This window comes from Ruditapes philippinarum, unplaced genomic scaffold (genome assembly GCF_026571515.1).
Source record: "Ruditapes philippinarum isolate M1 unplaced genomic scaffold, ASM2657151v2 ctg5332_1_1_1_1, whole genome shotgun sequence".
NCBI lineage: Eukaryota > Metazoa > Mollusca > Bivalvia > Venerida > Veneridae > Ruditapes > Ruditapes philippinarum.
In genome coordinates this window covers 31,867-100,981 of record NW_026867302.1, presented here as the reverse complement: position 1 = coordinate 100,981, position 69,115 = coordinate 31,867, and the positions used below count along the sequence as shown (strand labels likewise).

Below are 69,115 nucleotides of genomic sequence, written 5' to 3'. Positions count from 1 at the left end.
AATCCAATTTTAAATTACATATATGATTCGAATCGGAAGTTCATTACCGATTCAAGAACAAATAAAATGCAAAGCGGGTAATTTCAATTCGTTCGTAGTGAAGAAATTCAATGTATTTTATACGAAAATAAATTACTTCTATAATGACACTCGATTGTGCAAGTTGAATTCTGTCAAATGTGCTTTCGGTGCCAATTTTAAGACTTGACATTTGATTTTAGATTGAGAAAAATAGTTAAATCTTAATATCAAATGCACAGAAATATCTCTATGAAATTTTCGTCACCCTTTTTTTAATTTAATATTATAGAACCTAATTAAAACTTTTTTTAAAAAAATTTTTGAAAAAATTCCATGACCCACAAACATGCACATAAACAAAGGTGTCGTGTATTGTTGTTTTTTTGCGTGTTAATTGATTTCAAAATTATTACAGTTTTCCGGCAAGATTCAAGCAGTGTGATTGATCAGTTGGCAGATTTAAGCCTATTTGATTGTTTTGAGACAAATTAATAAACATGATGTTTTCAAGTTTACTATTATGCCTCGTTATTTATGTAAAATCATTTTACGGAAGCAAATGAATGTTAAACTTGTTAAAAAAATTTATATTATAATGTTATAGAGCAGAACAAAGCCACATGCCAAGATTATGTTAACGAATAAAATCTTGTTGATGCAAAAATAAGCAGTTTATCACTTATTAATAAATTTTAATGTGTAAATTTCACAGCTTATACTTGATTATTTGCTGCTTAAACTTTTGAAAAAAATAGCAATATAACAATAAAATGTATCAATAACACACGGTTTACCAATTAATATGGGCTATGTTTATGTTAAAGAGAACATATTGAAACAATTAAACATTTGTCCTGAAGGTTGGTGAAAGATATATTGCCGCTAAGCAGCAAATTGTACAACATAATTACAATCTAAATTAACCATCTTATCAGTAAATATGTTCACTGACAATTTACTTTTCAGAGATAAATCACTTACATTTTTTATTTAATTTACAGAATACAATAAGATATTCACAATGTGTATAATATCTATATTTGTAATATTTTCATTTAGTCCACAATGTCACCTGATTGGATCACTAACGAGTACATGTATTAGGACATACGAATATGTAGTATGCACCTTTTTCTTTCGCACATGCTCTGTTTGTACAAAAGTCACGTTCTTGAAGTGATAATAAAAATTTTTAATCGTAAACACTATTCTATATAAAATTGAAATTGTAATTTACACCTACTTGTTTGACTGGTGACATTTTTTAGATTAATCGCGACCGAGGGCACTTAAAATAACATGTTGTTCTAAATACAGACACAAATATAAGTGACGGAATTATAAGATGGTTAAAATTGTCCTTCTGCTCTTAAAGCAGACACAAAAACGTAGTTATTAAGGAATTGCATTTTGAAGATCAGTCCAATAAATATCAGTACTGGTGTCTGGAAATCAATCCGGAACAGACATATTACGTGACAATGACTTTTTAATAGCTTTACTATTTATGAGGAGATAAACGCCAGAACTAGAAATTAAACAAATCTTTGCCAAAATCGTTTTATGCACTGTAAAAACAGGAAAAAGCAGCTATTTTAGATATATTTCACCTTGATGGCTTCAGTTGCAAATTACTTTGTGCAGCCTTTAATTAATTTTAAGATTAGTTTGGACAGAAAAATGTTCACTACACTTTTGTAGTTGTCGAGGCTTACGTTATACAGCTTCAATAAGAGGAACAAGTTGAACACGTTTTCACAAAGGACTCGACACGTTAAATTAAAATGTTAATGACTTTAATTTGTTGTCATTTCAATAGTTTATATCCAAATCATATATCGAAGTCAAAACTAAGTTACAAGGCCAATTATATATCGTAAGAGTTCTAATTTTCATTTAAAGCAGCGAAATCGTTTATTATTGAGAAAAGCCAGCTTAGAAGCTTTTTGAGAATTTAATGAATAAATAAGTCTAGAACTTGATATATTTCTTTAAGGTGTTGAAGGTGTTATTTGATTTTATTTCAAAACATTTTTATTTCAGTAGAAGTCACATCTTTTAAATTAACATAAAATAACTTCAGCCTTGTGAACTCAACTTAAATAATTGAAATCGAAATGTCAAATGTCATGTTTGTCCGAATATACAATTGGAAAGTAAGTTTTATTTATTCAAAATATTTTGAAAATTTGAAAAACAAATATAACCCACAATTTCAAAGAAAACATGGTTTGATTCGCGTTTTTGTCTCAGACATCTTTCACTCAATTATGATTTAACTTTTCGTTAAAACAAAATGACATTGAGAATAAGTATTGAATTAAATATAGACATGAATTGTTGCAAGACGCAAATCGCAATATTTTTACTATATCAGAATTTTATTAGAGATTTTCAAAACTGACTGGTGTTATCAATTTAAAATAAGAATACATTTTTAAGTAAATGACTAAATGGAACTGTAGTATATATTTCAAATTTATAGTAGGAATATTTCAATACGTAAATGACTGAGAATGAAGATATATTTTACACAACAAATCGTTCTTGAATTTAAGATCAAATTATTTGGACAAGTAATGCAGCGTAATTTAAATTTGTATTATTTTCTATTGCTGAGTTACCTTAACTTTATTCAATTGCTTATTACACAATATTTCATTTTTTCTAGAACTGTGTTTGCCTTAATGTTAAACGTTTCATACAATGAAAACTAAACATATTTCTAGAAGGTCTATAACATAATATTCTAAGACTGACATCTCATACCAAGGCCAAATGCTAAATATTTGAACCCGAAATTTTCAGCAAAAATTCAAAATGTTATTTAAATAATCCTATGACAACACAATACTATTAAATCATACATTACTGCAACTAAAGCTAAAGTTATGTATACTGTGTGTTAAAATAGTTAGTATCTTATCTGAATATCAAAGTCCTAGAATATCTGAGCATTTATACACACCTGGGTATAGCTCGAAAATGTAACAATTTCTATAAGTGTAGCTTTATTAATATGTTAGTCTCTGTCAAAATCTAGATCAAAATGTGCCAAAATTTAAATCGGCATCCCTTTTCATCATACCAGATGTTAAAATTCCATTGAATTTCTGTCAAATCAGATCAGAAATCAATTATTACAGAAAGTTTGTTACACAAATTCATCAATAACTTTCTCTTAGGTGGTTATGAGTCATACTGTCACTGTCGACGCGCATATGCCTTTGGTGCTTTTCAGCACGAATATGAGTAGAAATATACCTAACCTAATCTGTCTACGTAGCTAATACAATTAGCTTCAAAAGACATGAAAGAAACCAATTCATTGGCAAAGGTTGGACCACAACATTGAACAGGCAAGTGGCTTTAGTAACTTTAATCACCTTGCATAAAGACCAATTAATTACAAACAACTGCAATGAAAATATAAAACAAAACCACCTCTTTCCTTTATATTACTTTTATTTCATATTCCCCATTTTATAAATATTACAATATACCCTCATAAAATTATCACATAAAAAAAATTACCTTATTTAAATGGATTAACAACAAAAATATAAAATATATACACGAGATGGAAGCCTAAACTATTTAAAAATAAATAATAGAAAATTAAACCTGCATTTTAAAATTATTGCGATAGCAATATTTGCATATAAGATGAATAAGAAATTTAAATTTTAAAATACTATATACTTTATTTTAATGCACATTCTCAGTTATACAGAAAAATGTCCTTACTTGTTTTAAACCTTAACCTGCCTGAATATTACTAATGGATTTGTCATGATACAAAAAATAACCGCTGAACATGGCTGATTATCTAAATGGACCTTGTTCCAACTTTCATTTTTTGGGGACTGTCCCATTACCAAATTTTTAGGGCAGTGTCAAGCTTTAATATTTAAAGTCTTCGTCAGCCAACAGTATTAGAGCCTCGGTCAGACTGCACGGGATGTTGCAGGCTGCCTGGCTCGTATACTGCTGGCGAAAGGCTAAACGCTTTCAGTTTCAGCAACTTTTAAGGGTTAATCTACCAAACCGATATAGAGCACTAGTGTTCAGACTGCTACGTTAGTGGCAGGACTGGAGCACGGCATGTTAGTACTGTACTAGGCACAAAGATGGATTCTTATTTATATCATCTTTGGTTCCACGTGTAGATTCTGACGCTTTAGGCATACTTTAACTGATAACCATAAGTTGCTAATCTATTTGTGAGACAAAACCTATAAGAAATAGAGCCACACACAGATCTTGACAAGTAATTAATTTTTTTTAAAATATGAACATGTATTGTGTAGAATATTAAACATTCTTACCAAATATTTGTTGAATAAGTCAAATACATCATTGTTGAAAAACATTAAAAATATAAACCACATGGTAAACATGCACAATCAAAGCTACCTGTGAGTTTCCCTTTTATGATGATTAATAAATAAAGTATTGGGATGACCCTAAAAAATCCCAGAAATCATAGTGGATTTTTAGGTTGATACTTTCAGAAGAAATTGTTAGATTAACTGGCAGTTCATCCAGGATGCCATTATATGTGATACAGACTGCTGGAATAATTACTCAAAAATGTTTTATGTTATAAATTCAGACTTATCAATATACATAAGCATCACAATGGACATCCGTTAGTAAAAGTACGCAAATACACTGAACAATATTATGCTTGCAACTAGAATTGCCGATATACAGGTATTAAATGTACAAGGAGTTTCTTTGGAGTTATTCAGTGACTGACTTGTATCACACTAATGAACATATGCAATTTTTTCCAGAAAATGCCTTAAACCTAGCAGATTAATATTAATTACACAACCGTAAAACAACACAATAAAAAACTTCAGACTTTCTAATCTAAGTTTCTATCGAAAAACTTATTTGCTTTGATACACTTTCTCATTTAAAAAAGAAGTGCCAGATATTCTGAAAATTTATGCTCGAAATCTCCATGACAAAAATGCGTACGTTTTTAAACTACTTTATCCAATGCGAATATATTTTGTATCTTAAATTGAACCATTTTACATTATTCATGTTGCATGAATATGAAAATCAAATTATGGTTGTGAAATTTTTAGATATTAGTACATTCATTTCATGGGACATTTCATGTACTTTTATATAATGTATGCGTGTATTGACTCTTATCATGAGAGTAAGTAATTCATTGAATAAAGGGAACTCTCTCAACTGATGTTTTTTTGACATGACAGGGATTGGAGATACACTTTTTTCGCATAAGTTTCATTTTTTAGAATATGTAGATCTTTAGGTCAATTAAAAATGAATCTCTGCTGTGAGGAGAAAACTTACAGATAATTGCTTCCCTGCCATTTCTCCCCCAGAAATTCAATTCTAATCCTAAAAACTAGTCTTAAAATGTGTAGAACGAAGACCCAGAAATTGTTCCAAATCGGGCTGAAAGAATAGCACAACAAATATGATTTTTAATGTATAATTATTTCTTGAAGTAATATTTCTATAATTAATTTACTTTTGTCTACGATAAGATCTTTTCTTTTTTAAGTACACCAGATCTGATCGATATATATACATTTATTATTACGATGTAATGTAAATTAATCGTTTTGTAATTTATGCTTTTTTTAAACCGATTGATGTTAGAAATTTAGTTCCAGTATACGTACTGCGATTTTGTCCTTTTATCAGTTCTACCAAAATTACCGATCATGGGCAAGCAAATTTTTACTATTGCATTTCAAATTTGTATACACAAAAAATACTCCCAAAAAAATAAACTCAATGAAGACACATGAGGTTCAACGATAATCATAATATTTCATTATAAGATAAATGAAAAAAAAAAATCCCTACAATTAATATACAATTAGAAGATAAATAAACGGAAATTTATTCTAAATCTCAAACTGTACTTTCATATTTATGATGTACATTTACAGACAAGATTTTATCAAAAATTAAATCAGACACAATTAATAGAATCTAACAATAACTTAAATCACTGTAAAAAATCATAAGATATTCATATCTAAACTATTACTACCATGTATTGTGTAAATAATTGAAGTATATCTTTTGCAACAATAGTTAATTAAGATATATTAATTTTAAATATACTACATATCTACACAATAAATATTAGAGAAAAATAGATCAGTAATATTAAATTCAAGGCATTATTTTAAGTGTTTAAACATAATATGAGACATAAGAATTAAGATGTCTATATGCAAAAATGTATAAAACACAAAAATAAAATTTTTTAGAAGACAAGCAAACACAATCAAAAAAAAATGTGTCGAAATAGACTGAATGACGTCTTCTCGAAAAGAAACCACAAAAAAGAAAGTGTAATAACAAAACTAATCAATTAAAACAACAAAATGAAAAAAAAAATCCCAAATTTGAGAAATATGCAAAAATCTAAACTCTACTTACGCTCACATTGCCAATACTTAACACCAACAAAATATGAACCAGATTTAAATAACACCAAAAACAAAAAATAAAACTTAATTAGGTAAAGGCACTTATTCATCCAACAAATTAACCAAATTAAATCATTAAATACATAGATACAAGTACGACATGTGTTGGTTCTATATGAAAGATCAATTGAATAACTAAACATTAATCTCACAGATCAAATTTTTAGTAAATAAAACTTGTGTTATCTATTCCAGGCTCTTAACCTAGCAACTTCTGGACATAAAACACAATTAAGGACAAATTTTAGATTCGCAATAATGTAAGGACATCTCTACAATTCAAATTGATAATTATGCTATAAGCAACAAGCAAATAGCTTGGGTGGATTACAGAAAAATTATACGTTATTAACCGTTTTTATTAAGCAAGCCAGTAAAGGATTAACCTACTCACTATAAATTTTCCAATAGCGATTTTTTATATTTTTCATATTACTGTACTAAAAATGACGCGTGATGGATATCATAATATAATATAAAAACAAATTTTCAAAAGTTGCTCTACTAACATTATCATCCCAGGACTCTGAAATCAGCTTTTTCTGCAGGAAATCCACAAAGAAACACATTTAAAAGTAACACCACAAAACAAAAAATATAGACTGAGTTTTGTACAAGCACACAAAATAAAAGAAGCCAAATATACCATTACAGGAATATGAATGTAATGATGGAGAAATCAAGCATTTTTCTCAGACCCCTGTTAGCTCATTTTTTCTTACCCTTTATGTGGCTAACAGCCAACGATAGAATGTGATAATAATAGAACAATACAGAAATAAGATCAAGAGATACATGAAAGGAAGATGAAAAGATACATTTGTCAAACCTTCTAAAAAAAAGTTAAGTAAGAATGGGGTCCTGTAAAAGTCTCAAAATTTACCAGCAATTTTATGCTTTTTTTATGTTGTGCGCTATTAAAACATAGGGTAACCCAGGTCTGCAAAGGCAAATTCATATTATTGCAATTGCTATCTTACCAAAACTGACATAATATATATTAAATATGCAAAAGAAGTCATGCTTACTACTAGTTATAAGCGGTGTAGTGTAGACAAGAGTGTGTAATGATAAAAATTATACTGAAGAGAACACCACTAATACGCAGCCGTAAATGCTATGTTTAATTTAAAAAAAAGTTTAAAAGCGCCATACTCCAAACATTAATTGCTTTCAGACAATTTATTCCCCTTGCTCTTAACAAACTCACACTCTTGTTCTCATGATAAGCATTCAGTCTATTTAACTTGTCAAATATGTTTCGTACGAAAACAACTAAACACTTAATTATAATAAATACTGTCATATTTGCCAAACATTTCTTGAAAAGCTATTAACTATTTTGAATAGTTTTACACATCTTATTCACTGTTAGTACCTTTTCAATTAATCAGTTTGACTGTTGTTTATTTGAAAATTTGTTCAATCATTTCAAGTCATGCAGCTTTTAAACCCGGAGACTACACTTAAATCTAGCAAGACATGCAATTTAATCAACCCCCCACTACTGACATCTAACTTATTTTTGCGCATATAAGACAATTTTCGTACCAATGCTCTAAGAGAAGACTCTTGCCATCTTATTACTGACATAATTTAAACATAATTATAACTTTTCACTAAATTTCATACCTGCTAACTTTTTCCCTCATAGTTTGTGATGTTTTTTTTTTTTTATATATTTGCTGTGTTTTAAAACCACTGACATTATTCAATAATTTTCAGCTTTATTGGGTGAAGAAAGACATTAGGTGCCTCTTTGTACAATATTTAGTCAGCATAAGCCTGAGTAAACCCTACCTTTCATAAGTCAATGCTGACAGCAATCCTTCTCATGAATGACCCCAAAAAACCCTGAATTCCAAACCAAGCAAATAGTAAAAAGGCGGGGAAAGGTTTAAAAAGCCAGGGGGCCTTGATGAGGGTTTTAAAAATGTAAATTTATTCTTTAAATTATTCAATGTAAAATTTTAAAGCAGCCTGATTTTAAAATACTTATATTAAACAAATATAAAATTAAATTAAATTTCTACCCAGCTAAATTTTATACAAAAACCTTTTTAAATTTTTAAAAAATTAATGCAAATATAAAAAACCCAAAAAAAAATGAATGATTTAACAAAAAATATAATTACAAACAAAAAATTTTTACAACATTAAAATCCAGTTTATTTCAGCAAAAACCCATATATACTACTCTAAACCCTCAGGACATAATTCAACATAAAAAATTTTTACTTTTGGAATTTTTTATACACTATTTTTTTCTATAAAACCTTATTTTAGAATTGCTAAATCATTAAAATTTCTATGTTTAAAAAAACCCAATATTTTTTTTATAAAGACTTTCAACAAGGTTTTAGGGCCAAAATAAAATGTTGAAATCAAGGAAAAGGGGGGCAAAGGGCCCAATGAAAAATTTTAAATCATTTAAAAATAAACCAAAAAAAAATAATGCTAAAGCAATTTATCTTTAACCTATCATTTATCTTTTTTTTACTATTCCCGATTGGGCTACATAAAAAATTCATAACCCCAAAAATTATACCTTTTAAATCACATCCCCAATGTATCAAAATTTCTCATTTTAAAAATTGTTTTTCAGAAATAAAAATAGCAAAAAAATTTCTAACTTTATAAAATATTTCTGTTAAAAAAACCTTGCAATGTGTCTGTCCCCTTCTTAAAAAAATTAAATTTGGGAAAAGTTCATTTCTAGTTAAGGGAATTCAGTATCAAAGTTCTAAAAAAGAAAACAGGAACAGTATATTATATACGTCTGGATTACTTTTGACCCTGCTTGAAAAATTTTTATGGGAAAGGGCCTAAATTTCAAAATTAGCCTAGAAGGGAGGTTATTTCCTTATTCACAAAATAGAATACATTTCGTCAAACCACAAATTATCATTCAGACCCCCAAAAATTAAATGTTTGTTTTAGACATCCCCCAGTTTAAATTAAATTAATTAAAAGTAAGTAGAAATCAAAATTTTTTATGTAAAAAAATAAAAAAAGGGTTTTCCTTTTCAATTTCATTTAAAAAAGAGGAAAAAATGGTTTAAAAATTTTTATTTAAAATATTTAAATGAGGCTAAATCTCCCCAAGAAATCAAAAAAGGTCTTTATTACTATTTTTTAATGTTTGGGTTTAAAAATTTTGTTTCAATTCAGAAAATTTGTAAAAGAGGGTTTCCCATTTTTGTTTGCTTTTTACTCAGACCTTTTTCTGTAACGCTGCAAGATATCACTTAATTAAGACCCTTTACCTTTAGACTCAGGGTCGTTCATGGAATTGTTACATTTCACTACCCCAGTGATGAGCACTATTTTTCCCCCATTCAATTCATGGAAACATTTGCTGAAAATTTCCGTTCTGACATTGTGTATTTTTCCACATCACAACCCCTGTATAAAAGAATCTCGAATTTTACCCTTTTACCATGACCCCCGTAAGGTCACCCAAATTTTACTTTACCCTTCCTTCGGGCACCTAAACCCCCACGAGTTTTTATCCACCTGTGACCTTTATCACTTGTTGAACCCTTTAACCATCAGGTCGAAGGTCAGATGTAAAGGGGAAAGTTGATAGGGAAATTTTTTCATTTAAATAGTCCGTTGTCTCCGATTGTTGGGTTTTAAAAAATGCTCTTAGCCAGTCGTGCCGTTTCATCAACTTCATATACTTTGTTTGTTCCTTTTTCTCATCATTATAACAGAATAAATATTCAAATGACTCGTAAACAGCAAACAGAAAACATAAAGCACCTGTCATACAGATCACCTTTAATAGAAAAGAAAAAATTGTATTAATTAATATAATTGTTATAATTAAATGGTCAGTCAAACTTACAGAAGGTCAATTGTGGCAAAGTGATTAAGATATATGTCCCTTAGCTCAAGGATCAACTTAGGAAATGACATATCAACAGTTCTACTTAGTTCCAAGAAGCAGGCTAGAAAAAGATTGACATAAGATGCGAAAATCTTTCTTCAAAAATATACAAAATAAGTCATGGATTTAGCATTAGTCCACAACCTCATGTCAAGTAGAATTTGGGTCAAGGTCATAATATTTTCTAAGAAACTTGCCTGACCTGTGGAAAATTTGCAGTCAATCACCTTAGTTTCTAAAAGTGGAATGACTGAATTTCAAAAGGAACAACTAGTTTATCTTTGATTCAGGGGACAGAATTACAAAATAACTGTTTAAGTAATTATTCTTGAATTTACTTTCCAATTTTAAAAGAATAATTTTTAAGCTTGTAAAATCTTAATTGGGCTAACAGATATTGCCAAGCACTTGCCCGAACGGCTGGTAGTTTGCTGGTTCACAATTCTTTGAAATGAAAGGACAGTAGTGGCGGCATGGCAGAGTGGTTAACACATTAGACTTGGGGCTAATTGTTGGTTCCTTGATCAAGATATTTTACACTCATTGCTCAGTACTGGTTGGTTCCAGGAACAGATTCAAAAGTGTGTCTATAAGCTAATAGTTACCTACACAATCAAACTCAAATAAATACTATATAAATCAATGCCATGGTAAAGAACTAGCCTAAGATTATATTTACCTTCAGTATTCTCACTGACATAATTTCATCAGGTTTTGAGGTAACAGGAGGGGGTATACATCTGCTTGTACTGTTCAGAAATCCCCCATGCAGGGCCTCATTCACCAAACTGTTAATTGTCAAAAGAAAAACAGAAAATAATAACTTGTCTTTAAAATTTTACCCAAAGAAATCAAAAGTTTGAAAATGACAATTTATGTCAATAAAATCAAGTAACAACTTTCATATAAAGTATGCATGTCACACTCATATCTTGTCAGTTGTGATGTCACAGTTTATATGTCACAGATGTGACAAGTGGTCAATATTCACTATATATATACATTTTTTGTATTTTCTTTGGTTTGGTTAAACAGACACAGTAGATGTGGTGACTTTCCACTTTTACCGAGGGTAGACCTCAGGTGGTCTTTGTAAGCACATGAGCTGAACTCTTGCCTTTCTGTTAGCTCACTGAATAGCTTCCTCACATGAACACGTTCGTATTTCCTGGCAGAAATCGGCCATACAGTCAGACATTTTAGGAATATACATGTATAATATAAATATTTTAAGCCTACTTTTTCCTTCTTTTAAATTCTTTAGGTGCCATAGGTGTACCAAACAACTTCAAGGTCCAGCTACGAAGTGTTCCCATTCCATATTTTCCATTGTCTGAAATTGTTATTTCAGTTAGTTTCAGTAAATACAAATATTTACACAAAAGAAACACAAATGAGGTCTAAAAGCCTATGAACATAAAATCTGTTTTTTACACAATTTAACTAAGGTGCTTAAATGTTAAACGACTGCAGAAAGTAGAGTTGAATGCACAGTAATGTGTTGTAAAGGTAGCAAAATGTAAACAAAGTAGTATTTGACTTCCATACAAAGTACTAACTCACTATAATTATACCTATTGCAAATGAAGCAAATGATAGTTCATCTATCATGGCTAAAGAGTAATGTTTTTGTAAACTGTAGTAAGATACCAAAAATAAAAAGTTTTGAGAAATATAAAATGATAGCATTAAGATATTTTAACGTCTTAATGGGCCTTTAAGAGTTAAGATATATAAGTCAAAAATAAGTGATATGAAATATACACATACCCGAATCTCTGATGAAAATTGTCCATTCACCAATGGGCGACTCCCCCCAACATCTAACAGTAGAAAATGTCCACTTGTCAAATCCATTAGGTGAGCTGTAACAATCAAATTAATCAACAAATGAATGATCTATTACAAATTTAATTAAATTTGTACAAAAACAATGGTTTAAATTAGTGCAATGATATGTGTGTTATCAATGAATCGTTTTACACTTTCATGTACATATTTTTAACTATTTTAATTATTACTATGATGTATATAACAACATTTACTTCACAAATAAATACCCTAATAAAATTATTCCACCATTTTAAAATAGATTTTTATTTAACTGTTTATGTGTATAAAGTAAAATTCTTGAAATTGTATTGTAACCAATCCCCCATTGAGGAAGGTCTGATAATGGAGATGGTGAAGAAATGAGTAAAGGTTTTACCATATGTCTGTCCCCATAATGCCAGACTGAGGTGGTGGTTTTATTATGGTAAGACATACATTTATTTATAGTCACCTATAGAAACCTATATTGGCCTTCTCCAGAAGATAGTTAGTATTTTTGCGACGGACACGCCCTCAGGTGCGTTCAGAGCTAAGTCATCTACAGATGGGATTTCGTCGGCTACAATCGCGCAAAGTGTCCTAAACCGATTAACAGCCCAAGAAATAGTACATGAATTTGATCTTTCAAAACTCCCATACTTTGTCGGGATATCTTAAAATCTTCCATATTTAGCCTTTTCAATTTCAAATTAAGTTATCCAAGTTAAAATATGAACGTATATTATTGATTAAAACGTTGTAGTCCCGTAGTATTATTGCGCAATATGCAAATTACTGCCGAAACGATTTACCGCTGTCGAAAAAGTAGGACAGCAAATTATACTACAATAAAGGTGTAAGCTCTGAGTTCCAAGACATTATTAGTAGGAAATAAATATTTCTACTTTATACAAAACATTATTATTAACAAATCAAAAGTTTTTCGTGACTCTAGGATAACTCGCGCATTAATAAAAGAAGAACTATTTTCGTTACTCTTCCGCGGGTTTAGCTGAATATTCAGCAGTTATTAATAAATTAGATACAGTACAATGGTTAGTATAAATATCTATTTTTGAAAATGCATGTAAGAAGAGAGTTTTTCAACACTTCACCACCATGTAGTCTTTCATGGTGAGGAAGTTATAATATCAGTTCTACTTCCGATTCTTGTGGTTTGTTTACATATTTTTCTAGGTCACGTTATTCTAAAAATAGATTCTGCTTCACCTGGCCTGATTTTTGGACAGGCGATAAGGGAGTACACATTATACATGTAATAAACCAGCGGATTACATGCAATACTTTAAGAAATTCTATACAATTGTAAGAAGCAAACAAGTTGAAAATGGAATTTAGTGTGAAATTGAAAAGGACAACTAAACATTAACCTATAGCTCTTCAGCGCTTCTTATGTAAAATTCTTCCAAGTATAATTTCCAATAACCGTAAATTATACCATACCCAGACTATGGTATAATTTTCAGTTTTGAAGATCGAAGGAGTAAGTGTTTCTGGGCGGAGCTATAGGTTAAAACAGATACACCATTGGTGCGTTGACTATTTCTGGGTTTGCGTAAATTATACCATAATCACGTGACCTTTCTTATGCAACCTCACTCGACTTCGTCTCGTGAGGTTAAGGCATAAGAAAGGTCAACGCAGCAATCGTATATCTATTACCAGTAGTGCTTAAAGTTACATTTAATAAATTTCATAAAAAACGAAATAGCGACATTTCATTATTAAATTGGGTTTTATATCGACTCCAGGTCTTATTTTAGTGTCCAAACAACCAAAATGAGTTTTATTAGCATAAAAATAGGTAACCTCATTGTGGCGAAATGGGAAGTACAATTTCTGTTTGCATAAGAAACTCCGCCTCGGATCATCCGTACATCAGTATTAAATCAACAAACATGACTATAAGTTGCAGTCCTAATTTAACGGTATATTTCCGCATCTTAACGGATGTTTTCATACAAATATAATCTTTTTACGAGATGATTAATTTTACTGAACCCCAGGTTTAGTGCACAGTGAAGCTTAAACGGTTAAAGTGTGTTTGCACAAGAAAATATCACATTTGCTGTGTTCCGGATAGCAACTATGAAACTGTGACGTAGCGCATACACGAGCTCATTATAGTCTTCATTTGCATGTTAAAATTCGTATACAAACTTTAGTGTTACCGTGGGGTTTCCCGTTTAACATCCTACTTTATGAACAATATTTGATGAGATTTACAACAAAACTTTTAAACAGGTTAATGAAACTGTAGAATGTTTGATTTTTAGGCCGACGGCAAAATATTTTTACATATTATTTAATGTAACTTTAAGTGACATTTAAATTAAAATAAAAACGATGTGCTCTGGCCTCTACATCTTTACCTTGTAAATAAAAAAAATCTAAAATATACACTAGATCTATTAATTGCTGATGATTTTAACTAAAACTTTTTTAATGAGACATATCCAAGAGAAATAAAAATACAAATGACTTATATTTTATTTTCTATATGGCCACTATGATAAAACACGAAGCAATTCTAAATAGCATTCTCAAATGTATAATGTATTATGCTTGAAGTTTATTTGCATGGTTTTATTTCAGAAATATTTCGTTGACCGTATTTTTTCTTTCTCTTTTTACCTTTCATTTCTTGGAATAAATCGATAAGGACACTGATATACAAGTTTGACCAGAGTTTTTAGGCATAAATTTCATTCTGTATTTAAGTGCTTGAAAGTAGAAAATCTGAATTATATCAGTTTGGGACACAAAATATATTGCTCTACAAATCTCGAACTTGTATGGAACAAATTTTCTCTGTTATATATTTTGTGTTTTGTTTTGTTTTTTCTAAAAAAAGCCTTAATGTCTCTCCGGTTGCATGTCCGTCGCATTCAGTGCTGCAGCACTTTTGATTATATTTTGGAGCCAACTGATACAGAAATTACTTCAATTCAGAAACTGCTCTATAAATCTCGAACTTGTATGGAACAAATTTTCTCTGTTATATATTTTGTGTTTTGTTTTTGTTTTGTTTTTTCTAAAAAAAGCCTTAATGTCTCTCCGGTTGCATGTCCGTCGCATTCAGTGCTGCAGCACTTTGATTATATTTTGGAGCCAACTGATACAGAAATTACTTCAATTCAGAAACAACAGTTTCCTTTACATTTAAGGTGTTAAACACAATTATATAGTACTTTAGTTTTTAAAGTCCCTATCGAAATACTTGTTAGTAATTTTTCGTTGAAGAAGCTGGCAATCAAACAAGCATTTCCTAGATTTGTTGTCAAAGTGTGCTACAAATTTAGCACTATGCCAATTCTGAACACTGCTAGAAGAGGCAATTAACTTATCTATAAATAGTATTACATGTATGTTATACATACTCATCATGTGGTCTAGATGCACCAATCACAGACATTGTACCATGAGGACTCTTCACTCTGAAGTCTAGAAAACCCCTGCATGGATGATCCAAGGTCAAGGTCACTTGCACAGTTTCTAGTATATATAGGTCAAATCCATTGGCATTTGACTCTGTCACTGTTGAGAAACAAACAAAAAGTGAAATGAAACCATATTAATACTGTTGACAGGTCAAAATAGATGTTATCCGGAACTCAACAAATGTGGGTTTTTCCCCAGATAATCTGTAGGTACAAACAATCTTTTACAACAATAGCTTCAAAGTGCACTGCCCATAACATTAGATTAGACAACCTATTGCACTTATTTTCGAGGCTGTAACTGTAAAACGATGTGTGTACCAACGGATTAGCTGGGAAAAACACAAATATTCTTAATTCCAGAGTAAATCTATTAAGTAAAATCCAGTAACATAATCAAGCTAACAAATTTGTACAATGTTGTATACAAATAAAATAAGCCTAGGTTAACTATCAAATTTCTTTTTGGAATATATTTGGTTCTTGTTTAGGAATATTGTCAAAACAATAAACTAGCATCTGAATTGAAACAGACTGTAAAAACTAAGTCCAAGAGGAGCCCTAGAGATATGGTTAAGATGTCTACCTCTCAACCCAGGGGTCACAGGTTCAAACTCTACTAAGATCATAGCCATGACTCCTCATAATTATGACACCAGTATTAGTTAGGTCCAGGAAGCATTTGCAAATGGTTTATATCAGCTTCAAGCATTCTTAACAATCAAGCATTAATGAATTTTTCTTTAAAGGGATATTCAGGCAAAATAATGACAAAAATATTAAAATGATCTTTTGTACTCATATCACGCTAAAATGACTTTTCTGGAAGTTTCAGCATAAAATTTCTGTCTAAATTCTTTATATTTTGGGTTTGAAGCGTAAATATATCTACATTATATTGAACAAAATTTAGACTCAAATAGAACCACCAGATAGTTTTTAAACAAGTCATGTGACTTAAACAAACCCTTGAAGTTACAATAACAGATATTGTGGATATTGTATGATTGAAACAAGCCTAAGTCATTCATTTGACATGTTTTTTAACTTTTCCAGAGTTCACTTTGACAATTATTGTGAAATGCTAGCGCTCTAACCTGACCCACGCGGGTCAAGTTAGGAAACCACCATTTTATTCTTTATATGGAGAAAAGTATTGTTCCTTTGACTGTCTAAAGTATTCATTTTGAGGGCATTAACAGAATAATGAATGAAAAATTCAAAACTAAGAAATGAAAATTTTGCCTGTGTCTCCCTTTAAAATGTTTGACAATAGTGCACAAAATAATGACATTCAATAGCAGATCACTTTTCCCTTGTTCAATGGATCCAATTGACTAACCAACTTAGAATTTACATCTTGATACCCCAAAATAAATTTGATAATGGACTGTTCCAGAAATGGAAGCTGGACAAGTCCATTTAAGAAATTCAGAGGGTTGAGACTTAAATGATGACTATTACACTCAACTTAAACACAACAAAAAGTACCTTTCATTCTTGATAAAGAAAAATGATTCAGATAAAGACACCTATGAAATAAGAATATTACCTGTATAAGTAAGTTGTAAAGGATTAGAGCGACCTTTAGTGATTGGTATTGAAACTTTTTTCTTACTATACTCCAATGATGTTTGCCAGGGCACCTGGTCCCATACCTGTAAACCAAATAAAAATGATATTCCATGTTTGTAACAAGGATTTTCATTGGATATTAATATTTTCTACAGTATATACAGTTTTTATAATCAATTTTTTATTTCGTTCAAAGATGACAGTTGTATAGTATTACAAATAGAGGCTCTGAAGGAAATATGAAGACTATATAGCTTTACCATGCTTTCACACTTTTCCCCTATCAAACATATAGGGTAAATAAAAGCATAATTACACAAAAAATGGACAACATAAAAAAGAAATATTTTCAGATATAAACCAAATGACATCAGGAAAATTACTTCGATGCTTAATGTAGCTCAACCTAAAATTTTAAACAATTTTCTTTTTATTATATTATGTTAGACTGGAGATAGATATTAATTTTACCTTCAAATGCTTTGTAATTAATCATATTCCTACACATTTAAACTCGAACCTACATTATTCTACAACAATGCACTCAAGCACTCAAAATTGATATTTATTTCCTAAATGAAGACAAAAGGTGACTCCCTATGTATTATTTCCAGCGTGATTGGGCACTTGAGTAGATAAACAAACATTCTGTAAGCTAGCTCAAAAATTTTCTTAAATGAAAGAATCCAAAGTCTCTTGCAGGATTTGAACCTACATTATATCATATAAAGGACAAGCACTTTGAAATCAGCATCCTGAACTACTTGAGACCCCTCATGTTTCATAAATATTTTGTAGCCAAACTTCTTACTAATACAGTTTAAACTTTGCTCAAAAAATCATTTTCTGATCCATTATTGGTAGTCAGGCCTCGACATTAGCGGTGGTCCGTTGGTCCGAGACCACTTGATTTTGGCAAGGACCACCTAATTTTTAAACCCACTGGTCCGTCGGACCACTTGAATTTTCTGGTTGATGCAAGGCTCATTTGGGAGAATGGCGATTTGGTCAAAAACATGTTAGATCTATACAATTTTGTTTAAAATCTATGTCCGATGTACATATATATGGTTCATTAATCTCTGATAAGTTAAAGAAGTTCTTAAGTCATCAATAACTTTCATTTTAAGTCGCTAAAATTTTGTTTATGCAAGTTAAAAGAGTTAAGAGTTTGTGATATAAATTTAGGTACAAAATTCATTCAAATGGTGCTAGTAATTATGCATCGTCGGATACCAACGACGGAACCGTTAACATTTATGTTATGTTACATGTTAATTAACCGTGAGTATCCGATGATGGTAATTATATGATATCAGATAAACTTAAATTTCAGATACTTGAATAACGGCAGCAAACGAAAGGAACTGGAAAAAAAATACATCTAGTAATTCTATGCTATTTATCTTTATTTTAACTGTTTAACAATAAGAGATCTGTTTCTTCTAGAGTTAAAATTATTTTAAAAGGTTAAAAATACCCAATGTCAAAAATGAATATCAACCAACAAGCAACAGGGAGGTAAAATTCTGTATTAAAAATCTGTGAGAAAAATAAGATAAGTTATAGTAAATAATAACGTTGTCATTATTTAAATAATTTAGATATTTCATTGTTTTTAAAGACAAAAATAAGATAATTTATTAGTTCCATTAAAAATGTTAATCTGTAAAAGATGCTATGTTATTATCATGATTATAAGACGTACCGCGTATCAGCAATGAATATTTGAATAACAGTAAGAAAATAACAGACACAAATGGCTTCATTATTCCCTAACTTGAGTTGAGAGAGAAATCACTTTAATATAAAAGTTAACATAAATAAAAGCTCTGTTGTGTATTTTTGACTGAGATAAAAACAAATAAACAAATAACTCTACGAAAAAATACCCACTGACTTGCTCTCCCTTTTCTGATTAGAGGAAAAATATATATCTAAAAATATCTGTTTTCTGTAAAGATTATGTAATAATACATCTTTGTCATAAAGTTTAAACATTTTTTTCTACATTTGCAGTAAAAAGATATAATAATGATAACTGACCACCTGACTTCTGGAAGGACCACCTAACTTTCAAATCTAGTGGTCCGGCGTACCACCTGCTAAAATAGTTAGTGTCGAGGCCTGGTAGTAATTACCCTGTAACGATTTTGTGACAATATAACTTACCTTGGCAGCATTCACAAGCCTCCAGGCATTCATTAGACCAAACCCATGTTTGTGTGAGTGCCAGAGCCCCGCTCCATTCTTCTGCCAGTGAGCTACATCTATGTCTACCTGTTATAACAAAACACAATACATGTTATAAGTAAAAGATGTACATGTATCCCAAATTTACCGTCATTTGTTGTCTAGTATTCAGTCTGAATAGTTTGTAATACTTTGACAACATAAATCATAGAAAAAACAAGATTGCATTTGAGAAAAATGCTATGCCACCGCATTAATACAACACTAAATAGTAGTGTCAGAACAGATTTTCTTTGTTTCTATACAATTTTGAAGATTGTCATAATGCATAGATCCCTGACCTATCTAATTCTTATTATCAGATTAGTGGTTAAATCTGTTGTTAACTCAATAAAAGATCAGAGTAGGAATATATCAATGCACTTGAGTCTAGTGAATTTGGTGGTGAAGGTCATATTTCACACAGCCTAAATTTCATGACTACATCAAAGGACAACATAGTAAGACACTTTGTCAAAATCTAGGTCAGCTGAAATCAAAGTTCACTTAACATCTTAATCTGTACACATGGTTCAAATTTCATAGCTGTACATCAAAGGACAAGAAAGTAGGTCACATCATCGAAATCTAGTTCACCTGATATCAAAGTTCAATTTTACAACTAAAACTGTGCACATGGTCAAAATTTCATTGCTGTACATCAAAGGACAAGACAGTAGGTCACTGTCCCCTTGGGCAAGGCAAAATTTTGGACCCAAGGGTTTAATTCAAAACAATCTTGATACAGGTCCACCAAACAACATTTCAAGTCAAATATCTAAGCTGTAGCTTTCTCCCATTCAGAAAAGATTTGTTTTATTTTCTGTTTTTACTATTTGAACATAATGAGAATCACTGCCCCTGGGCAGGGCCAATTTTAACACTAGGGGCATAATTAAAACAACTTTAGTAGAGAACCCATAGAATATATTGTAGAGCAAACATCAAAGCTCTATGCCTTGTACCTTCAGACAAAAATATTTCTTTTTTTTTTTTACCATATGTACATAGTGAAAATCAATGACTCCTGGGGGTGGGACCAATTTTGACCCCAGGGCTATAATGTGTACAATCTTGCTAGAGGTTCACTACATAATGTTTCATGCAAAATATCTCAACTCTAGCCTTTGTGAATTTAGAGAAGATGATTTTTTAAGTTTTTACTATATACATATAAGGAAAACCTATGGCCCATGGGGCGGGGCTAATTTTGACACAAGAGGCAAAATTTGAACAACTTTGGTAGAGTACCTATAGATGATATCATTTAACAAATATTCAAGCTCTAAGCCTTGTACCTTAAGACAATAAGATTTTTTTACTTTTTACTATATGTATATATTGAAAATCAATGACCCCGGGGCAGGGGCAATTTTGACCCCAGGGCTATAATTTGAACAATCTTGCTAGAAGTTCACTTCACAATGTTTCATGCAAAATATTTAACCTCTAGCATTTGCTAGAAGAAATTTTTTTACTATAAAGTTTTTACTATATACATATAAGGAAAACCAATGACCCCCGGGGCAGGTACGATTTTGACCCAGGGCTATAATTTGAACAATCTGAGTAGAGGTCTACCAGACAATGCCTTATGCAAAATATCTAAGCTCTAGGCCTTTTGGGTCTTTACAAGAAGGTATTTTAAGTTTTTACTATACCGGTATGTACATATAGTGAAAATCAATGACCCCCGGGGCGGGGCCGATTTTGACCCCAGGGCTATAATTTGAACAATCTTGGTAAGGGTCTATCAGACAATGCCTTATGCAAAAAATCTAAGCTCTAGGCCTTTTGGGTCTTTACAAGAAGTTATTTTAAGTTTTTACTATATGTACATATAGTGAAAATCAATGACCCCCGGGGCGGGGCCGATTTTGACCCCAGGGTTATAATTTGAATAATCTTGGTAGAGGTCTACCAGACAATGCCTTATACAAAATATCTAAGCTCTAGGCCTTTTGGGTCTTTACAAGAAGTTATTTTAAGTTTTTACTATATGTACATATAGTGAAAATCAATGACCCCCGGGGCGGGGCCGATTTTGACCCCAGGGTTATAATTTGAACAATCTTGGTAGAGGTCTACCAGACAATGCCTTATGCAAAATATCTAAGCTCTAGGCCTTTTGGGTCTTTACAAGAAGATTTTTTTAATTTATTCTTATAATTCCTATTGGTTGCCATGGCAACCAGATTTCTGCATGGAATGAAATGCTTTGAACAACTTTGGAAGTCCTTCACCCAAGGATCAATCCTGCCAAGTTTGGTTGAAATTGGACAAGTGGTTTTTCACAAGAAGATTTTTTAAGTTCACTATATAATCTATATAACACACACACACACAAACAAACACACACACAGGTGAATCGCTATATGCCACCGCATCGCAGATGCTGCGGTGGCATAAAAACATTTTGTCTTTCATGGAGCATGAGCACAAAAAGTATTTTATAAATCATAAACAAAAATGTAATCCTTAATAAATGATACAAAAAACACAAGGTTTCAAAAGCCCAATATTTCTTATATAAGAAAAGCAAATTTCAAGGTCATATACACATATATAGGAATAAAAGTCATATTTCAATGAGTGAAACTCTCATCCAGTACAAGAAGGGAATCTTACATTATGAAAATGTTATGGCCACAGTCAAAGTTGTGCCCAGAAAAAGAAAACCAGACATCAAAAACAATATCATGCCCTCCTATGTAATTCCAGGGGCATAGATAAACTGTAAACTTTTCAAAGCTAAAACTAAAGTACAATTCTATGACAATCAACAAACCTTGAGAGCAGTGAGAGCTATGAGGTACTGTATATCTCTCCATGTAAGACAGGGTTGTACATCTAACATGAGGGCTATCAGGCCGGCTGCTATAGGAGCTGCAGCACTAGTACCACTGTGATGTTCCGTACATCCTCGCACTGACTCCTTGTGTGCCAACCAGTCTGTTGTTACCTATAGTATAATATTAGTATACTTTTTTCAGGAAAACTGAATTTAAAGTCAAGCTTTTCATTATTGGAATTGTCCAACTTTGAATTTAGTTCTGTCTAACCCTTTACCAGCTGAATTCATGTAACAGTTTTGCTCTGCAAACAATTTGGAACAATCCATTCAAAGTTAAAGGGATTTAAAAATAAAAATACAAAAATTAAGCTACTAATAGTAAAGAATCTGGTCAGACAGGCTGACCTACCTCTAATGGCAAAGACTGATCACTTACGGTTTAAGCTAATTAAGGGTTACTTTGAGTATGAGCGATTTAAAAGCTCAAAATACTTTTCAATAACAAATTCAAAAAGATGTGAATGAAGCTTTCACAAAACTCTTAAGTTATAATATGTAACTGACCAATCACTATATACTGATGGCTGCTAAATTTTAGGATCTTAAAAATAAACAAGAAACATGGCAATGCCATGAAACCAGGTTTTCAATTATCACCATTGTAGATAAATATGTTGTATTTGAAATACAAATACAAGCAACAAACAATGTAACTATGTGCAATGTAAAACATGAATAATGTAGGAGGAATTGCCACAGAGGAAGTGTTCACTATAATTATATTCTGTATAAGGAAAAAAAGGGCCATAATTAAATAAAAAATTATTCAATCACAAAACCCCGACAATATGCGCCAGGGCACTGGATGACAAAGCTACTGTAAAAGTTTGAACAAAATCCGTTGAGAAATGTAGGAGTTCCGCACAGAAGAATTTTTTCACTATATATTCTGTATAAGGAAAAATAACAAAGGGCCATAATTAGGTCAAATATTATCCAATCACAAAACCCCGATAATGTGTGCCAGGGCACTTGATAACAAAGCTTCTGTGAAAGTTTGGTCAAAATCTGTTGAGAAAGGTAGGAGAAGTTGCGCACAGAAAATTGTTCACTATATATCCTATATTGGGAAAAAAAACAAAGGGCCATAATTAGGTCAAATATTATCCAATCACAAAACCCCGACAATATGCTCCAGGGCACTTGATTACAAAGCCTCTGTGAAAGTTTGGTCAAAATCCATTGAGAAATGTAGGAACAGTTGAGCACAGAAGAAATTATTTACTATATATTCTATATAAGGAAAAAAAACAAAGGGCCATAATTAGGTCAAATATTATCCAATCACAAAACCCCGACAATATGCGCCAGGTCACTTGATGACAAAGCTTCTGTGAAAGTTTGGTCAAAATCTGTTGAAAAATGTAGAAGGAGTTGCGCACAGAAGAAATTGTTTACGCCCGCCCGCCAGTCCGCCGACATACCTCAATCTAATAACCAGTTTTTTCCTTCGGAAAACCTGGTTAAAAACCCTTTAATCAACAATGGAATGTCCAAAATTCAAAGCAAGAGAAGTTAAAGTTATTTTTAATAAGAATAAATTCATAACAAAATAACAGTTTCACTTTCTAATCATTTTCAACTTTTCTCAGAAACCCCCATTTTAAACTTTTTTTATCTCTTACAGAAAAAATATTACATTTGTATATCAAATATACCTACAATTTTAAATAAAAATAAATTTCCAACCTCACATTGTCTTTCTGATATCACAAACATATTTCAATTGACAGAACAAATTTTTGTACAATTTTTTTTTCTCATCTTGTTAAATAATCTGTATTGGAGTTGTTTCCCTTTGACCATGATAATAATTTCTTATAAATATATGAGTAGAGCCAAAAATGTTTTCATTATTTTCAATTAAAAATACGTAAATAAAAGTTTTAACAAATTATTTAATTTTACCCATGAAATATGGTGCTATATCAGTCAAATATATTTCATATTTGTAAAAAATAAATATGAAATATAAATATGGAAGTGGGCGGAGTCAAAACTCATATTTATTTTAGGGGACTTCTTTCGCCATTTTGTTTATAAAATTTGATGAATAAATTACAACTTTTTGTTGAATTTTGATTTGAAAATTATCTAGAATGATAGAAAATGGTTTAACTAAAAATATAAATCCGAACACCAATATCTTTAATTCAGTCGTTAACACTGTACAGATGTTTAAAGAGTTGTTTATGTGACATCACAATGTAGCCCTAAATATTGTGTGCAAAACAAGACAATAATTATATTACTGCATGCTGTACAATTGCAGTTGCGTAGCAAGCAAGGGGGTTCGTAACCATTTTGCTTTGATTATGAAATTAAATAAAAAGGTTATTTTTTCGTTTGTCGTGAAATATGGTATATATTTTCACTCAACATGATAAAATGCCACATATTTTCACTCGCCATCCCGGCTCCTGTAAATATGTGGCATTTTATCATGTTTCGTGAAAATATATTCCATATTTCACTCAAACGAAAAAATATGCTCTTAATTTTAAATTTTGACAATAATATTATAATAACATTTTTTAACTCAATTATTCGCATATATTAATATAACTCAGCTTACAATATCTCTAGTTTGCCCCCATGATCCACTACTAAATGTAACAGCCAACATGGAGGCACACTCCTCTGAGTAGTAAGGCATATGTCCTGTCTCATCTACAGCTCCTTTATACAATAAATACAAAAATGTTAATGTTAAATGAACCCATTACATATTTAGTTCATAAACACAACATCATCATAACAAACATGCAAAGTAAACAAAGATTACAAAGTCATACAAAGTCAGTGTAAAATTACCGGAATTTTGAAAATTTTATCTGGACAGTTCAATACCAATACAACTCTCAGCAGAGCAATACCATAGAGGAGACAAAGGTAATGATTGTTGCTGAAAGCCGTTGTTCTTGACAGGTTAAATAACTAGGAAATAGTTGCTTTCAGAAGAATTTTGACTGTTGCTGTATAAAGGCTATTGCTCTACAGAGTGGCCAATCTGCACAGGTTGCACTGTATGCCATAAAGGAGCTCTCAACAATACCTCAAAGAACACCTCTTTATATATGTTTCATATTGACATTTATCAATCTTACTCAGATTATAGCAGCCGGCATTATGACACCACAGAATAATAATTTCCTTTAGGTAACCTATCAGAAATGAGTAGTAAGAAGTTATGCTAGATGTAAATTTTCTTGCTATTAAGTTTCCAGTGTTCCTTTTTTTAACTGAACTGAAATTCTTTTGGTGGCCCACTGCATGTGCTACAAGTAACCACTTCACCACTGCTTTCCATTACAATATGATTTTTCACAATTTATACATCCATTCAATCAATCAACTTTAAACCCAATTCAAACAACAAGTCTGAAAATAAATTCCTCTACCTACCTATAGTTACTGTATAAAGTGAGTTTGCATAACCGTCATAGTTACAGTTGTCTCCCTCATGACCTCCATTGCCACTGGCAACCACGTATATACTACCATAACCACCACGTCCAAAGTCGATGCCATGTTTCATACCAGCCTATACAAGAAAATGTAGACAGTTCAATGATCATCATAAGAATCAAGATTTACTTATCCGTGGTTCTCTTTAAGTGACATTATGCCCATCCAAGGATATAGAAATCTATTACAGTGTGTGAACAAGTGAAAGTCAAAATAAGTTTACATTTTGCCATAATTCCATTCAATTCTATAATTTAGTACACATTAATAATGATTAACTCACATGACCCAAGGAAACTTCTGTAAATATCCATTAGAATTTACCTGTTACATTCAATTCATAGCAAGAGTGGGTCACTCTTTATGATGAAAAATTATGGTGAAATTTGCATCCCAACAGATGGTGGAAAAGAAGAAATTTACATGTGCCTCAATGCATTAATTAATTATATCGGGCATGGTCAGGCACTCACAGTAAAACAACCAACCTTCAATAAACTAGCTGGAAACCAATTTAGCATGAAAGAAAATGAAAGTCCCTGACCAGGAACACTGTATTAAAATCAGATTCTGTTATCTTTAAGGGTATATATCACAACACTTACAGCAGCCAATACATGAGGCCCGTCCACTGTCTTCCCATCATCATCTGGGCCCCAACTGTAACAAATAAATAAACGTTAAATAAATAGAGGATATTGAATGAGTGTAGGTTTGAACGAGTTGAATAAAATCATATTATGCAAGCCTCTGGCGAGCATAATATTGTTTCATTGAACGAGTTCAATAAATTTAGTATTGAATCTACACGAATATAATATTCTTTTTATCACATATATAAAATAAGAACGGTAAACTGTTAACAAGAGTCATTTTTCTTTGACGCGCCTATAGTGTAGCGCTAACATTAGCGCGCTTTAACGCTATGCTTATAGTGCAAATGACGTGACGTCAAAGTGTTATTACACTAGTGTAATATCGTCTAGTGTAATATCGTTTTTATTAAATGGCTTTATTACACTCCTGCGCCGCGGTTTATGTGATAATATAATTTCTCCAAATTATCAACAATGATGTTTTTTTATAGGTAGCACATTATCGTAAGCTAGATGTATATTCTGTATCAGAAATGAATAAAAAAATACTTCTTGATCTCAGACCAAAACAAAAAACGTCTTGTTTGATTTTTGATCATTTTTGTGACCAAATTTAAATTTTGACGTTGATAGTATTCTTTTCTAATGTAATTTAAAATGTTCTTTAATGAACTATAAATGAATAGTTCAAATGGATTAGACAAAACTGACTTAAATTGTTGCTTTTTTTGATGTTGTTTTAACTTTCTTGGGGGAAAAAACTTGCTAGAAAATTATTGTGGGGGGATGGGAGATGTTCAGTGGGATGAGGGGAATGCCTTGATAAATCATAATTATAGAGTGTCACTTAAAAACACCTGAAATAGCAGTTTGTTTGACTGGCTGACAGAAATTGCTATACTTGTTTGATTTCATAGTTCTTACCTGCAACTATAAATATCATTGATCTGGAAGAACTTTGTGAAGGCATCAGCTTCCATACTGTCTGTTAGAGGTCCATCTAGAAGCTTTAATCCTAACATAAACAAAATATTTACATGAATTTATAATATGTTTATGCCAGAATGTGTCAGAATTTTTTAATCATATCTATTGTATCTTAATTAAGATGAAAGTTCATAATGAACTGTCTAATGAACTTTTTCTCATAGCAATAACATATAGAGTCTTGCTCTATGTCTTGAGCATTTTTAAAGCCTATAACAGTTTTTTCATGAACAATGTAAATTATAAATTGCAAGTATAATGCACTAGAACTTTGTGAGTCAAGTCATTGAAAGAAGCATGCAAATCAAGTTTGGAGTCAATCAGTCTTATAGTGACTGATTTATGCTCTGGACAAGCCTAAGGGGACACCCCCACCGAAGTTGCCGCGGCCACTAACCAAAGTAATCCCTATATGTCGACTTTTCAAGGCGACACAAAAATGATCATACTTTATCTTGAGTAATACACTGTATGTGTAAGACATTCAAAATGATCATATTTTATAATGTAAGTTATATATGAAATACATTTATCAAACCTGAGATTTTAGAGCGGAAGGCTACACCGACACCACATACTTTATTTGGTATGGCAGAGATCTCACCCGCACAACGTGTTCCATGATGATTCTTCTCTATAAATAAACACAAATATTTAAAATATATCATTAATTATACAAATCAAATTATCTAGCACATTTTTTTTTTCATTTTTATTTTGACTATTGTAAAGCTACTACAAGACAGTATGATCAGATTTTATTTTGAAAGAAAACCAATGTGTTTATATTAGGATATTGATCTTGCCAAGTGATTCAAGCTCGAGAGCACAGGATGATATAAAGCAGCAAGCAATATGGCACTGAAGTAAGTGTTACACTCTCATCAATTAAAACAAACTATCTGTTTCACAACCGTCCAGTGATGGGATGGCTTTTTTTTCATTATTGTGTTTTAAGTGACACAAACACTCACTTTTCTTAATTCAAGGTTTTTTTTTTTTTTGGTTGGGTCACACCAACACAGTTTAAGTCACATGGCAACTTTCCAGTTTGACTGGTTTCAGGCATGAATGGGTACCTGAGTAGGACCACTGTAATTCTGTAAGCTAGCTAGCATTTTCACATGAAAGAATCCAAAGTCCATGGATTCGAACTCACAGCGGTTAAGGGGCAAATGTTTTGAATTTGAAAACCTTAACCCCTCAGCCACACTTAAAGGTTCAAGATGGTAGCAAATCTTATTTCTCAAGTTTTCTTAGGATACAACATATCTCAGAATCTCACTAGGAACATGAACACATGAGAAACAGGTTACCTGAAGAATTACAGATTATAACTGTGACATCACTGTTTCCCCATCATCTCACATCTTTGTAATATGAGGCAGATTTATGACATGTTGTAAGGGTTGAAAAGGTGAAAGGTCAAAAAAACAAACACTGAAGACTGTCGTAGTCTTTTCCTTTCACTCCACAAACTTAAAGGTGAATTCATAACAAACAGAAGTTGAAAACATGACACCTAAAATGCTGTAGTTGGGTTGGTTTTCAGGTTTTTGCCTTTTCACATTTTTAACCCACCACAAGAAGAACAGAAGGGCAATTTTTCTATATGAATAACATCAAGCATATATCCTCAGAAAAACTTCTCAGCAGTGAGTTACATATGAGAAATGTAGAACATGTTCAGTAACAAATAACTTACGGTTTTTGGTATTAGGTGAAGGATCTCTATCCCCATTGTTTAGATCGTAACTACCCTCCTTATTATAATTTTCCAACAAATCTGGATTGTTCCATTCCAAACCTACAATTTAACAAACAAATCCTATGTTGAAAAAATAAACTTAAAAAAAAATAAAATGAGGTCAGAAATTTAATACCAAAGAAAGAAAATCTGTTGTTTTTTTTTTTAATCAAAAATGCTTTAGGAATCTTTTATTTACTTAAGTAATTTAAAACGTGACTGAACTTTTCAGGTATACCGTAAAATCATATACAGATAAATGATACTACATGAACATTTATTTATTTGTGTATATACTGACTTTGCAAATCATTCAATACCTGTCTACAGAATAGTGAAGTTGATAAAAAAGATGTTTGAATAAAGATTTAACAAAGGGCATAATTTTGTCTAAAGACATGAACAGTTATGTTCTCTTATATACAAACAGTGTATACGGTAATGTCATTAACCAACATTTCAAGGTTCAAAGCAATAGACATTTCCAGTTTTTATCAGAGTGAAATTTAGCCCTGTCTTTAATGTTCAATGCCAGGTCAATAGCTCATAGACAGTTCACAAACAAAACTATGTGTTCTTTGTGTATACCAAGTCAACCAGGCTGATTCAAAATATTGTGAACATCACGACAAATATATCAAAATTTCCGTGTACAAAGTAAACCAAACCTGATAACAAAAGAAATTCTTAGTCTGCTAAAATAACTAAATTATACTATTTTGTATTAATCATGGAACAGTATTTACCATCATCTACCACAGCCACGGTGACCCCTGACCCTGTGATGTTGTGTTTCCATACCCCAGTTACATTTATATCCATACCAAGTTCATATGTATTTGTCTGAAATTACAAACAATTTGCCCTGACAAATGCTAAACAATCCTGTAAGAACATGAAATACATTTAAAAAAAAATTGTATCAGTTTATTTTTATATTTTGTTTGGTTTTAAGTGACAATCAACACTGTAAAGGTCATATGTGGCGACTTTCCAGCCTTTCTGATGAAAAAAGTCTTCATGTTTTACTTTATGTGTTACATGAGACATGAGCAAGCACACAAGTAGAACCACCAACGTTCCATATGCTAGCTGCAAGATAGTGTACCCAAAATATAGAACATGTAGAATCCAAAGTCCCTTACAAGATTTGAACCTGTAACAGTGAGGATCTGAATCGAAATAACATAAGATACAAATGTATCTCTTATCATTTGACCACTTTTCATTTTATATTTTTTCAATTAAAAAAATATCAAAAACACACGCCTTTGCTTTGGGCTTGCTACTAATAGCCCATTACATGTGACATACATGATATAATCAGGACTTAAAAAGAGGGCATATTAAATTAATATGATTTTGACAAATTTTAACTTACCAAATGCCACTGTTTTCTGTAAAATGGATCTTCAAAGTCCATGAATGGTAAATCATATGTCAAGAACCGTTTTCCACGTGACAGCAATTTCTGATGAGAAAACCATTCAATATCCTCATGTTTTACTAACTTGTTTTCTGTCTCCTCAACCTTTTTGGCAATTTTCTGGCCACTATGAAGTTTTAAATGATGCAAATGAACTGTTGATACAGTTTTACTTCCTGAGAAATTACGATGTAATTTGTGAGCAAATAAATAATGATGATGTAATTCACCAACCTGACCTAGATTTATCAGGTCAAGGTCACTGGCTATTCTATCAATGTTGTCTTTGTCATGTGTTTTTATATGAACAGCCCAAATAAGAGAGTTCTCTGAGGTTTTTTTATGGGCTGGATCTGGTATTTTTTTCTCTTGTTGTTGTCTACCCCATGTCTCTCCAGTTAAAATGTAAGCTGCCAGAAAAACAACGGAACCAAGGCACAACACTCTCACTAGGGTGACATACTTCATACAGCATAACCTAGAATGAAAAATGAACATGAATTATTAAAAAGTAAATAAATCAGTGCCTAAAAATCTTTAAATGAAACACAAAGAAATGGTGAAATTTCATGAATTTGACCTTTAACATCAATTCAGGGTCATATTTTAGTATGTCAAGGTCATACAAGTTTTTTAGTATGTCAAGGTCATATATCTGAGTAGGTCAATATAAAGCTCTTGAGATCTATAAATTGTGTTTTGTGTCCATGATTTATTGATTGCAGGATTTAAGTTTCAGAATGAAGACATTCTGGGCATGGTTCATCACATCAAGAACAATATGTTCCAAGAACAGTACGTCTCAAAACCTGTAGTTCAATGCAGAGGACTTCAATAGGAAAAATAAAATTCACTGATCAAATTCAATGTAAGATGGCAAATTCAGTGAAAACAGTCAATTACACTTGATACAAATGCATTTAGCTGGTTTTTTTTCTGTTCTTATTCAAATTTATCACCTAATCTGGTTAAATAACTCATTAATATACTTAGTGACATTTATACATACATTTATAAAACAAGTAATATGAACATTATGCATGTATAATTTTAGCATCATGATATGTACAATGTACATACAAACATAATTCATCACGCTTACAGCTTTGAAAAATTTAATGTTTATTACACTTATTTTATGTTTATTATTGTAAGCCAACAAAATCATTCAAAACCATGCAATGACATGCCTGTTTGTAGTTTGTGTAGCAAATATTTTTTTATATACCTTTTACAATGAATCTTTCCCTATGAATTCAGAAAGATATCTAATAACTTTTTTTTACTGTCACTGATCGTGTTGTGATGAAAGATTATCATATCTAAACATTCTTTGGCTCCATCACACTATTGCACAAGTCACTTATAATCATGACACCTCCAAAACTTGGTGATAGCATGAACTACATCCAGGCACCCGTCCCGAGTTTAAAATCTATGCTAAAAGCTCTTGGGCACTGATATTTGGCCATAACCCTAGCCATTTTAATGCTGCACCAAAATTCATATACAACCACCACATTGACATGGCAGCAACAAATAAAAGGTAAAGTATCTGCCCATCTCCAGGGTTGGGCAGCCTACATGTATATAATTATATAAGCACTGCAAAGATAACAAGTTGCCCTGTCAAGTTATCCCTGCATATACATGTAAATAATATACCAGGTTCGACATTCATTATTATGTATAACTGTAAATATTTGAGCAGGTATCTATCTAGATCAACTGTGTTTGCAACCATATGTAAGAAGTAATTACATTTCTATAGTATCATAGTTTAAATGTCATGCATAAGCCTTGCTAACCGACTTGTAAGATTTTGCCCTTGGTTGTTACCCTGCTAAAATCCATCAATGATTTTCTTGAGAAATCTTTCACTCTGCTAATGGCAGCACAAACTTATATTGACCACTAAGATACCCATTCAGATACCCTTTTAAACCTGAATTAATGAAGCAATTAATATGAATTTGTAAGTGAGTAAATTTCGTGCTCAAAGAAATTTAATAGCGTTGTCCCTGACTAGACTCAAACTTTATATTTGTTTTTCCTGTTTATCCTTAAGTCTCTGTGTGTCTGTGAATGAGTGACCAACAAACATACAACTGCTTCAAATATAGATATATAGAATACGTACACTGTAGATGAAGATAAATATTAACTTATTACACTTGAACTAAAAACAAACAAAATAACACTATATTTCTTATCTGTCGCAGGTTATGTGGTATAAAGTAGGCATTTCTTTTTCTATTGCATAAATATCAGGATAATTTTGTTATGTAAGTATATATTTAAAAACGTTTAAAAGTCAAAGTTTGATCAATGTGAACCCTATAATTATGATTATACGATATATAGCCAAATAAATTTGGCATGAACTAAACTACTGAACTAGTTTAACCCATTTTACAGCCTGTCAAAACATCATCACCCAGACAAAAAATAAAGTGTCTTGATGTCTCTTAAAAGTTTGACAAGTCTAATTAGTAGGACTTGTCACAATAATACTGACTATATTTTATGATGCTTTATCATTTTGATGGTACATTAGTCCAAATATATTGATGGCAAAAGCTAGATTCAGAGCCTAAGATATGTTTGTTCTGGGGAGATATTGCCCATACATAAATTTGTACAATATAATGTGTCTACTCTATCCTTTTTAACATCATTAAACAGTCTTATTCAAATATCAATTTTCTAAACCAAAACAAAATAGTGAGCTTCAGTGCATACTTAAGTAATGTCGTAAATGTCTTCTCAAAATAGTAGTTATTTTTATTAAAGTTATTTAGTTCTTTATTTTTAATCTTCTCAGTGGTTTAAGCAATGTAAACAAAAACATTTAAACAAATTAATAGTTGGGTACGTTCTTTTTGGGGACGGATTTATTACGATAATGCAACAATACAAACATCGTTACACAACAAAGTAAGCTTTACATATTCATCAGCTTAAACATGATCATTTATATAGTTTAATAATAATAACGTATACAACCTGTCTTTAAAAGCCGTGGTCTTCAGTGTTTCGATATTAGACATATAATGTATGATTATCCTAGTTTCGTTTTCGTGGCAATTAGTGAATGGTTTTACGCTACTAAATATTTTCCATCTCGCTGATTCATACAATAAGTTAATTAGGCTATCAGTCGGATAACAATGCATTGATTCACTAACTTGTGAAATATGATCCGAAAAACAAATAACGTAATAACAATGATGTAAATTTTAAATAGAGTAAAATCCCCTCAATTAAGACCACAATCGGGACTGGACCAAAGTGCATGGCCTTAACTGCGGATGGTCTTAATTGTGAATATTCTTATCATTGCTTTAAAAATCACTTTATGACCATTGTCTATTTTAGTAATTTTGCATGAATAAACACTATGCACTTAACCTGCAATTCTAATACGACCCGTTTTCCCCCCATTAAACATACATGTAGAAGAACCGAAAGTGTATTATTATTCAATAAAATCACAGTTTGACGTTCTATATTTAAACATGTGACGTAATCATTATTCACGTGACGTAACCACTAAAATTGTGACGCGCTGATATTTATCAATACCTATATACCACCTGAAGGATCTAGGTATGGATCATCTACTGACTTGTTTGATAGTTTAGAAAATACCATTCTTGATTTAAGTGTTAAATATGCTAATTGTCAGTTTTGTATAGTTGGTGACCTCAATGCGAGATCAGGAGTTCTTACCGATTCCACTGTCTATGATAAATATATCTCGGATGATAATTTTGATGATATTACTGTTGCAACAGATGGTGTTAAATAATTTAAGCGATCTAGGTTTTCCTAAAACTAGGTTTTCATTTAACAAGGGATTTTTTTTGGGAGAAAAAACCTTAATTACAAATGTACAAAGTTTCCTTTTGGGGTTTTTGAAATTATTTTAATCTTTCTTTTCCATTGTCTATTATTTTTTAAATTCAAAATGTACGCCCCCCATAATTAAACTTAGAAAAGGGGATTCTTTTATCCCAAAAAAAGAAATTTTAATGAATAAAACTTTTGGGGGATAAAAATTTCTTTTTTAAAACCTTTTGTGTTGATTTTTTAACAGGACTTCGTAAATATTTTAGTAAATTACTGAAAATCAAAATACTTTGAATATTCTTTTGTAAGAATAGAAGAAAAAACTTGTTAAACTTTTCTGTTTACAGGGAAGAAAATGCTGTTTTAAAAAGTTTTAAAAGATTTTAATAAGCATTTTGATGAAATTTTGGTAATAAATTATGTTTTTAAAAAATGTATTTTTAAATATTTTGATATCTACGGAAACAAATCAGGCCCAATATAGGTTAATATCAGGTACGGCAGCAATTATTATTTGTTGATTTTAAATTTTGTGGTTAGAATCGAAATAATATATATACATGTAATCTCCAAAACACCAGTGATTTTATAGTTTGGAGGGTCTTCTGTGCACAATATAAAGCTCAAAGCCCTAACTCAAGCAATATGTCCTAGAGATTTCCGCGTGGCATAGTAGTTTATGGCCCGTCAGTTTTCGCTTTTATCGCTTGAAAACATCACTGTTTGTTGTTCGGATGCGCATCATTATATCATATTGAACTATATATGTACATGGTATGCATGCGAAAGACATATTTAATGAAATATGTCGTTTCTATGGGAACACTGAACTATTTTTTGTTCCTGCGAATTGTTCTTTGAGTTTATGTATATAAATTGTGTAAACAACACTATTTTCCTGAGCCCACCGTTTAAAAACGATTAGTCTAACTCAATTGCGGATTCGACTTTGTACCAGTTCGGTGGGTCTTCTGTAAACAATATTTACAGCACAAAGCCCTAACTCAAGCAATATGTCCTGGCATAGTAGTTTTTGGCCCGTCAGTTTTCGCTTTTATCGCTTGATAACATCACTGTTTGTCGTTCGGATGTGCATCATTATATCATTGAACTATATAATTATGCACATGGTATGCATGCGAAAGACATATTTAATGAAATATGTCGTGTCTATGGGAACACTGAACTCTTTTTTATTTTCATCTGTAAGTGGTGGTGTAAGAAATTTTAAAGTGGTGTGGATTCAGTAAAAGATGCACCTCATGCACGCCGGCTGAAAACTGCAACTTCGCCAAAAAATGGTTGAAAATGTAAAGGTTTTGATTGCTTCGGATGTAAGATTTACAACAAGGTAATTAAATAGCTAAGATTTGTACAAAATCGAATCCACAACGGTGATTAAGTAGTTTGGCTAGAATATTGTGTTTTTTTACGAAAATTCATACACTTAATATACAGAAAAAAAAATCGCCAGTCATATATATGCATTAAAAACGATCATGCCACTCGGAGATTTCACAGATGTTATACTCGGGTTAGGGCTATGAAGCTTATATTTTTGTAAAGTAGTTACTCGATCAAATTTGTACAAAACAGAATCTGCAACGAAATGAGGCAAACGGTGTTTAATTGGTTGGACTATGAATAATATGTTTTTTTACACTTTATATACTGATAGAACAAATCGCCGAATTTAAAAAGGAGCATGTCATGCTGAGATTTCACGGATGGTATACTCGGACTAGGGCTATGAAGTTTATATTTCTAAAAATATGTATATAATATGTTTGAGTAGAAGGACTACGAATACTAGTATTGTGTAAAAAATGCAATTTAGAGAAATTTCTTCGAGGAATTGTTGTCATGCACAATTAGTTGTGTTAAAATGAACGCTACGTAATTAAAAAAGTAATTATCAAGTTCATTATATCAGTTCAGATGATCTTCAAAACACCATTCTCGCGAGCCAACAGTTTAACACCATTTGCCTGATTCCAATGAAGAATCGATATGATACAAGTTTGGAGAGTCTTCTGTGCACAATATAAGGCATATAGCTCTAACCCAATTTAAGCAACATGGCCTACATATTTCCTCGTGGCATGGTCGTTTTTGGACCGTCTTGCTATTTGTCTCTCTATTACCGTAAATCAACTAAAAAGCAACATCTTAGAGACAACAGCATTCTTTAATTGAGATTTACATTATTTCAATACTCTATAAAAATGATATATATTCTATATTTAGATGATCTTCTTCAAAGCAAGGTAAAGGCTCAAAGCTCTATGTACCGCAAGAAAAGTAATAGCAAGAGGTCCCTGTAAAATGGTTGCTATTTGCTCTTTCTGTAAATGGTGTACATTTTCGAAAAAAAAATCACCATTTTCTTGAGCCAACTGTTTAAAAAGCAATTGTCTGATGCCATTGCGATTCAATTTTGTACAACTTTGGAAGGATTTCTTTGCACAATACAAAACCCAAAGTCCTTACCCAAGACATATGTCCGGGACATTTTCACATGGCGTGGTTGCTCTTTGGACCGGAGATTTGTTGTTTCTGTATAATTATAAATTGTATTCATTTTGAACAAAAATCACCATTTTCTTGAGTCGACCGTTTAAACACCATTTCTCTGATTCCAATGCGGGCTCAATTTTGTACAAGTTTGGAGGATCTTCTTTGCACAATATAAAGCCAAATACCCTTACTCAAGAAATATAGCCGGGAGATTTCCGCATGGCATGGTCGTTTTTGAACTGCTGATTTTTTTCTGTATATAAAATGTATAAATTTTCAGAAATCCACCAAATTCCATAGCCAACTGTTTAAACACCATTTATCCGATTTCAATGCAAACACGAGATTGTAAAATTTTGAGGAAAGAGGAAATCGCCGGAAAATGACCTAGCCATGCGAAAATCTCCTGGACATGTTTCTTGGGTTAGGGCTTTAAAACTTAAAATATGTAAAGTAAACTTTCGATAGTTGTACTAAAATAAAATTTGCAAGGGAATTGATCAAACGGTTTTTGAACGGTAGGCTCGTGAAAATGATGTTTTTCCCGAAATTTACATAGAGAAAGAACAAATCGCCGGTGCAAAAATGACCAAGCCATGCGGAAATCTCCCGGACATGTTCCTTGGGTTAGGGCTTTAAAACCTAAAACATGTAAAGAAGACCCTCCATAGTTGTACAGAATCAAATTTGCAACGGAATTGGTCTAATGATTTTTGAACGGTAGGCTCGTGAAATTGATGTTGTTTTTATTCTCCCGAAATTTATATAGAGAAAGAACAAATCGCCGTTAAAAAAAGACCTAGCCACGCGGAAATCTCCTGGACATATTACTTGGGTTAGGGCTTTAGGCCTTTTTATGCGCAAAGGAGACCCTCATAAGTTGTACAAAATCGAATTTTCATCGGAATTGGTCAAATGATTTTTGAACGGTACGCTCGTGAAAATGATGTTTTTTCCGAAATTTATATAGATAAAGAAAAGATAGCGGTTCAAAAAAATGACCAAGCCACGCGAAATCTCCTGGGCATCGATATTACTTGGGTTATGGCTTGAGGCCTTTTTATACACAAAGAAGACTCTTTTAAGATGTACAAAATCGAATTTGCATTGGAATTGGTCAAATGGTTTTTGTAAAGTACGCTCGTGAAAATGCTGTTTTTCCCGAAATTTATAAGGAGAAAGAAGAAATCGCAGTGCAGAAAAATGACCAAGCCACGCGGAAATCTCCTGGACATATTACTTGGGTTAGAGCTTTAGGCCTTTTTTTATGCTCAAAGAAGACCCTCTTAAGTTGTACAAAATCGAATTTGCATTGGAATTGGTCAAAGGTTTTTGGAAGGTACGCTCGTGAAAATGATGTTTTTTTCCGAACTTTATATAGATAAAGAACAAATTGCGGTGCAAAAAAATGACCAAGCCACGCGGAAATCTCCTGGACATATTTCTTTTGTTAGGGCGTTAGGCCTTTTTATGCGCAAAGAAGACTCTCTTAAGATGTACAAAATCGAATTTTCATTGGAATTGGTCAAATGGTTTTTGAACGGTACGCTCGTGAAAATGATGTTTTTTCCGAAATTTATATGGAAAAAGAAGAAATCGCGGTGCAAAAAAATGACCAAGCCACGCGGAAATCTCCTGGACATATTTCTTTTTTTGTTATGGCTTTAGGCCTTTTTATGCGCAAAGAAGACCCTCTTAAGTAGTATAAAATCGAATTTGCATTGAAATTGGTCGGATGGTTTTTCAACAGTTGACACGAGAAAATGATGCGCTTTTTTACGAAATTTCTTTAGACTTTATATAAATATAGAACAAATCACAGGTCCGAATAGCGACTATTGAACGTGGAGTAGTTGCTCTTATTTTCCTTGAGTTAAATCTCTGTGCCTTTAAGCCTTATAAAGCAGTGAAGAAGATCCTTTTAATTAATAAAATCTACTATATGTTTCTTTTTTTTTTAAGTACGTAGCGTTAATTTTGTAATCATTGCTAACTGTACATGAGATCAATTTCTGCATAATTGCGTTCTCTCAAGCGCGTGTTTGTCACACACACCAGAACTGATTTACATTGAAATGAAGATGGAAGACCACTGTATGAACGGTCGGCTCTAAATAATGATTTTTTTCTCGAAAACTTACACATTTCTGAGCTTAGAACTTTATGCCTTTTTATGCGCAAAGAAGACCCTCTTAAGTTGTAAAAAATCGAATTTTCATTGGAATTGGTCGAATGATTTCTGAACGGTACGCTCGTGAAAATGATATTTTTTCCCCGATATTTATATAGAGAAAGAAGAAATCTCGGTGCAAAAAAATCACCAAGCGACGCGGAAATCTCCTGGACATATTTCTTGGGTTACGGATTTAGGCCTTTTTGTGCACAAAGAAGACCCTCATAAGTTGTACAAAATCGAATTTGCATTGAAATTGGTCGGATGGTTTTTCAACAGTTGACACGAGAAAATGATGCGCTTTTTTACGAAATTTCTTTAGACTTTATATAAATATAGAACAAATCACAGGTCCGAATAGCGACTTTTGAACGTGGAGTAGTTGCTCTTATTTTCCTTAAGTTAAATCTCTGTGCCTTTAAGCCTTATAAAGCAGTGAAGAAGATCCTTTTTAATTAATAAAATCTACTATATGTTTCTTTTTTTTTAAGTACGTAGCGTTAATTTTGTAATCATTGCTAACTGTACATGAGATCAATTTCTGCATAATTGCGTTCTCTCAAGCGCGTGTTTGTCACACACACCAGAACTGATTTACATTGAAATGAAGATGGAAGACCACTGTATGAACGGTCGGCTCTAAATAATGTTTTTTTTTCTCGAAAACTTACACATTTCTGAGCTTAGAACTTTATGCCTTTTTTTATGCGCAAAGAAGACCCTCTTAAGTTGTAAAAAATCGAATTTTCATTGGAATTGGTCGAATGATTTCTGAACGGTACGCTCGTGAAAATGATGTTTTTTCCCGATATTTATATAGAGAAAGAAGAAATCTCGGTGCAAAAAAATCACCAAGCGACGCGGAAATCTCCTGGACATATTTCTTGGGTTACGGATTTAGGCCTTTTTATGCACAAAGAAGACCCTCATAAGTTGTACAAAATCGAATTTTCATTGGAATTGATTTTTTCTCGAAAATTTACACACTTTATATACAGAAAGAGGAAATCGCCGGAAAATGACCTAGCCATGCGGAAATTTCCTGGACATGTTTCTTGGGTTAGGGCTTTAGGCCTTTTTATGCGCAAAGGAGACCCTCCATAGTTGTACAAAATCAAATTTGCAACGGAATTGGTCTAAGGATTTTTGAACGGTAGGCTCGTGAAATTGATGTTATTTTTCCCGAAATTTATATAGAGAAAGAACAAATCGCGGTTCAAAAAATGACCAAGCCACGCGGAAATCTCCTGGACATATTTCTTGGGTTAGGGCTTTAGGCATTCGTATGCACAAAGAAGACCCTCTAAATTTGTACAAAATTGAATTTGCATTGAAATTGGTCAAATGGTTTTTGAAAAGTACGCCCGTGAAAATGATGTTTTTTTCCGAAATTTATAAGAAGAAAGAAGAAATCGGGGTGCAAAAAAATGACCAAGCCACGCGGAAATCTCCTGGACATATTTTTTTGGTTACGGCTTTAGGCCTTTTTATGCTCAAAGATGACCTTCTTAAGTTGTACAAAATCGAATTTTCATTGGAATTGGTCAAATGGTTTTTGAACGGTACGCTCGTAAAAATGATGTTTTTTTCGAAATTTATAAGGAGAAAGAAGAATTCGCGGTGCAATAAATTGACCAAACCACGCGGAAGTATCCTGGACATATTTCTTTGATTAAGGCTTTAGGCCTTTTTTATGCGCAAAAAAGACCATTTTTTAAAAAAATTTCAAAAAAACATCATTTTCTCGGAAACTTTTAAAAAAAATTTTATTTCGACCAATTTTTTGCTTTGGCTTGGTCTTTTTGCACGAGTTTGTTCTTTCTCTATATAAATTTCGGAAAAAAATAAAATTTTAAGCCCCCATTTAAAAAACATTTTGGAATCCTTGCAAATTCATTTTGTAATTAAGTTTTTTTTAAAATAAAAAATTTTAAACCCAAACCCCAAGAATATTCAGGAGTTTCCCCTGGCTGGTTTTTTTTTTGCAGCAATTTGTTCTTTTTTGAAAATTTGGGAAAAAAACATAATTTTCGAGCACCTTCAAAAACTTTTGTCTTTTAAGAATCGTTTTTTTTAAAAACTTTGAGGGGGGTTTTCTTGCAATGTAAAAGGCTTAAAGCCCTTTAACCCAAGTAATTTTATGTAAAGTTTTTTCCGCTGGGCTTGGCCATTTTTTTTGGGAAAACGTCGAAAAATTTTTCCTCATTTTCTCGAGCAACTGTTGAAAAACTATTCGACCAATATCGTTGCAGATTCGATTTTGTACAACTTTGGAGGGTTTTCTTTGAACATTATAAGGCCTAAAGCCCTAACCAAAGTAATATGTCCAGGAGATTTCCGCGTGGCTTGGTCATTTTTTGCACCGCCAATTTGTTCTTTCTCTATATAACTTTCGGTAAAAAACATCAATTTTACGAGCCTACATTTCAAAAGTCATTTGATGAAATCCAATGCAAATTCGATTTTGTACAACTTGAGAGTTTCTTCTTTACACATGTAAAAGCCTAAAGCCTTAACCCAAGTAATATGTCCAGGAGATTTCCGCGTGGCTTGGTCATTTTTTTGCACCGGCAATTTGTTCTTTCTCTATGTAAATTTCGAAAAAAAACATCAATTTTACGAGCCTACCGTTCAAAAGCCATTTGATCAATTCTAACGCAACCTCGATTTTGTACAACTTGAGAGTTTCTTCTTTGCACATGTAAAAGCCTAAAGCCCTAACCTAAGTAATATGCCCAAGAGATTTCCGCGTGGCTTGGTCATTTTTGTAACTTCGATGTCTTCTTTGTCTATGTAAATTTCGGAAAAAAACATCATATTCACGAGCCTACCATTCAAAAACCATTTGATTAATTCCGTTGCAAATTTAATTTTATACAACCTGCGAGGGTCTTCTTTGCACATGAAAAGGCCTAAGGCCCTAACCCAAGAAACATGTCCAGGATATTTCCGCATGGCTTTGTCATTTTTACGTAAATTTCGGGGAAAAAATCATGTTCATGAGCCCACCATTCAAAAACAATTCGATCATTCCGTTGCAAATTTGATTTTGTACAACTTGAGATGGTCTACTTTGCACATGAAAAGGCTTAAAGCCCTAACCCAAGGAACAAGTCCAGGAGATTTCCGCATGGCTTATTCATATTTTTGCACCGGTGATTTGTTCTTTCTCTATGTAAATTTCGGGAAAAAATCATTTTCACGAACCTACCATTCACAAGCCTTTTGATTAATTCCAACGCAACCTCGATTTTGTACAACGTGAGAGGCTCTTCTTTGCACATATAAAAGCCTAAAGCTCTAACCTAAGTAATATGTCCAAGAGATTTCCGCGTGGCTTGGTCATTTTTTGCACCGTCGATGTCTTCTTTGTCTTTGTAAATTTCGGAAAAAAAACATCATATTCACGAGCCTACCATTCAAAAACCATTTGATTACTTCCGTTGCAAATTTGATTTTGTACAACTTGAGATGGTCTGCTTTGCACATAAAAAGGCTTAAAGCCCTAACCCAAGGAACAAGTCCAGGAGATTTCCGCATGGCTTATTCATATTTTTGCACTGGTGATTTGTTCTTTCTCTATGTAAATTTCGGAAAAACAATCATTTTCACGAGCCTACCATTCAAAAACCATTTGATTAATTCCGTTGCAAATTTGATTTTGTACAACTTGAGAGGGTCTTCTTTGCACATGAAAAGACTTAAGGTCCTAACCCAAGGAACATGTCCAGGATATTTCCGCATGGCCTTGTCATTTTTATGTAAATTTCGGGGACAAAATCATGTTCGTGAGCCCACCATTCAAAAACCATTCGATCAATTCCGTTGCAAATTTGATTTTGTACATCTTGAGATGGTATCAGTACGGATTAATTAATACGGACTAGTAGGGATACGCTACGGTTGATTTTTCCGTAGCAAAATTTTGTGCATGTTCAAAAATTGTCAAGGATCGCTACGGATATACAAGGACTACTACGATTGATAACGGTTACAATACGGAGAGCTACTGACCAGTACGGGTAGCTACGGACGATGCCGGAATTAATCCGTGGCTCTTCCGTGGGCGTATTCCGTGAATATGTGACCGGGGTATTAGTGATTACTTTTTCCGTCTACCTAGTTTAACATGGCACATAAAAACAATGGAAGAAATCCATTATAGTATTGTATCATCTTAGGGATCGTTTAAAGATAAATTATAGCAAAGTTGGTATTTAAGAAGGCGTTTTGTACCAGATAATTTGAAAAAGTGAATCATCATGTCATTATATCTTGAGATAAAAAATATCGTTATTTATTATATACTAATAAATGAAATATTGAGAAATATTGATAAAATAAAATGCGTATTTTCATTTTCCGTATTTTCACTGTAAAAATTTATTTTTCACTGCAGTGAAACATATTTTCCGTATTTTCACTGGTGTCTTGTCGGACTACTTTCTTTTAAATTCTGCCAGTACACAAAATTTAAGGGAAAGTCTTTCCAATTTTATCGCAAAAAAAGAGAAAAATGTATATAATAAACAGAAAATTCAAGTTTTTTCTATAAATACATGATTTATTTTCATCTTGTGGCATGAAAATTACCATATTTCACTCGTGGCGACTGCCACTCATGAAATATTTATTTTCATACCACTCGATGAAAATAAATCATGTATTTATAGAAAAAACTTGAATATCCTCTATATATTGTACATCATCTATGTGTTTTCAAATCAAACATTTCTTTGTAGTGAGGCTGTATATTTGCATTTTGGTTTGTAATTACTGACTTATATTGACATACATGAGAACTATATAGCATTTAAAGGTGCTTGTCCACATATATGAGTTTTTATATCATAACGCTACATTTAGATATGATGACACAGCTCGAGCAACCTGTGACTATCACCTCGAGTAACCTGTGACTATCACTTCGAGTAACCTGTGAATACTAGTATAACCTCGAGTAACCTGAGACTATCACCCCGAGTAACCTGCAGCTATAACCTCGAATAACCTGTGACTATCACCTCAAATAACACGTGACTATGACGCTGAGTAACATGCCACTCACCCTGGGTAACCTTTGACTATCAGTCCGAGTAACCTGTGACTGTCACCTCGAGTAATATGTGACTATCAACCCGAGTAACATGTGACAATAACCCCGAGTAACCAGTAACTATCACCTCAAATAACCTGTGACTATAACCCCGAGTTACCTGTGACTGTCTCCTCGAGTAATCTGTGACCGTCACCTCGGGTAACCTGTAACTATTACCTCGAGTAACATGTGACAGTCACCCCTAGTAACCTGTAACTGGCACCTCGAGTAGCCTGTGACTGTCACCCCGAGGAGCCTTTGACTGTCACCACCAGTAACCTGTGAATATCACCTACATTAACCCTTGACTATCAGCCCGAGTAACCCTTGACTATCACCTCGAGTAACCAGTGACTATCACCTCGAGTAACCTGTTACTATCAGCCCGGGAAACATGTGCCTGTCACCACGAGTAATCTGTGGCTATCACCTCGAGTAACCTGTTACTATCAGCCCGGGAAACATGTGCCTGTCACCACGAGTAATCTGTGGCTATCACCCTGAGTAACCTGTAACTTTCACCTTAAATCAGTCATTCACCCTCAGAAATCTGTGACTATCAGCCCGAATAACATGTGACTATCAACTGGAAGAACCTTTGACTTTCTGCTCCAGTTACCTGTGACTATCACCGCGATTAACCCGTGACTATCACCTCGAGAAACCCGTGACTACCACCTCCAGTAACCTATGACTATCAGCTCAAGCCACCTGTGACTATCACTGCGATGAGCCCGTGACTATCACCTTGAGTAACCTATGACTATCAGCCCGAGTAACCTGTGACTATCAGCTCGAGTAACCTCGAACTATCAGCTCGAGTAACCTGTAACTATCACGGGAACGACCGGGGTACGACCAGGAACAACCGGGGTACATCCGTAACTCTGCCGGCAACGTCCGGGATGATCCGGGATGATCCGGGAACATCCGGCATTCGACCCCGGATGGAATAAAATATTTAATATTACCGGGGTGGTCCGGGATGATCCGGGAAGGTATAGCTTTGCCGACTTCATCCTTAGCTCTGCCGGGAACGACCGGGGTTATACCGGGGAAGCACCGTAGCTCTGCCGGCATAAACCGGGGATGATCCGGGGTATGATATAGCCGGTAGAGCTACGGTAGAGCTACGGTAGAGCCCCGGTAAATGCCGGTAACTACAGGCAGAGCCCCGGAGGATAAAGGTAGAGCTACGGCTGATCCCGGTAGAGCCCCGGCAAAGCCTGGATCATTTCAAAAGAATACCGACAATTAGCGATAATTGCACTTGTTTGTTTTAAAACCCTTCCCATTTCCCTTCTAACCAGTATGGCATAAGGATTTTTCAGAAAAACATCATGAATTACTATTCTGGAACAATAGATATTATATTAAATAAAAATTATGTATCAATGTTATCATTTTCAGGCGTTTTCAATCAACCGGGGTTCTGCCGGGGCTCTGCCTGAATCTTCCTGGGCTCTGCCGGGGCTCTGCCTGGAACGACCGGGGCTCTGCCTGGGTCAACCGGGGAATGACCGGCATGAACCGTAGCTTCACCTGGGCTCTACCTGGATGATCCGGAGCGCATCCTGGGTGGTTAGTTGGGAACTACCGTAGTGCTGCCGGGGTAAGTGTGACCGCAACAATAATTTCACCCCGGATCGTCCCGGAGATCATCCCGGTAACTTACCGGGATGGTCCTGGGCTCTGCCGGGAGTAAGTGAGACCGAGGCTTTACTATCACCTCGAGTTACCTGTGACTATCAGCTCGAGTAACCTGTAACTATCAGCTCGAGTAACCTGTAACTATCAGCTCGAGTTACCTGTGACTATCAGCTCGAGGAACATGTGACTATCACCTCGAGTAACCTGTGACTATCAGCTCGAGTTACCTGTGACTATCAGCTCGAGTAACCTGTGACTATCACCTCGAGTAACCTGTGACTATCAGCTCGAGTTACCTGTGACTATCAGCTCGAGTAACCTGTGACTATCACCTCGAGTAACCTGTGACTATCAGCTCGATGAACATGTGACTATCACCTCGAGTAACCTGTAACTATCAGCTCGAGTTACCTGTGACTATCAGCTCGAGTTACCTGTAACTATCAGCTCGAGTTACCTGTGACTATCACCTCGAGTAACCTGTGACTATCAGCTCGAGTAACCTGTGACTATCAGCTCGAGTAACCTGTAACTATCAGCTCGAGTTACCTGTAACTATCAGCTCGAGTTACCTGTGACTATCAGCTCGAGGAACATGTGACACATCACCTCGAGTAACCTGTGACTATCAGCTCGAGTAACCTGTAACTATCAGCTCGAGTTACCTGTAACTATCAGCTCGAGTTACCTGTGACTATCAGCTCGAGGAACATGTGACTATCACCTCGAGTAACCTGTGACTATCAGCTCGAGTAACCTGTGACTATCAGCTCGAGGAACATGTGACTATCACCTCGAGTAACCTGTGACTATCACCTCGAGTAACCTGTGACTATCACCTCGAGTTACCTGTGACTATCACCTCGAGGAACATGTGACAAACACACCGAGCAACCCGTGACTTTCACCTCGAGTTGCCGGCAATACCCTAGTGATTACAATAAGCGTCTATTAAATGAGGCTAGCAAGTCTTATAAACGTATTATATATCGTTATGTGCAACAATATAAATATAAAAGGTCAATTTATCTAAGATCTTTGCAAACAAATAATCCTAAGTCGTACTGGAACTTTTTGAACAAGAGCCCGGTTTGAGCCGGGTGATGCTCCCCGAATAGGTTTTGGACACAGGAAAGTACACCTCTTGTAGTTTCAGAGTTATGTCCCTGGAAAAAGTTCAAAGTGCAATAATTCCAAAATTAGGAAAGGCAGAGTTACTGTTCTTTGCACTGCACTTCTAATCACTGTTATCTATCAACTTACAAAGTTTCTTGTTGATATCTCTTATGGTTTCCGAGTTACGTTCCGGACAACTTCAAAAAGTAAAAATAAATAAAGGGCAATAACTCCAGAATTAGGCAAAACAGAGTTATGATTCTCGTGCACTGCACATCTACCCATTGAGATACATCTACCTACAAAGTTTCATGTTGATATCTCTTATAGTTTTACAGCTATGTCCAGTACAAGATTTTTCTTAAAGGGGAGATAATTCAAAAATGAGGCTTAACAGAGTTATGTTTTTTTTGCACTGCACTTCTACTCAATGAGATCTATCTACCTACAATGTTTCATCTTGATATCTCTTATAGTTTTAGAGTTATGTTCCGGACAAAGTTCAAAGTGTTGAAATTAACAAAGGGCAATAACTCCAAAATTAGGGCAAAAAGAGTTATTGTTCTTATGCACTGCACATCTACCCATTGAGATCTATTCACCTACAAAGTTTCATGTTGATATCTCTTATAATTTTAGAGTTATGCCCCGGACAAGATTTTTCTATAAGGGGAGATAATTAAAAAACCGGGCAAAATAGAGTTATGGTTCTTTGACACTGCACTCCCCCTCAATGCCCTCTACCACTGTATGAAGTTTAAACAAATTATCTCCAAGGGTTTTCAAGTTATGCTCCGGACAAGAAAACGGACGGACAGACGGACGGACGGACAGACGGACAAGGCGCCGACTATATGCTCCCCCGAAATTTGATAAAGTAAATAGGACTAGTCTTTGGCTAAAGTTGTTAAATTGGTAAGGTTCTAAAGATCATTCAAAATATGTATACATGTAGTAACATTAAATCTTGTGTTTCCCTTAAAATGATGATTTGTCCCCCTTTTTGCATGCATGAATGGAGTCCGTCAAGGTGAGAATCTGTCGCCTCTTTTGTTCGCTCTTTTTCTTAACGATTTACAGACATGTATTGAAGATTCAGGTGGCATCGGTGTAAAACTTGAAGACGATGTAAATGAATCTAATTGGCTTAAACTTTTAGTCTTTTTGTATGCTGATGACACCGTTATTATTTCAGATGACCCAACGGATAGATAGCCCTACCCGTTCATGAAATATCTATCAGGAAACGAGCGAATTCGTGCTAAAAATCCTTGGTAGACAAAATTGCGGCACAACAATTCGGTACGTAAACAGGTAAACATAGACTAATACATGTTTGTCAGCTGAGTACGGGTCAAAATCACTTGAATTTACTAAATAATATTACTAAATTCATTGAATGAGACCACTCACAACTGTCAGTAGCATCTGATACACACGAGATTCGAGTTTCAAACATTTTCACGGTCTTTCAATCGCTTTCTACGCCATTAGGCATCCTTGTGTGAAACGTTGCGGTTTTCGTTGCTATTGGCCAATCAGAAGACTCGTTACAAAATATCGAACAGCTGATTGACAATGGCGTAGAAAGGAATCTAAAGACCGTGGAAAGGTTTAAAATTCGAATTTTGCGTGTATCAGATGCTAATGACGGTTGTGTGTGGTCCAACTTAATGTATTTAGTAATATTATTTAGTAAATTCAAGTGATTTTGACCCGTACTCAGCTGGCATACATGTATTAGTCTATGTTTACGTACCGAATCGTTGTGCCGCAATTCTGTCTACCAAGGATTTTTAGCACGAATTCGCTCGTTTCCTGAGAGATATTTCATGAACGGGTAGGGCTAGAGACTTGGGGTTGGTCTCATTTTGAAGCTTAATACAAACGTGAAATAGTGATAAAGGTTTTTTTAATTGTCTGGCCAATTGTTTTCACAGCGGCCCGGGAAATGAATCCCTTGCTCGTAGGCTCGAATCTGGAGTTTCCGGCCTTCTCTTAACTTATAGTATATTTTTAAAGGAGGTCATTATTTACATTTTTTTTTTGGTTTTTGACACTTTTAGGATGAACACAGGTTTTATTATCAAACTGGTCATAATTTTTCTTCCCAGGTCCGATACTCGTGCCTGTGATATTACACGGTGAATTGGGAAGGTATCCTATCTCAGTTGTATGATAGGATTTTGGACACGCTTACTATCTGGTGACCATAACAAGTTATCGTTTAAACTTTATACATATATGGTAAATCGTCAAAACACAATTTTTAAATGGACCTCGTACGTTAAGAGAATACTTGATTTAACTGGCCGTTCATACCTGTGGTTAAATCAATTTTATACAAATATACCGTTAAATACACGTGCGTTGGTAAAACTCACGTTAATAGACCAGTACAAGCAACAATGGTACGGGAATTTGCAATCTTCTAATAAAGGCAAAATATATAACGCAATCTTCTAATAAAGGCAAAATATATAACTCATTTAAATCCACATTAGAATTTGAATCATATTTTAACGTATTGCCGCATAGTGACGCATTAAATTTGTTTAAAATTCGGCCTTCTAATCATAAATTTCCTGTTGAAACCGGCAGGTGGGACGGAACAGTATTCAATGACAGAAAGTGCACACTTTGTGACCTAGATGATTTAGGCACCGAAAAACATTATTTATTAAGCTGCCCTTTCTTTATGTATCAACGGTCAATTCTTACCAATAAGTTAAATTTTGCAGTTTTAAACACTGAGAGTTGTTTTAAAAGTTTGTTGAATATGAAATCACCTGAAAAATTAAAGCATTTGTCTATTTTTTTGTAAAACCTTAATGGCCAAATTTAAGTAATTATCAGAATATAGGCAAAATCTTACATTACATTTTACATATTTTTGTTTGTTTTTATACAGTAACTACCTATACGGATTATGTACTATCTAACTTTATTACGGTCTCCCCAAATGTATTACTTATACACCTTTGTCAAACTTAAATCTGTAGTTTTATTATTATTTTCCTCATACTGTACTTATTGTTACGTCATGGGTTTATGAACGACATAAATATATATGTGCTCTAACTACGTTTATTATCTAAACTATATTCTATGATACATGTGTTTACATATCAGTGTCCGCGATGGTAGTATATTAAGATCTAGGGAACTCTCTATTATAAAGGAGCTGTACGCACCTAGAGTATCATGTTTTACAGTTTACTCATCATGCTACATCTTACCATCTTTTACAAAATTACTGTTATATTTAAAAACATAATTTTATCATAAGTATAACCGCATAGATTATTTGAATAACGCTTAAATAATTTCAAGAAGAAAAACTTTATATTAGATGATGATTACAGTAACATGTAGTTAATAAATGTTCATTATCATGAGTCGTTTACAACATGTACTAATCATGATTTAATACTGTAAATTTCTTCATTACAAACAATCACTGTCTATTTACAAGTCTGTTACAGCACGTGGCTTCACCTTTCTGCCTGCGCGAGTGAAATAATTAGCATTATCCGGAGGATTCAATACCACAGGCTGTTTATTGCTATCGGTACGCTCTGACCCTACGTTAATCATTCTGTCATTAACTGACATTTCAAGGCCAGAATTCAAAGCACCATGTGTCAATAAAGCGATTCTTTAGATTTCAACAAATCTTTACGATTTCTGCGATATTGTTGTCCGTTTTCTGTTTCAACAATATAGGACCTATCGCTGTTGATTTTTATTACAACAGCGGGACTCCAGGACTTGTCTAGACGTTGAATTCTAGCGGAATCTCCAACATTTAAGGGAGACAGAGGTTTAGCATTTTTATCATAGTAATGCTTAGATTTGACCTTGGATTCTGCGATTTTTTGTTTGACTACATCTGGGGCGGTACTCGTGGTATAAGGTTTTCCCTTACAGTGGGAAGGATAGAACGAAGTTGTCGTGATTGGACTAACTGCGCTGGACTGAAATTTCCTATATCAGCTAGAGGAGTAGAACGATATTCTAAAAAATCCTATTCTCGATCAGAATTATCATCTTTTGCCTTTTTAAGTATACGTTTGGCAACTTTAACCATCGCCTCAGCCAAACCATTTGTTTGGTTATGATATGGACTACATTTTACATGTACAAAAATCCATGACCTTGAAAACTCCTCAAATTCTTGACTAGAAAAAACATGGACCCCCATCAGTGACTATTTTCTCACATATGCCCCAATGTGACATGATATCTTTCATGTGGGAAATAACAGTTGAACTTTTTTATGTTCGAAAGTTCATGAACTATGGATACTAGAATAGTAATCGGACATGACATGAAATTTTCTCATTAAGTGAGAACAAGTCACACCCTGCAATTTGAAACGGATAGTCTGGGATTTTCAGAGCTGATTAATGGCTCCTTCTGTTGCGATGACCTGTTATTCCAGACAAATCTGACATTGATTTACCATTTCAATTATATCATTTGAAATTCCCGGCCAAAACATTATTGACCTTGCTCTACTAAGACATTTTTGCGCACCCAGATGACTGGAATGCAGCACCTTTAACATTTCAGATCTGAGTGACCTGGGCATAACGATTTTTTTCTCCTTTCATTATTAAACCATTAACCTCAGATAACTCATCCCTATAGTTCCAAAAGGCAGCAATTATCTGATGACAAGGCTTTTTGTACTTAGGCCAACCAAACTTTATTGTTTGTTGAAATGTACATAATTGATCATCTTGTTTTGTGTGTAACCTGATTTCCTCAAGTTTTCTATCTGACACGGGTAAAGATGAGATAACCATGCAAACGTGTGCCTTAATACCCTCATTAAGTTCTGGGCTTGTTTCCGGACTGGCGTTTCTGCTAAGTCCATCTGCTAATGGGATTTTCTTACCGGACATGTGAACGAAACTGAAACCTATATGGAGTTAATTTCAAGACTAAACGCTGCAACCTAGCAGGTATTGAATGCATAGGCTTTTTCAGCAATCCCTGTATAGGAGATGGTCATTTTCTACAATGACATCACGGCCATAGCAGTACTGATGAAATTTCGTAAATCCAAAGACAATAGATAATAATTCTTTAGAAATTTGACCCATATTTCTCTGTGATTCTGTTAAGCTACGGGACGCAAATGCTATGGGACGTTTTTCCTGAAGGATTACTGCCCCTAAAGATTTTGAAGAAGAATCAACTTGCAATGTCAAGGATTTGTTGTGGGTCATAATAAGCTAAACATGTGTCCTTACAAATGACTTCTTTCATTTTTCAAAGGAATCACTTTGAGACTTTTGCCACGTGAATATAGTGTCCTTATGCAATAACTCTCTCATAGGAGCGGTAATCTCTGATAAATTGTCAGAGACATAACGACTGAGATAATTAACCATGCCTAATACCACCTGTAGTTCACTTTTTTGATGTGGGTGGTCTCATATCCTTAATGGCCTCAATTTGGCGGATCGGCCTTTAAGCCTTCTGCAGTTAACACGTGACCAAAATAACTAATCTCGGTGAGACCTACTTCCAACTTTCTGGAATTGAAACGAATGCCTTTGTTCAAAGCACGTTCAAGGACAGCTACTAAATTTCGGTCATGACTTTCCCTCGTGGAACCCCATACACAAAATATCATCAACAAATTGTAGCTACCCCTTCGAGACCTATCAGTGCCTCTTCAAGGGCGCGAACCAAAAAATCACCTGATACGTTTAATCCGTATGGACATCGAAGATACCTGAAGACCCCAATGGACTGTTAAATGCAGTCAAATATGACGACTCTTCAGATAATTGTATTGACCAGTAGCACTAGTTAAGTCCAATTTAGTGAAATTACTTTGCATTACCAAACTTATGTAATACGTCATCAAGTGTTTTGAGCGGGTAGGGTGTACGCTTAATTGCACTATTAAGCGAACGAGGGTCCAAACAAAGACGTATATCGCCATTACTTTTTTCAGTAACAACTAAATTATTACACCATTCAGTGGGTGTTGAAATCTTAGCAATTACTCCCATTTTTTCCATTCGTGTAAGTTCCTGTTTCACTTTATCTTGTAAAGCAACTGGAATCCTACGGGGAGGATGAACAACTGGTGTAGCATTTGGGTCAACATGAATGTTACATTCCCCAGGGAGTAACCCTATGCCATCAAAAACCTTGGCATAATCCGTCAAAAGGGACTCTTTAGTAAGAAATGCCTCTTTGTTTCTATGATTATAATCATTTTGTACAGAATGAGCAAATTCTATGAGCTTAAAGCCCAAGCACGACTCGCAACCTAATAGTGGTGGGGATTTCGTGTCTACGACATGAAACGTGACATTTTTTTGCTTGACCTGAAACAGCATGAGAACAAGGGAGAGTGATTTGCCCTTTGCTATGCAAGGAATTGCCATTGTAGGCGGTCAATTTAGATGTGGGCTTTTCAAGTGGTGCCTTGATTCCTAAACCTTGAAAGGTAGATAATGGCAAAATGTTTACCTGAGAGCCAGTGTCTAACTTCATTTGCACAGCCTTTTTACTATTTTCAATTAATATTTTTGTAAACATCTGTCCATTTTTTACTGTTACACAGTCAAGACTGTCCACATTTTCTACACAGTCAATGTATAATTCAGAACTTAAATTTGAAATTTCATTCACTGTTCTAGATTTACAAACATTGCTCCAGTGGTTCCATTTTTTACAATTGTTACATTGTGTGCCTTTTGCTGGACAACGCTGCTTGTCAGTATGTTGATTTCCACACCTGTTACATTTTGTACTGTGTGAACGTTCCCCAATGCGACCTGGATTGCTCGATGTTTCTGTATATCGACCTGGATTCATCGATGAAGGGTTCCGAGACGAACGACCTTGGATGCCCGATGAACGGCTAGGCATCCGTCCCTTCGGTCTTGATACTGCATGTACCGGAGCACTTTCTTGGACGTTATTGAACATTTTTATTTGAGATGCAGCATATTCAAATTCTTGGCAAATTTTTGTTGCCTTGTCTAATTTCAGATCTTTCCCTACTTGCAAAAGCCTTTCTCTTAATTTCGAACATGACACGCCAAATATAATTCTATCTCTGATCATGTCATCTTTCATTGTTCCAAAATCACACTCTGTAGCCTTGTTTTTTATTATTGTGATGAATTGTTCCATAGTTTTTTCGCCTTGTATGATATTATTGAATTGATAGCGGCTAAATACTGGGTTAATTATCGGAGCGATGTGTTCTCGGACTTTTTGGAAGATCTTTTTTGTTTCTTTTCTATCTGCATTAGATAAATTGGCGGCTCTATATATTTCTCTTCCCTTTGCGCCCATATAAAGCAATAGCATTGTAACGTGGACATCTTCCTCTTGATCTTTCAAGGGTCCTTTAAATATTAATTCACAGTGCTCTTGAAATTTTGCGAATTCTTCTACAAGATTGGTTGATGTCCAGTCCATTTGAGGTTGCGGGATACCACTTAAATTCATTTTTTTTTTAATATTCCAGCACTTAAGGAAATGTTAATGTAATATTCCAACAAGAAGGAATTATAGTTTATGTCTGTCCTTTTTTTTTAAAGAATGTTTAGCACATTTATTAATATTCCGTCATTAGGAATGATTTTCCTTTTTATATAATATTCTTTCTTTAGGAATTATAATTATACTATTTAAAATATTCCGTCTTTAAGAATTATTATTTATCCAGTTCTGACACCATGTTACGTCATGGGTTTATGAACGACATAAATATATATGTGCTCTAACTACGTTTATTATCTAAACTATATTCTATGATACATGTGTTTACATATCAGTGTCCGCGATGGTAGTATATTAAGATCTAGGGAACTCTCTATTATAAAGGAGCTGTACGCACCTAGAGTATCATGTTACAGTTTACTCATCATGCTACACTTATGTACCTGAGATAATAAAGAGTATGTTCTGTTCTATTCTGTTCTGATTATCACCACGAGTAACAAGTGAGTATCACATCGAGTAACCTGGGACTATCACCTCGAGTATTCTCTGACTATAACCTTCATGTTAATTGCGCTTATTTTCGTAGCTGAGAAAACCCAAAATATTGTCAAACCCGGAATACGTCTATTAGGACAAATGTTCTATGTTCAATAGTTTTACTTGTTTTAACTGTTTATGAGGTCCGTTAAAACTGTTTAAAGCGACTTTAAGCTTTTCTTAATGTTATTTTTAGATAAATCGTTTCATAATTGTCAAATGAAAAGAATAAAGGTGTCGGCGATAAAATAACTAAATAAATAGGAAACCCCTTGATATCCGCTCTCTATAGCGGACGATTCGTTTTCAGATATTCTATTTTTAGAAACGAACATCAAATAGCTCTCGGGGAAGTCTTTCAGTTTTCCAAAATAAAATTCCTGAAATACTTTGTTCAAAACACAGAGATTTTTTTTCCAAAAGAAAGTTAAAGATGAAGGTCGCTTGACCTGTAAATGCGGTCCACTGTAAATAATTATGGTCCTGTAAAAACAAATCGAAAACATTTTGTCACGCTCTTTTAACTTTTGTCAATTTATGATATGTAGATATCTATAACAAGGCTGTTGAAATTGCTAAAGGCTCCAAATTAATGTATATATATACAATGTATATTGAACGAAAGGAAGATGCTTACTTCTTGCGTTTAATATACTTCATAAAACGTTTGAATGGCGATGGATTTTCTAAATTACAATTCGGTAATGTCATTTTGTAAAAACGAAATCAGGCATTACTTTTTAATGGGATTTTTAGATTTAAAGTAAAAGTACATTGTTTAAACTACGACTTTAGATCGGGGGGAAATCAAATTAAGTCAGTTGAACTTTTGTCAACGGCTAATGGGTGGAACTATCTGTGTTCACAGATTCTGAGCTGTGATATTGTTTTAACAAAACTTTACGCATCAGAAAACAAGCACTCGTATTTAAGAGAAATTAATTCAGTAAAAATAAATTCAGTAACCACCTAAACTATCTAGTTATGCAACTGCCCATTGGCCTTTGACCTTCAGCTGTTTCGGATATATTGTGTTCAAATTTTATATTAAAAACATTATGTCCATTCAAGTGTAAATAGATAATGTTCAAGTAAAATTAAAATAAATTTACATTTTTGTCATATTTGTTTTCAATTTTATAATACGTGTAATTAAGCATCCACTGAGTAATCAATAAACCCCGCGACTTACATAAATATCCCTCGGAAATTAGAGGTAATGTTCAATGGCGGTCTTTTTATATATTAGACCGGGTTTTTATATATATTTTATCCTTTCCATTTGTAATTATTAATGTTTGTGCAATCGCCATTTAAATAGTCATTCTTTTGAAATTTACATCTAATTAACATCAACTTGAAGTGAAAAAAATGAGTATGATGTCATTTTAAACAAGAACCGGTTGAACCGGGTGATGCTCCACGAGTAGGTTTTGGAGACAGAAAAGTATACCTCTTGAAGTGTAAGAGTTATGTCCCTGACAAAGTTCAAAGTGTAAAAATGAACACAGGGCAATAACTCCAAAATTAAGCAAGACAGAAATAAGGTTCTTTTGCACTGCACTTCTATTTAATGAGATCAATCTACCCACAACCTTATGGTTTCAGAGCAATTTCTCGGACAAAGTTCAAAGTGAAAAATTAACAAAGAGCAATAACTCTAAAATTAGGCAAGGCAGAGTTATGGATCTTTAGCACTGCACTTGCACTCAATGAGATATATCTACCTACAAAGTCACATGTTGATATCTCTTATGGTTTTAGAGTTATGTCCCGAAGAAAGGTCAAAGTGTAAAAATAAACAAAGGGCAATAATTCCAAAACTAGACAAGGCAGAGTTACGGTTCTTTTGCACTGCACATCTACTCAAAGTTTGATGTTGATACCTCTTGTTTCAAAGTTATGTCCAGGACAAGAATAGCGGGCGGGCGGACGGACAGACAGACGGACAAAGCGGCGTCTATTTGCTCACCCTTCGGGGAGCATAAAAATACAGAAAACAAATTTGGATGGTACGAAAAAACAAAAGGGGCATAATTTTGTCAAAATCCATGACAGAGTTATGGCCTTTGCCTAGAAGTTGGGATGATGGTCACTAACATGTATTGAAAGTTTCAAAGCAATACCTGAAAAGGTAAAGGAAATAAGTAGGTGGTACGAAACACTTAACCGAAAATGTGAAGCAGACGTGGACGTCGACACCAGCACCGATGCCCGGATGAGTAGGATAGCTCTATGATCTCTCTATTACATGTATATAAATATAATAGTCGAGCTAAAAACTAGCTTAACGAAACATATCAATTTGACCAGTAACAGGGAAGCTTCACAAATTTAATGTAGTTTGTGCATTTTCTTTCTTAAATAAAAAAAACAGTAAAAAAGTTCCTATATTTTCTGCAATAAAATTATTTTACCCAAAGATGAGCGTAGTATATCTTTTAACAGGTATATAACATTAACACGGAGTTGTTACTTTTCTTCAAGTGTTTCTACGAAGAAGTAATTAATGTTTTCTTTAACTGATCGTAAATACCAGTCATCTGTAAATATTAATAAAATAAGTTTACTTAATCTGTTTTACTGCTTTATAGAAATCCTGAACCGTTCCCATCCTTACTTCATAGAAAACCGCAATTATCTTACATCTTTATTCAAATAATTTAAAGAAATTCGCATAATTCACAAGGTGTACTTGGAATTTATGCAAAACTGATTTTTATTTGCAACATCAATATTTATTTTATTGAGGGTCTATTAAATGATTGGACGTATTTCTTTGTGACTTTAATGAGTAATTTTACTAAAGAAGTGCGTAAATGTCTAAGTCACGTGGATAACAAACGAAAACATGAATCACGAACGATTATTATTGGTTAACAACATGAATAACGAATGATCGTTCATAGTCAACAACCTCATTCTTTGAGAGTCTCTGTTTTCACATATTATAGTCATTATATACATGGACAAGAACGTTTTGTGTTTCGTCTATTTCTTTATAAAAATAACATAATATTTAAAAAGGTACATTGATATTTGATTTTAAAGGCACATTATGCCTCAGAAATTCCAATGAAATAATTATGAAACATTGTTTAGTAGTGTTTATATAATGTATTAAGAGCAGGCTAGAAGTTCAACAACTGAAGAAAGCGATATTAAACATGCAGTAATGCGTTGTTAAAGTAGCAAAATGTTAAAAGTAGCATTTTGACTTCAATACAAAATACTAATTCACTATAATTATACAAATTGCCACTAGAGCAAAGAAATCAAAAGATTATTCATGTAAAATTATGTCAAATCAGTACTTTTGGAAACTGTAACAAGATACAAAGAAAACTAACACAAAAAGAGGAGACAGCACAGCACGCTCGACTAATTAAATACCATGGACACAGTCAAGGAAGGCAAAACTATAGGGAAAAAAACAATTATGACACACCTATATTTATTTAGTAATGAGCTTCATTACAAGAGATTTCTATGGCATAGTCTGTTACTTTAAAAGAATATTTTAAGAGTTTTGCGGTTTCTACTAAACACTGATAAAATTATTCATGTAATAATACATGGAGGAGTCGGAGTAAAACTCGAACTTACGATCCTTGGGTTGCACGACAGATGCCCCATTTAGCTACCACTCTGAGTTCAAAACAAGTTCATATCAAGGACGTTGACGTTGATTTGTGGATTTTATTCAAGTTGTGGCTGGACGAAATATCTTAAACTATATATAAAATGACGCGCTTTTGAAATCAGACGGAAAATAGCATATATCCGGTTTCACACCATCCATACCCCAAGGTGGCTTTTATCTACATAAGATAGTCATCAGTTAAATGGAGATATAACTTAAAGACCACACTTGACATTACGGGAAAATGCGAATTCGTACTTAAAAAAAAATTTAGACAATGAAATTCCGTTGTTGTTGTTGTTTTTTGTTGTTGTTTTTTTCTTAGAATAGATTTCTAATACGTGTCTATGGGTTGTAAATTTGTAAATGCGTCTTATACTTTTACATGCATCAGATTTAGTTTTTATCAAGAATTATTGTACACCGATCTGAGTAATTATACATGTAAGAAATAAGTAGATCTGAACTTAAGTTCACTGACATAGAAACTTGTAAATTGACACAAAACTCGAGTAATATTAAAGTGTTGACAGTTGATAGTTTTTTACAACAGATTTTGTTCCAGCTTTATTTTAACATAATATTATCATCATCACTCGGGGTTTATGTTAAATATTGAATGTTGAACGAATGATATCATTATAATTATGATTACACTGATTTGTGCGTATTGGTAACAATTTTTTTAATACATTTATATTTTAAGATGTTGACAAACAAAAATGTAACAAATATACTTCTATGTACCCGTGGTTTCGATGGACTCAATGAGCCGCATCGCCCCAATACTTTCACACAACTGAGTATTATAAAAAGTTAAACACATACACAATCGTGATGAAGAAAATTGTAAATTGTTAGCCTTATATTACGAGTCTTACCCTTTTTAGTTGCTCTATCCTAAACAACACACACAAATTGAAAATCCTCCATATAGAAATCAAAATATTTTTTAAAGGTTAACTGAAATTCACATACAATTGACTCGTACAATTAGCAAAGGACTTGTGGAATGTAGTATATAAGGGTTACCGTGCGTAAAATTTTGGTAGTATTAAATCAACTGATGAACCGTGATGCCCTTTAGAAATGTACAGCATACAATAATACAAAAATGGAAAAGGTGTAGATTTGTCCCCCTCGGGATATTTCCATGCATTGATGAATAAGAATAAGAACTAAAATTATATACACGCCAATTGATTAACACCGAAATTTAAAGGCCCAGTATGCCCCAGAATTTTTTTTTTTTTTTTTTTTTTTGTATTCTTATATAGTTTCCAACAAGTTACTCATTTGCCAATAACATGAACTGTCTTCTCCTGTTGCTTTTGGCAATAAGTAGTGATTTAGTATTTTGTATGGAAGCCAAAATACTGTTTTGTTTACATTTTGCTGCTTTTATGAGGCAAGTCCTATTTAATGAAAGAATCAAAAATTTACCTTAAAAGAAACTGAATTAAACCAAAAATCTACTTAATATATGTATAAATATAAAGAAATTTACCTTGTTATTAAATTTTCCGAAACAGGTCACACAAATTTGGAATATGGGCCGAAAGTAGTACCTAAGTTAACAAAAAAAATAGTCCTTACAAAAAATGAAAAAATACCGCCAAAAACAATAAAAATACACAAGAATAAAATATGTACTTATTATAAAGTAGAAAGTGAATGGTTTACAAGGATAACTAACGATAGCACAATGAAAAACTATATATTGATACATTCAAAGTATGAACCTAGTAGCCTCTGGATATTTTGTCGTAAATACACAAAGCTTAAAGTACAATGTTGCTCGGCGTTTAAATTACTGTGCCTATTTTTCGCGAGACAATACGACAAAACATGCTTTAAGTGCAAGCTCGTCGTTAAGAACTTCGCGATCCATGCCGTATTTTACTGTGGAAACAATGAGATTGAAAGATGCCAGTTGTGGCAAAAACTGTATGAGTTACTTGGAATGGAAAACTATTTGGAGTTCTGTACATATAGCGTAGACAATCAATTACTTGAAATGTTCAGCGGTTTTATTTCATTTAATGTGACAGACGAAACAAGAATTCAATCTTATATCTCTTTTATAAAATTCATTGATAAACTACTCATTTGATAGACTATATAATGATATTTATTTTGACTTCTTACTATTTACCATATTATTATTTACATGTGTGTAAAAAAAAAAAATAGATAACTACATTATATTAATGTGTGTATATATTTAAATATCTATGATTTCCATACTGTAACCATAGATCTTCTGTAATTATTTGCATTGTAATTGAATATTTTACTTGTTCCATAATTGTATAATTGTAAAAATGTGCTCTTCTTTTGGAGGAAATAAAGATATTATTATTATTATGATTATAAAAATTCCACAAATACAAAAATAAAAATCACAAAATATCACAGTTTAGAGTTCCAAATTGCTCCGCGTCCTAGTTATTGCACTGTTTATATTTACACTTCCTCCAGCTGATTACTATTTACAATTATAAGTTTATATATACATGTGTCTGGTCGTTGTGGCGCGAAAGAGCTCTATGAAAAAAAATGATGGGGGTGGGGGAATGGGGGTGGGAGGTATACCTATGAGATGAATACAAATCTCTTCTACTGCTGCTCTGACAGCCGCGGATAGGGATGCATCCAGCTGCTTGGCCTGGTCTTCTTCCTGTCCTTTGTCGGGGAGCCAATTTGTAGTGGGGGGTTTCTTCAACAATAAACACTTGGAAACGTTTATAGATTTATTCTATAAAGAATAAAACCTGTAACAAATAAAATAAGTATGAGACATCACAATACAAACAAATATTTTACAATACAAATACATTTCACAAAATACATAATACACAATTATTACACAACAATTCACATTACAATAAAAACAATTTCACAAATAAATATATACAAATATACATACCAGGCTTTAATTAGATGAGATCTTATTTCAAATAAATAATTATGGATCAGAATAAATCTATGATATTTCTATAAAGAAATATATATATATCGAATATCTGACTTAAGAGATGTTATTGCCTTGAGTGGTCAGTTACCAAAAAATATTCGCTATCCCAGAACCAAATCATCTAAAAATAACTTGCATACCAAAACCAATCATCCATCACTCAACTTGCAAAACCAGTTCAATCATAACAAAAGGTACAAAGACAAACATGAACACATAACACCACAATAGATTTGATTTGCCTTTAAGGGAAATAACTACCGTATTTATTATAAAAAGTGATCTTGGCTAAATTTAACCTTATCTACATATTATATTACATTTAGCGCTATATTTTTTTCCGTTAAAGGAACTCCACTGAGGTCCATTAGCCTAAAATAATAAATTTTGAAATTCTTTCTTAAATCAACTGATACACTTAAATTTGAAACCAAGCAATAGATGACTTATAAATACACACAGTATTAAATTGATAATCGATATTTATGCGATTTTTGGCCAATTTGAGTGAAAAGTGTTGCAACGGTTTTCATTTTTTTGGATCAATTTGCATAATAAAATTTATTATTTCTGGGAAACAAAGAGAGCGAATGATCTTGAGTTATTGGTCTAGACATACATCTAGTAATACAAAAATCTTAAAAAAAATATTTTCAGGCAAAAATTTAAACGTTATAAAACTGATGTTGACTTTTCTAAAAACCTAATTAGTTTTTTATTTATTTCTAAGGCATAATATGCCTGTAAATAGTTGTTATCCCCAGTTGAAAGCGGAGGGATATTAATTTGGCGTTGTCCGTCCACCCTGATGTTTGTCCGAGCATACATTTGAATACTCATGTGGCTGGAGGAACAATAGGTAACTGTACTCATTCGTTCTGCAAGCATTCACGTGGCAATTTTACTTTATGTTGATATAAAGCAGCATAGAGATAAAAAAAGTCACATAAGTACCGTACCTCGTTAGAACTTCCTTCCTTCCGTTCGTCTGTCAATCTTTCCGTTTGTCCGGCGTCCGTCCGTCACATGTTAAATAGAGCATTGAACTTTCACTAATGGAGGAAATTGAGATATTAACATGAAACTTCATTAATTGATATATCATATTAAGGATATTTGCATTGTATAAGAACTATAACTCTTAATATTATAATTTTGGAGTTATTATCCTTTGTAACTTTTCATGTTTTTTGTCTCGGTGGGGTATGTTTTAATAGTATCAGATGTGTCAACAGATGAGTAGATCCCATGGATAAGAAGTGCAGTGTACACGAACAATAAAACTGTATTGTATTACGATAGAGTTATTGCCCTTTGTATTTGCAAACTTAATTTTTGCATTTGGCATACCTTATCAAAATATAAAATATATTTACTTGACACTTTATATCACATATAACAAAAATGCTCTTTAGCAATTTTGGAGTTAATACATTTGAACAGGCTCCCTTTGTATTTTAAATTTTATTCAATCTTGAAAAGTATTGGAGTTTGATCTCATTAAGGGGAAGCACTCTTTTAACCATAACACGCTTATATTTAAGTTTGGAATTATTGCCCTTTGAAATAAACTGAAGAAGTATTAGAGATATCTATTTCAACCTTCACAGATTATAGGAAATGAACCATTATTCTTTTTGCATAATTTTAAAGTTACTGCCCTTTTATCTTTAAGAAAGTCTTGTCAAAAAGGTTGTTTTGACATTTAGTGACATTAACCATAGAAGCTGTCTGGCGAAGGTATAAGAGGGGGCGGGGAAAGTGTAGTGATTTTGTGTAATATAAATACTTTTGACTGAATAGGTTTCACATTCTTTGATTTCAATAACCAGCATTTATTCATTTTTCATAAAGGCACAGTATACCCTGGGACATAAGTTATCTTATGTCCCAGGTATACCTCAGAATCTATTTATTTTACTTCTTTAGAAGTACCAAACATAAATTTTGTTATGTATAACAAAGGAGCCTTAATATCTCGTGCACGCCACTTAATTATCTCGTGCGCATGACTTAGTAACTCAGGCCATGACATAGTATCTCGTGCGCACCACTTAATTATCTAGTGCCCACGACATAATATCTCGTGCCTCCGACTTAATTATCTCGTTCCCACGACTTGGTAATCTGTGGTCACGACTTAGTATCTCGTGCCCACGACTTTATTATCTCGTGCGCATGTCTTGGTAACTCGTGGCCACGACATAGTATCTCGTGCACACCACTTAATTATCTCGTGCGCACGACTTAGTAACTCAGGCCATGACATAGTATCTCGTGCGCACCACTTAATTATCTAGTGCCCACGACATAATATCTCGTGCCTCCGACTTAATTATCTCGTTCCCACGACTTGGTAATCTGTGGTCACGACTTAGTATCTCGTGCCCACGACTTTATTATCTCGTGCGCATGTCTTGGTAACTCGTGGCCACGACATAGTATCTCGTGCGCACGAGATAAATAAAAACACAGCAATGTCACTTCTGTGCCACCGTAGAAACTGGAGTTTTAAAATGTTTAAGTAATTGTTTTAAAGCATGTAAGATGTTTATTACCAGAAAAGTAGTGCTGAATGTGAAATCATTTATCATAAAGGTAGCAAAAAGTAATGACTTCCATACAAAACACTAAATCACTATAGCTGAACTTATCCCCAGACAGCAACAGACGCAAAATATGATTCAGGCGATTAGTCAATGAGTAACCTTTAGGAAACAAGATCAGGACAAGAAAAAAAACTTTTAAGTCTATAGATGTATTAAAGATTACCATTCTTCAGATTTTACAGATGTGAAAATTTAAAATATTGAAAATAGAGTAAAAATAAGTAAAACAACTACTACTTTATCATATGCATATTTTTATAACAATTGCTCAACTTATATGAAAAACAAACTTTGTTCGTATATCTGATATACACAAATACAACACTAGATCTAATAAAATATAAGTTAATTTTTTCCATTCCCCATTGTAATAAGACATTTGCTATGTTATCCATGTCTGTGGTAGTTATTAGTGATTTTTCATAATTTTAACCAATGACAGTCCATAATTTAATTCATTTATATTGATTTAATGAAATGATATTTTTATTTGTTAAACTGTTATTTTATATACAAAAATAGTTTTGCTATATATTATACATTTTTGTATACATTGCTTGCAATGTATACAGAGTTATAAGCTATATCTCAGAAAAGATACAGGTTTAATGCATTACCGAACAACATCCACTCCCGGATAAAAACCGCTATAGAAACTAGTTACAGCAGTAGCGTTACATTCCGACTACACATCATTATAATAGTGTTTTGCAAAGTTGTTTAAATGCTTTGAAATTTCCAAATCGTTCATTTTCATGAAATAATAGACTCTACATTCCTTTTAAAAAAAAAAAAAATAACAGTTCATTGATAAAATCGTAGTTTATACCTACGCGTTAAACTTCGCATATACGCATGCGCTTGCTAGCATGAATGAATACATCGTAAATATAGTAAAGTCGTCAGCGCTTATGCTAAAACAATACAAATTAAGCTTTTTTTAACCGCTAGTGTGTTGTGATCAAATGTCCGATTTTTAAATGTATTACACCAATAGAAAGCTTTGGATCTTAGCTTCATCACAATATAAACTTCAATACATCCTTTGACTCCAAAGTATTTTAATTAACTGTTAAACCTACCGTATGTCAGACCATTTTACATGCGATTTATACAGTGAGATACGCAATGATAAGAATAGCCTGTCGTCTGCTTGTTCTAAAAGTGTATATCGGTGTATTATATAAATGGGACGAAACATCTCAGATAGATATTAAATCAAATAAAATTCCCGATTTACATTTATGCAATAAAATTGCCCTAAAATGTTTTACAAAATAAGTATGGAGCACCGTCACAAAATTTACCAGCGTATACCGAAAAATGTTTTTTTTTTTTTTTTTTTTAAAAAACTGGCAATTATCGTGACTTCGAAAAATAAAAATTACGTAAGCTATTCTTTTGAATACCTTTTTTACACATGATTTTCCTTTCACTTTTGAATGCCTTAGATTTTTGAAAAGAAATATGTTTCGAAATTCAGCGAAGATTGCCTGATTCAGTACGGGTAAAAATACAGATTCGGCCGCTCGACCGTTCGACCCATTACAATTCGTCGAACTTGGGATATTGACGTATGGAGCTAAATATAGGCATATGTGGCAAGATTCGACGAGAAGAAATAATTATTTGAAACTGTAAATCAGTGTAAGCATTAAGAAATAAATACATTATTTTATTTTTATCTGCTTATATTAATTGCCGAAAAACACCCAAAAAATACCGAAAAACACTTAAAATACAAAGAAACATTAATTCAGCAATATAAACCATTTTTGATGGTTATTTGATGAAATTGGTTTTTGTCGGTTATTTGATGAAATGGGTTCAATAATATCAGTTTTAAATCGATGATATATACAATTGGTACAATTCCAACAAAATAAGTTTTATCTACTTTTTTCTACCCTTTAAATGATTAAAATTTACTTTCTTTTTGCAACCAGTGTAAATTAAAGAATGATTCTATTCTGTATTTAATGCGATATGAAAGTGTTTTTCGGCAAAGTTACAGTCTAGCGTCAAAAAAACATGGAAAAGCCGGAAAACACATTTTTACGGGCATTAAAATAGTCGTAGTTAAAACAAGAGCCGCTATTTTTTTCCAACCTTTTAAATGAATAACTATTACTTTCTTTTGTTACCAATGTAAAATGTCAGTGATGTTTATATTTTTATAAATACAGCATGAAAGTGTTTTTCGGCTACGTATCGGTCTAGCGTCAAAAAAATGGAAAAGCCCAAAATAAAAAAAAAACAACACATTTTACTTGCGATGAAATGGGCATTTCAAAAATAGAACTATTAAATAAAATTTAAACCGTCTAAATGAATGATTATAACATTATAATTTATGTGTAAGAAATGTAAAATATCAGTAATGTTTTTGTAATAAACATTGTATGAAATTGTTTATCGGCTATGATACTGCCTAGCGTCAAAAACATAGAAAAAATAAATAAACAAACAACACATTTTACTTGCAATAAAATACTAGATATATTTTTTAAAAAATGCTGCTAAATATTTTCAATCGTTTAAATTAATAACTATGACATAGAATTTATTACCTTTGTAAAATGTCAGTTAATTTTTGTAATAAGTACAGTATGAAAAAGTCAGTGGTGAAACTTATAGGTTGGCTAGCTCAGGGTGAGGTTAGCCTGGGTTCCAGTCTGTCGATTTTTTGTTATGTTTCTGTTTGGCAAAATCGACACTATCAAAACGACGAACGAATACAGAATAATAAGCGCATATGTTATGAACAAAAAAATGTTATGAATAAGCAAAAGCTATCAACGCCTGAATCCCAGGCTAGGTGAGGTTTTAGATTGTTGAATGTCGGCCATCCATCTTATGTCAACTCTGGTCTGTCCACATTTAGCATCGTCGGATACCCACGGCCGAACCATTTACATTTATCAGTTAGGTATCAACCACGTGTATCCGATGCTGACATTACAGTTGTTAACAATCTGCTGGTCATTTAGTTTGTTAACACTCTACTGGTCACCCTTTGTCCCAAATGTCAAACAACATCGTAAGAATGTGTGTGACAGGTGTTGCTCGAGTTTGAACATGGATCACATTGGTTGAAAATCAGAAGTATGTCACAGTAGCCAAAAAATAGAAAAAAAAATGTTTTAGCTCAATGGTTCATCTAAAGTTAAGAAGTTGGTAACACAACCTGGCAAAACCCTTGTTAACTTGCTGTCCAATATAAATGGATTTCTTGGAAAGGTTCTTCATGAAGACTATATGTAACAATTATTGAATAATGAAAATATTACAGTACATTTGAATTGTTGTGATTATAGATTTCATTTTTATTAATTAACGATAAAGTAATGCATTTGAAAATTAATGTGTAGAGATTAATACAACACACCAGAATATATTTATTAATGCATCAAAGTACAGTACATAGATGTACTGTAATTTGGTAATTAAGTCTTGTAGGATGATTCAATTATTTGACTTTGTATAGAGTTCAAACCAGATCATGTATTTTATCAGATAGCATCACTGGAAACTCAATATGACTGTTTCAATATTCTATACTGCAGTCCATTTAACGGGTGTTTCAAAAAATGATTTCTTTATTGCTCATCTATCAGATTGTCCTAGCAATACACAGATGGAACATTACATCTTCCTTGACTCATAAATAACTTTTGAAGAAAAAAGCCTTGGTGCATGTGAATCACTTGTTAGGGACATTGATCTTGGTCAGAAGATGATCCCTATTGTTTTCGAGGTCAGTAGGTTAAAATCAACATGGCTTTGATGTCAAAAATGGATTATATTATCAAGCAATGTATACTTCAGTACTTTCAGTGCTTTGATCTTTATCTCCTTTGCAATCTTCTGCAGCAGCGACTACATTATAATACGGATAATTGGACGGATGTGGTATAGGATATAGCATAACCGTACAGGTTTTATACGACACAAAAAAAATGGAAGCTGTTCCGCGGATGCCGATGCTTTCTTTTGAATTAAAACATAGTCCTGAATATGTCGAATTCGGTTCAACTTTGAAAAATGCAAGTATTTAATATTTCTAATTGATTCATCAAATTTATTTTTGCCAACCGTCAACGAGCAGGTGGATATGGGCTACTAATTTGGGTGTTAACTTTTGCAAAGGGAGGTAATTTAGTAAACAATAAGCTGTCAAAATATTGTGTTGGTCTATATTTCTATATGAACAATTCTTACTGACTTTATTCCATTCCCTTTTGTTAATGCATATTCTAATGTTCATAAAAGTAATAGTGTTTAGTTCCATATTTTGTTAACTATTGAAAATGTTTAGTGTTAACCTGAAAGTCTTCAGTTTTATGACTCATCTTCATATGACCTGATACAGGGCTCTCACTCGGCGCCCCTCTCACTCTCTGCAGGGAGTTCCCAGAATCTTTTGCGCATTGACACCAATATGCTTTAATTTCATACTAAGAAAGTCTGATGCGCTTTCAATTCATTACAGATATATAAACAACGGATAGGAAGCTCCGAAAATAGACGATAGTCAGATTCAGACCCACAATCCTTTGCGCGTTTCGGTGATAATCGGGTTTTTCAGCTTGTCTCCGATTTTCGCGCTCTTGTTAAACTTCGGCAATATCCATGAATTATTGCTTACATTGCTGACATGGATTTTCATCAGAGAAATATTTGTGTTGAGAAGTGTGTTTTGTACTTTTTAGAATAAATAACTAAATATATTGCCTTTAAATAAGTAGAAATTGCTTAGTCTTTTTTGTTGATGTACCTCCTGGAATTTCGGCTACTTTTACCCATGATGCATCAAATCTCGCAAAATCCCGTGACATACCGGTATGTTAACTTGCGGGAACACAATTCCACCGATACTGACTTTCACTTTTT

General features: G+C 33.2%; 1 protein-coding gene across 1 annotated transcript; it reads right to left on the bottom strand.

Annotated features, from left to right (window-relative positions):
• Window positions 1–10,059: 10,059 nt before the first annotated feature.
• On the bottom strand, window positions 10,060–33,703 carry LOC132735610 (proprotein convertase subtilisin/kexin type 7-like). Its single transcript, XM_060722585.1, has 17 exons — window positions 33,572–33,703; window positions 30,521–31,043; window positions 29,886–29,982; window positions 29,098–29,199; window positions 27,931–28,026; window positions 27,330–27,420; window positions 26,415–26,469; window positions 25,747–25,885; window positions 24,917–25,020; window positions 22,276–22,449; window positions 19,428–19,535; window positions 17,233–17,338; window positions 15,621–15,777; window positions 12,178–12,272; window positions 11,647–11,740; window positions 11,087–11,195; window positions 10,060–10,296 (listed from the first exon to the last, which is right to left on the bottom strand). The coding sequence occupies exons 1-17, from the start codon at window positions 33,613–33,615 to the stop codon at window positions 10,060–10,062; spliced, it is 2,331 nt and encodes a 776-aa protein (XP_060578568.1). The 5' UTR covers window positions 33,616–33,703.
• Window positions 33,704–69,115: the final 35,412 nt, after the last annotated feature.

What these genes read in the sequence shown, in the direction of transcription:
- LOC132735610 (XM_060722585.1), bottom strand. Translation starts at nt 33,615, where the DNA reads ATGTCTAATATCGAAACACTGAAGACCACGGCTTTTAAAGACAG. An exon ending in AATGATATTTATAGTTGCAG is followed by an intron (nt 26,470 to 27,329) that starts GTAAGAACTATG and finishes TATTTGTTACAG; the next exon opens with TTGGGGCCCAGATGATGATG. An exon ending in GGCTTGTGAATGCTGCCAAG is followed by an intron (nt 17,339 to 19,427) that starts GTAAGTTATATT and finishes TTTGGTTTACAG; the next exon opens with GTATGGGACCAGGTGCCCTG.